Source organism: Humulus lupulus, chromosome X (genome assembly GCF_963169125.1).
Source record: "Humulus lupulus chromosome X, drHumLupu1.1, whole genome shotgun sequence".
Taxonomy (NCBI): Eukaryota; Viridiplantae; Streptophyta; class Magnoliopsida; order Rosales; family Cannabaceae; genus Humulus; species Humulus lupulus.
Window position 1 is genome coordinate 172,706,187 of NC_084802.1, and position 72,089 is coordinate 172,778,275.

Consider the following 72,089-nt stretch of genomic DNA (forward strand, 5'->3'; position numbering starts at 1 on the left):
GCTTCATCATTGAACTTAACCATTGTTAATCCCATTGTCATTCTGGAGATCTGAACTATACCCAAATGACCCCAAACTCTTTTAATGAAACCTTCAAAAACAGCCATGGGAGGATTTGCCCCAAGCACCATGCATATAACAGCAGAAGTCAAATTCGCAGATTGGACCTTAACCTCTTCTTCATCTATCTTGGCATACTTCCTTCCATCTTTGAACAAAGGCTCAGAGAATTCAAGTTTCTGATCTGAAAATGAGAGTTTCCTAGCTGAAAATTGCTGCCATTGTCGTTGAGCTGAGGCTTGAAAGTCCTCTTCCTTAACCTTATCCGCCCACTTTGCCCCATGTGAAATCGAGTCTTCTACCCTATCTCCATCAAGATCGTCCTCCGGAGAACAATCCGTCTCAGGCAATCGTGGCTCTTCCTGAACTAAACCACTCTCGTCTACGCGAGCCCCTTCTTCTATGTTTGACCCATCCAAATTGAAATCAGAAAGAACCTGATCAGCAGGACCAGCAAAATTCGGATCCCTCTGCTCTTGATCCTGTTGTTTCTCTTGGTCTTCCACCCGGATTGCAAGCTTACGAACCAGTTTTTTCCTCTTCGCCATGGGAGAGCAAAAACCGAAACCAAGCTCTATTAATGGTAAAAGTTTATTTATTTTATTTAAAAATATTAATATCTGATTATTTTATGAATTTTAATATTTAAATTATATGAAATTTAAAAATTTGTTGACTAGATATTTTTATGAATATTTTAATTTGTTTAACTGTTTAAGATATTTTATGAAAAACAGCTAATGATATTTATTATCCCCAAAATTTCAGTTCGATGACATGGCAATCAGAAGTGACAAGTGGCAATGCATGGTCAGTAAATGGCACATTAATAGTTAATAAATGTATTGGCTCTTCGAAGTTGTGATATTACTGGTCATGAAAATTATTTATCTGGTTTGGAAGTGATTTGAGCAACCAGGTAGATTTTTTGTCTAACCGGTAAAGATTTTTGACTGACCAGTAAAATGTTATGGCCGACTAGTGGAGTATTTTGGCCGACCAGTCATTTGTCATGCTAGACCAGAGATGTGTCATGCTAGACTAGAGGTGTGCTAGAAGAGTGCTTTGCCTATATCGACCAGAGGTGTGCTTTGCCTATGCCGACGAGAGGTGCTTGCCTATGTCGACCGGTCAGTTGTCTTGGCCGATCAATCACTTCGGGGATGGATTTGGTTGGTCCACGGATCAGAATCTCAGAAGTTACCGTCTAGTGACTCTTCAGAAAAGCCTCAGTAACGGCTTCAACCCGAATCATTCTCAACTGCCGCAGGAATCTCTCAGATATCCCGGAATAATAGCTATATTATTATAATTTAAATTTATTTATATTTCATTAATTAAAGTTTGTTGGAAGAACGAAGGACCCAGTCAAAGGGATATATCTGATGTACGATCCATGAGCCTATAAATAAATGACTCATGGCATCATTTATGGAGATCTTTTGGGGGACAGAGAAAAACTCTCTAGTTTTGAGACTTTGGGATTGTTACTTTGGGCATTTTCTAAGAGATCTTAGAGAGAGAAAACTTGTATTCTTTAGAAAGAGAAACTCTGTATTTTTCTACTTACACTTGAGAAACTCAGTTGACACAGCTTCATCTGATATTAAGTGTAGATCTGTATATCACAACTCTAAGTGGATTAGGCTATTACCAATAAATTGGGGCTGAACCACTATAAAATTATCAGTGTCGTATTTTCTCTTGAAGGTTTACTGTAGTTTTGACATCTATTCGTCGTTGGCCAAAATCGTGGTCAACAATATTTATTATAAAAATTTAAAATTGGTTAAATTTTAAAAAAATATCAAGTTTTGCAAACCAATTGATAAAATATTTTTTTAATAAATGGGATTTAAATTAAGTTTTGTTAATTGTTGATAAATCCTATTTAAATTAAATTAATACTTTTCAAAATGACTCAAACTAAGTTGATTGTTGATAAATTAAATTTAAATTTGTTTACGCCGTTTTTCGTCAACTTAAATCTGAAGAGCACTAACCAGAGATTCAGAAAAGAAGAAATGAATAATCAGATTTTTACGTGGTTTAGCAGTTAAACTATGCCTAGCCCACGAGTCAATATTATTGATTCATAATACTCTCTCAAAGCTTTCTCAGAGCAATTCAACAGAGTATTCTCAATATAAGATTGTGCGTGTCTACAAATGAAAAATACCAAACTATTTATAGGCCTGGTTGGAAGAATATCTTCCCTTGATTTCGAAGAAGTTACCACTGATTATTCTAATCTGAATTAAATGTAATTAAATACATTAAATACATAATATCTCATGATAATTGAGATTTAATTATCAAATAACAATAAATCCCTAAGGAATAGGAATCTCTTCACAGCTGTTGTATGCAAAACGTGTTGTTGACCTCGAATGCAAGGTTAACGCGCTTTCGAGATAGACCAATACTTCGAGCTCGTTATTCTGATCAACCTCCTCCCCAGCTAGTGGTTTCATCGAGCTCAATATTTGGAGACCAATATCTTCTAGCTTGCAACTAAGGCTCGAATAACATTCGTATGCGTCAGAGGAGATTCTTTCTTTCAAGCTTGAAGCTTAAGCTCGAACCTTTTAAACTTGTGCTCGATGGCTAACAACAAAAAGTCAGGAACCATGCTAATTTATATAAATGTTCAGCCATTGCTTATTATTTTCGAGCTTACGCTTTACGAGCCTACATTTTGAGACTCATTTATTCATCCTCGAAATTTGGGTGTAACATTTTGCCCCTCAAAAGTGTTGGTTCGAATCCTAGGAGAAAGAAACTTTTGAACTCCACTTTTGAAAATCGTGTCACCTACCACACTTGAGTGCGAACACGTGTCACTTGGGGATTGAATACCCAGAGTGCTCGAGTACTTTTTTTTTCTGCGCACGTCCCTTCCAATTATTTTGCCGCCTTATTTTGAGATTAAGCCCGGTCCATCGGATCTTCTTTTAACTTAAACCAAAGGGCCCAGATCCACTCGACCCTTGTCATTCCTCTTTGATGTATATATATACACCCTCTCGTCTTCCTCATTCTTCACTTTTATTCTTCAGAGAGCACAACACAAGAGAGAAAAAGAAAGAAAGAACTAGAGTTTTCCTTGCATGTTCTCTAAACCGAAAAAGCAAAGCCATCCCAACACATTCGATTCTATGAGATCATCATTGCTTCTGCTTCTTCAGTCAACGATCTCCTTGTATCCTTACTTCAATTTGTATAAGTTCTCTTATCTTCCTCTTTTTTTTTTACGTTTCATTTGTTCCAGATAATGACCTTCTAGTTTTTACCACATTTTTAAGGCCACACCCTTGCATTAGGCAAGTTTGTGAATTGGGGTGATTAGAATCACGGTTTAGACCACAATTTTTTTTGGTAGAAACAAGTAAAAAGAGGAATTTCCAGTAATGGGGTATTTTCAGTCGTAGGTTTCGTCTGGCTTAAGAAATAGGGTTTTGGATTAGGGTTTTAATGCACGAATCACAAAAACATCACCTTTTCGGGTAACTGCCAACTTTTTTTCCTGGAAATTTGGGATTCTCTTTTGTTTTAAATTGATAGTATCCATCCCGCTCTCGCGTGGGTGCATCCTCGATGCCCGGACTTTACAATAGTTCAGGATAGACATCCGAGTTAATCTTGCCCTTTCGAGCCTTCAATCTCGATTGAGGCAATCTCGTTATCTCAAGCTTGCAAACTCAAGTTATCAAGATAAATTTTTCCACTTTAAAATTATGGCCCTCGCCTTTTTCTTTCTTGTTAGATATCGTAGTCTTCAGAGAATTGGTGGGGGGTCGAGCTTGCCATCCCTTACCATTCATCAACTCCCAGTCCTAAATCGCCATTCACACAAAATCAACGATAATTTGTGAGCACGAGGAACGGTGCGAGCAAGAATACATACGAGCTCACTTCCGACGCCAAATCGATGAGGTCAAGGAAAGAAAAAGGAAGAGACTCCGAGTCGCTTCCTATCCCGACCTAGATCTCGAGATCATACCTATTCCATTAGACCTCAAACTTAAAGTCACCATAGCCTTTCCACCTGGTGAGCTCTCATTTACCCTAATGGAGGATACCTCAACATATCCAACCACATCCCAGGCCCTCTCAGTCCCTACCTCGAAGGAGGAGTTTTTCGAGGCTGAGCATTACTAGAGCTCAGTCACTTCCACCGGTCATATTTCTGAGATGCTAGCCTATCATGGCCTTAAGCTTTCTGGTACGCTGATGTGCCATCCTACAACCTCCAACGAAAAGAGTTGCTATGCCCCGGGAGATGGCAATCTCAATTGTAAGGTCAAGCTCACCGCCTGGAGTCGCGAGCACATGAGGGCTAGGGCCTTGCTGCCCCTGAAGAGCTATTTTAAAAATTTCTTGGATTATGCCGACCTCACTCCCTTCCAACTCCAGACCAACTCTTTCAGAGTTTTGTCATCCATAAGGTCGTTGTATCACGAAATGAAGTGGGACGTGCCTTCAGCACAAGAGATATTATATCTCTTTTGCCTCAAGAGCAACCCTTCTCGAGCTCACGGAGGAGATGGGTTCTACTACCTATCGAGCTACTCGAAGGAGAAGCGATTTTTCGAGGACATCCCAAACCATCCTCCAAATTCCAAGACGATCTTCTTCTGGATGGATGGGCTCGCTCCTTCCCAATTCTACTCCCTCCAATGCATTCCTAAGTAATTCAACATGTCTTTTCTATTTTCCTTTGAATTGTTGAGCTCAAAATATTTAATCCATTCTTGCCTGCAACCACCTATCACCGGCCTACTCCAAAAAAGGCCATGAAAGAACATAGGGCAACAATTCTCCAGCTCCCCTACGGTCGAAGGTCCCTCACCTATCTCCTCCATGAAGACAAGCTTCGAGCTTGTGGCCTCTTAGACAAAGGCGAGTCTACAGATGATTCGGGGATTCACAAGTACTCAAAGTGGGAAGATGTGCCAATCCCCACCATTTATTTTTACCCCCAAGAGGAGACCTTCAGGCTCGCAAGCCCGTGCCACCACCTCCCGTCTACACGAGCGACCAGTCTCGGGCAATGAAGCCCACGACGAGGCCTCAACAAGCTCGGCGGGTGGAGGTAAAATAGCTTTAGATCACTCATGTCGTCTCCGTCATTACTTAAGCATGGGCCTAAAGTAATGATCCTCTTCGAGGACCCCAGGGATAACTTCTTAGCATGGTCGAGGGTTGACCTTAGAGTCCGTAGCTTCGATAGCAGGCTGGGAAAATACCAGACCGTGTATAGCTTAAATGAGGTCTGGGATGGGGTAGTTGTACAATATGGGACCAACATATATAAGGACCTTTCGAGACTATCCCCCATTTATAGGGAGGGGACTCCCCTAGCGTCATCAGAAGACAGGGGGATTTCTTGGTCCCCGAGCTCGAGCTCGGCCAAAAGTACCAGTTAGGTTCCTTTTGTCTTGGAGTCTTGTTTCTTATAATAACCTTGTTTGATTGCTTACATATAATATTTTGTTCCTCAAGTGTCATGGACTCGGACTTGGACAATTTTCTTAGCAAGCATGTCGCCTCGAGGGCAAAAAAACGCCAAAGAGTGTCCCAGAAGGGAGGTCGCCCCTCTAAGCTATCCAAGAAAATCAAGGTGGTTCCCCCGGCCCAAGTGCCACTAGACCCAAGCCATGCCCGCGAGCCCACAGCATCTTTCGAGGTCGTGCCAAGCCATGTCGTTGAGTCCACAACGCCTTCCGAGGTCGTGCATCCCCTGTAGCACAAGCGAGTCAAGTCTAAGCTCCCATCCGAGACCGCTTCCTATCGATCTCGACTTATGTGCCCAAGTTTGTGGTCGACAGTGCTGCAGGAACCCCTGGAGTCAATATAGGTTTTGATGCTTTGACCCGCGTGGGTCAAAGTTACAACAACCTCGGGGCCCCTCAGTGGGAATTCCTAACCTCTTATTGAGATGCCAACACTCTTTTCGACAAGAGTGGTGAGCTGTTCTCCTCATTAGTCATTTTTCCTAGCCCCCTTCTTCTGTGCTAACTCTGATTTGTACTTTGCTGACCTTGACCCTTTTTTTTTGTAGGCATTCATATCCTTTGTTCAGCACAATTTCTTGTTGAATAGCGAGGTTACAGCGAGCAAAGCACTTGCCTAGGAGGCCCGAGATGCCCAGCTAAGGCTCGAGGACAACCTCAAGAAAGCCTGGCTGGAAATTGCAGCAAGGAATGCGAAGGCCAAAAGGATTCCCGAGTTTGAGTCAAAGCTGGAAGCAACCTTGAAGGAGGTCCAAAAGATTCTCGAGCTTGAGTCAAAGCTGGATGAGACCTTGAAGGAGGTCGAGGCTAGGGATTCCGAGATCAAACAGATTCAGGAACTCAATACCAAGCTGGAAGAGGAGAAGAAGATGACTTTTAAGGTTATCGAGGGCAAGAAGGCTCATCTTCTTGAGGAGTTTAAGACCAAAAAGGATCGTGCCGTAGACATGGCGATGTATCAGATTTGGGCTAACAACCCCGACCTTGATACCAGCTTCCTTGCTAGCCAGGAGACCAAATTTGTTGCTAAATGGCAAGCTCGACTCGAGGAGGAAGAGGCCAGGCTCGAGGCTAAGGAGATGGCAGAGGCTTCCAGGACTGCGGCTAAGGAGGCAGCTAATCCTTGAAATCCAAATCATGGGCTGCGACCCATTATAATTTTTGTAATTATATTTTTTGTGCTCTTGGGGCAAAGTCAATCTTTTTGCACATTGTCTACCTTTAGCTTTTTTCCTTAATACTATGCATCATATTTTTGGATCGAAATATTTTGAGCATGTTATTATCAAGGACCTGGTTTTATACTTGTTTATTCGTACAAATATACGTTGGGTTTAAGTTTGAATTTCAATATATTCATGCATAGTTTATTCAAAATGCCCATGTTCGACCCCGTTATTGTCAATGTCAAACTTTACTTTTACCACGTATTTTTTAAAAATACTCAAATTGGTATGTAACTTCATCAGTCTAGTTATATTTTATTTTTAAGTTACTTTCCCTCATCCCTGAGTATGACCTCAAGGTTGCGAGGTCGAAACTCATTTGCAAAAATTTCCAGCCCTAGCTTCGACTTATGGTTTTTAGCTAGTTTATCTAGAATTCAAACTTTTGACTATCGATTAGGTCTTGCTGGTTTGTTCTAGACTTGTTTAGTTCGCATGTTTGGTTAATGATCCATACACATTATTTTCTTCATGTCATGTTAATAATCCAAACATTGCTATTGTTTTCTTTATGTCAGGTTAATAATCCAAACATTGCTATTAGAGTTAATTCAACTTATGTTATATTTTTTTCGATCCTATGGTATGATTGTATATCACTTATGCCCCCTTAATATCCTATGATTGTGATCTTGGGTTATTGAATTTTGAGGTATTGCAAAAAAGTATAACAATAAAAATACAACATTTGAATGAAATTTAGTACTTTATTAATCGAAAAATAAAAATCAAATACACGCTTGGTTAAAATGAATAAACATCATTCATATATCACTGATGATAAGGTCGTAGATGTTCACCATTCCAAGCTCGCGGAATCAATCCACCATCCAGCCTCGCTAGTGTATAAACTCCAGGTCAAATAACGGATCTAATAGGGTACCTCCTAATTAGGCCAAAGTACCCCAACAGATGGGTCTTGTGTGGCCAGAAATACTCGTCTCAACACTAATTCTCCCAATCCAAATTTCTTATCTCAGACCCTTTTGTTAAAATATCTCGTAGTCCTTTGCTGGTATGCATCATTTTTCAATTGGGCTTTGTCTTGTCTTTCTTCGATGAGGTCCAAGCTTTCTTCAAGCTGGGATTGGTTCGAGGTTTGGTCATATGCGTAGCGCCTTATGGTTGGGATTTCAACCTCGATGGGCAACATGGCCTCGCATCCATAAGCCAGGGTGAACGGGGTATGCCCCGTCGAGGTTCTCGTCGTTGTTCTATATGCCCATAGGACTTGAGGCAACTCCTCTGGCCATCTCCCCTTAGCTTCTTCTAGCCTTTTTTTTTCATGGAACTCTTTAAAGTACTATTTACCGCTTCGACCTGGCCATTTTTCTAGGGATTGGCCACGGAAGGAAAAGTTTTAATTATCCCATTTTTTTTGCAGAAGTGTGCAAGCAAATCACTGTCAAATTGGGTCCCATTATCTGACACAGTCGTCTTGGGCATCCCTTATCTACAAATGATGTTTTTCACTATGAAATCTAGGACTTTTTTGAGGTGATGGTTGCAAGGGTTCGGCTTCGGTCCACTTGGTGAAATAGTCGATTACGACTACAACATAGTTTACTCTACCCTTTCTGGCTGGCAAGGAGCCTATGAGGTCGATTCCCCATATCGTGAATGGCCATGGGAAGCTCATCATAGTAAGCTCGGTGGGTGGAGCTCATGATATCAAAGAGAACCGTTGACACTTATCACATCATTTGACGTACTCGAAAGATTCTGCCTTGACGGTTGGCTAGTAATATCCTTGCCTAATGTAATGCCCTGAATTCTCCGATGTGGTTTAATGGCGGGATTAGTAGGCCGGGAGGGCCATACTTGTTTAATTAAGCCATTAAATGATATTATGCATGTATATGTGAATTATATTATAATATGATGTTAAATGCATGCATGTGGGTCCACGTTTTTAATTACAGGGGTGTGATGGTAATTTGGCCCGTTGAGGGTATAATTGTATGCATGTCGATGATATATGATGAGACCACATTATAATGTGGGTTTGTTCGAGCTATTCAGCATGAGACAATCTTGGAATATTGATTAGTCACAACAGGTTTAAGTGCAGGGCTTGGGTTGAGTCTCGGGGTGGTTTTAATGATTTAAGCGTTACCGGGTATTAAAGGGTAACGAGATGTGATTTAATGGTGTTTGAGATTATTGAGAATAGCGGGAATTGGAGAGCGTTAATTAGGATTAACGAGATAGGAGGAAAGTACCAATTTAGCCCTAGGAAGCCTTTAGAAATCTTAAATTGACCTAGGTGTAAAATGGTCATTTCACCCCTAGGATAGATATAACCATTGTTGGCTGAAAGAAGAGAGTAAAACAGAGCAAGTTTCTAAGCATCTCCCGTACCTTCTTTTCTTCACCTTTCTTTGAGATTTTTGAATCATTCTTAAGGATTCAAGCTTGGGAAGCAAGCCTTGGGAGTTTGGGAGTGTGTTTTTCCATTGAAGAGCATCATAAGCTGAGCTTTCGGTAAGTTTCTAACCATAGAATTCTCTAGTTTGCCCTGTTTTGGTTTTGTTTTGCAGTTGAGATTTCTAGGGTGAATATTGGGTTTTGTTGGGAGTTTTGGCTAGGGTTCCTATGCTTGTGATGTTTGGGATGTGTTAGGATGGTTTTTGGGTTCATTTGGCATTAAGAATGGGATTTGGAAGCTTGGGAATCAGGTTGAAATCGAAGGAGATGAAGAAGGTCGGTTCAGGGGAGTTTTGGTCTGGAGGTAGCGCTATAGCGCCCACCCTAGGGCGCTACAGCGCTCCTCAGGAGGCTTTTTGGCATGTTGGTGGTTCTGAGTGTAGCGCTGGGGCGCTAGGGGTTCAGCGCTGTAGCACTACCCTGTTCCTTCAAAGTCCCGTTTTGAGTGTTTTTAAGGGTTTTTTACTTGGGGTTTCAATCCTTAAGGCCCGGGATCGAATCTACTCACCGTGTGGGCATGTTTCGAGGTCCCGAGAGTGGTGCTTAGGTTAAGACCCTAATATTGTGGATTCTCATTAATGGAGGTTATAATTGATTGTGATTAGGTAACCGCTAAGGAACTAAAAGATCGATCATTCTCAAGGGTCGTCCTTATTATATTTCTCGCTCGAACCTGAGGTAAGAAAACTGCACCCTGTGTATATATGACATGCGTGATGGTTATTGAGGCATGTTGATTGGTAAATGTGGATATGGATTGCATATTAAATGCTAGTGAATGTTGTTTATCTATATATGGCACTGACTAGTCAGGGATACTGACCTAAGAGTTAGAAATGGCATAGCGTCATGAACGCCGAGCCAAATGAAGATTAGATCTAATCGATATCAATGTTGAATGGCTCTAAGGCATTAACACTGGACCGACCCTAAGGTCGATGAACTTATAAGCGCTTGGCTAGTCTAAGACTAGTTACTCAGAGCCAGGGCATATGGCCTCGGTGACTGTTTGTCACATGGCTAGGGAACGTTGTTCCAGGGTTATGACTCTAAGGTCATGAGGAAGGTTATGTTGGTGACTATTCACCATACACCTATCCTGTTCAAACTTATGAAAGGTTCACTTATCAGTTAAGCCCGAGTGACCCTATCGTCACATGGCTATAGGGGGTTGTACCCACTTTTGTGACTTTTGCGACTGTCACCTATTTGTGTGGACTGACGGTCCTGAATGATTATTATGATCATTGTTGATATTATATCATACTTTATTGTGTTTTCTTGCTGGGCCTTGGCTCATGGGTGCTATGTGGTGCAGGTAAAGGGAAAGAAAAGCTCACCCAGCCTTGAGTGGAGAGCTTAGGTGGTGATGTGTACATATGCGGCCGCTTGACCACCACGGCCAAGACGTTCTCAGAGGAATTAGGGGGTTTACCCTATTTTTGCCGCTTAGGTCGGCGGGATTGTAAATTTGAAATAGTAATGACCATTTTGTACTGAGAACAACTTGTAAATGTTTTGATTAGCTCTGCAGAGCAATTTGTAATGAAAGATATCCATTCCTTTTCATTAATTTTCTACCTTAACCTGTTAATCACACTTAGAGCACGTTTTTAACCAAAGGACTCGGGTAGCAGGTTAAATTTCCGGTTCACCATTCACCGTAACTGTTCTGGGGTAACCAGGGTGTTACACCTAATCACCTTTTTTGACAGGCTATTCCCCCCGGTGTGGTCTCCGCAAAATCCTTCACGGATTTCTTCTAGAATCTTCTTTGCCTCGGGGGGAGTTACACACCTAAGTAACAACATGGAGTATCCCCTTCTGTACAATTTTCCTTCCAAGATGGTGTATCTTGGTATTTTGTACATAAGTTTTCTAGCCTCGTTCCGGTCTATTGGGAGACTTCCGATTTTGAGGTAGTCAACTATCGTAGTCATCCAGGTGGGTTGCGATTCAATCATGTTTACATCTTCTTCCTCAAACTCGGTTATGCTCGGGGCTGGTAGGAATTCTACTGGAACCACGTTGAGTGTGTAAGCTTCGTTGGTCATGGCGAGCCTGCCCAATGCATCTGCATTTTAATTTTGTTCCTAGGGAACTTGTTCTATAGTGTAGAACTCAAACTCCCCAAATGCTGCTTTTACTTTTTCCAGGTACGTTGCCATTTTTATGCCACGAGCTTGATATTCACCCACGACCAGTTAACGACCAATTATGAGTCACTGTAGCAGTGGATGGATTTTGCTCTGAGCTTGACGGCTATAGGAAGACCTGCTAACAACGCCTCGTACTCAGCCTCGTTGTTTGATGCCTCAAAACCAAACCTTAGCACCGAGTGGAAGCGATTTCTTGCCGGGGTGATTAGAATGATTCCTACCCCCGATCCCTTTTCATTAGAGGACCCGTCAACGTAAAGTCTCCACATCTCACGGGCTGGGGTCACGACTTCCTCATTGGAGATCCCTGTACACTCGACAATGAAGTCTGGCAAAGCCTATCCCTTGATCGTCGTTCTAGGATGATATGTGATCTTGAACTGTCCGAGCTCGACAGCCCATTTCAACGATCTCCCGGACGCTTCGAAATTGGATAATATATGCCTTAACGCCTGATCAGTTAACACATGGATAAGATGTGCTTGGAAATAAGGTCGAAGCTTTTGAGATGCGTGCATTAGGCTCAAAGCCAATTTCTCCATTAATGGGTATCTCGATTATGCCCCTAGTAACCTCTTGCTGACGTAGTATATGTGCTTTTGTACTTTCTTATCCTCCCGGACAAGTACTGCACTAATCGCATGCTCGGTTGTAGCGGGGTATACGTATAAGACTTCCCCTGCGATTGGTCTAGACAAGATTGGTGGCTCGGCGAGGTGTTTCTTCAAGTTCTGAAATGCGAGTTCACACTCGTCTGACCATTCAAACTTCTTGCCCCCCCCCCCCCCCCTCTCAAAGATTAAAGAATGGAAGACGCCAATCTGTAGATTTTGAGATAAACCTACTTAAGTCCACCATTCGTCCAGCTAGGCTTTGAACATCTTTATGTTTTCGAGGTGAGAGCATGTCAATTAACGCTTTAATCTTGTCGGGATTATCCTCTATACCATGAGCATTCACTATGAATCCAAGAAACTTTCCCAAGGATACTCCGAATGAGCATTTTTGTGGGTTGAGTTTCATATTGTATTTTCGGAGCACATCGAAACATTCAGCGAGATCATCCACATGGTTATAGTTATGTTTGGATTTGACTAACATATCGTCCACATAAACTTCCATGTTATTCCCTATCTGCTCAGCGAACATCCTATTCACCAATCTTTGGTATGTTATTCCAGCATTCTTGAGTCCAAAAAGCATAACATTGTAGCAGTACAAGCCCTTATTGGTCACGAAGCTCGTGTGTCTTGGTCGGGTGCATGCATGGCTATCTGGTTATATCCAGAATAAGCGTCCATGAATGACATGATGTCGTGGCCTGCAATGGCATCTACGAGCTGATCGATTCAAGGCAAGGGAAAACAATCCTTGGGGCATGCCTTGTTGAGGTTCGAATAATCGATGCAGGTTCACCACTTGTCGTTGGGCTTCGGAACCAGCATAGGATTGGCTATCCAATCAGGGTAGAAAGCATCTCGGATAACCCGATTTGCCTTTAGCCTTTCGACCTCCTCTTTCATGGCTTTCTTCCTATCGTTGTCCAGGAGCCTCTTTTTTTGTTGCTTCGAAGGGAAGCTCTTATCTATGTGGAGTGCATGACTCATAATACTGGGACTAATCCCTACCATATTCGAGTGTGACCATGCAAACACATCCTGGTCTTCTCTCAAAAAGCAAGTTAATTGTTATTTTGCATTTTTGGAAAGATTTTTCCCTATTTTTACCACCCTCATGGTATCTTTCTCATCGAGCTTCACTTCTTCAAGCTCCTCCATTGGTTCAAGATTGGCCCTTTTTTCAACCCTAGGGTCAATCTCTTCTTTTATTTCGAAGACAGGTTTGTTCATCTCCCGAATAACTACAAGTGCTTATGCATTTGTTTGGTTCTTTCCTCTAATGGAAATACTATAGCATTTCCGTGCGGTGAGCTGGTCTCCCTTCAGTGACCCGATGCCACTAGACGTTGGGAACTTGATGGCCAAATGCCTAACAGACGACATTTCCCCCAGCCTAATCAAGGCTGGTCTCCCGAGCAGTACGTTGTAGGCCGATGGGGTGTCCACCACTATGAACTCCATTATCTTGGTCACCGAGTCTGGATAGTCTCCCAAGGTTATGGGGAGCTCGATGGATCCCGTGCTGGCAATCCCTTATCCTGAAAATCCATACAACGCTGTTGCACAGGCTTTCAAATCTCAAAGCGTGAGTCCCATCTTTTCTAGAGTGGCCTTATAAAGGATATTGACAGAGCTCGCGTTAACTATTAGGACTCTGTGCACCTTTTGTTGGCAAGCTGAAGTGTGATAACCAGAGGATTGTTATGGGGGAACTGAACATGTGAGGCATCTTCTTCTATAAAAGTAATGGGTTGAGATTCAACCCTTTGTTGCTCTGGCGCCTGTGGTTCAGGCTCGTAGGGAGAACCGTCTCCAGTTTTGAGCTCGTTTACATATCTCTTCTAGGCATTTCTGCCCGATCCAGCAAGGTGCGATCCCCCAGATATGGTTACCACATCCTCTCCATCTATCGGGGGAGGTTGATCATCTTCCCTTGCTCGGGAATTGTTATTCTGTTGGGCAGGTTGTACAGATGCTGCCCTCTATCCGAATGATGCTTGATTGGTATTCCGGTTTCTTATATATTGTCTAAAATATCCTCTCAAGATCAGGCCTTCGATCTCATCTTTCAGTTGTTGGCACTCATCAGTGGTATGTCTGACGTCCCTGTGGAACCTGCAGTATTTGTTGGTGTCTCTCTTTGATTTCTGATTTTCATTGGGTCAGGCCGCCTAAACGGGACCTGATTCTCATTTGTGAGAAAGATATTTTCTCGAGTCTCATTGAGCTCGGTGTAAACCGTATAAACAGAGAAATACTTGTCTCCCTTCTTCTTTTTCCCCCCGTTTGACTCTGAGTTATTCCCTTTATTTTTCTTCATTTTTGAAGGGTTATCTCCCGAGGGTCAAGAAGTTGATGGGGTAGCCGAGGTCGAGGCTGAGTTAACATTCATCGTTGTAGTTATAATGGGCTAAGGGGTCAGTTTTAATGCTGACCTCGCCTCCTCTACATTGACGAATCTTTGAGCCCTTTTGTTGAACTCAATTATTATTCTTATCGGTTTTCTCTGCATCTCATCCCAAAGAGGACTTCCTGGTAATTTACTAGCTCGAACAGCCACAAGATGACCACTGTCATCGACGTTACGAGCTCACACCACCTCTATGTTAAACCTTGCTAGGTAACTTTTAACGACTCTCCCAGCTGTTATTTGACATTGGTCAAGGTCAAGGCCTCGGGCCTGCGCCTACCATGGCTTTGAACTATTTTTTGAATTCCTTCGCCAACTGATCTCAAGATGAGATCGAATGTCTTCTGAATTTTTCGAACTAGTTTTTTTCTAGTCCTATCAAAGTGGTTGGAAATAATATACACTTGAGTTCATATCCAACGTTGTTGGCTCGCATGATGGTATTAAACGTACTCAGGTGGCTGTAGGGGTCGAAGTTCCCATCAAATGGAGCTATGTGTGGTATCTTGAACCCGTGAGGGAATGGCGTGTTTGAAATATGTGGAGCGAAAGGCTCGAGCTCCTCATCGGAGTCGTCAGCCTTGTCCCTATTCCTTTCATCCTGAAGGAGTTTGAACTCTCTTTCGAGTTGATTAATTCTCTCTTGGACCAAATCCATTGGAGGCTGAGCTTATGCTTGGGGTAGCTAGTTATTGTTTATAAAAACTCCAGCTCCCTATCCCGGCATAGTGTTATATTGGTTCCCATATACTAGCTGCACATGTTCCTTTTGGTTGTTCAAATGATCACGTAAATCGGGGTTCAAGGGATTGGCTTGCCCCTGATTCTGGTTTAGATGATCTCGAAGATTAGGATTATTGCCATAATTCCCAGTATTCCTAGGCTAGGTATTATATAAGCTTATAGACCTAGTGAGCTCTAAGCTCCCACTCATAAAACTAGCGTTTCGTTCTTGTTGATGGGATCGATGGTTACAAGGTGGATCTTCCATCGACCCTCTTACTCCAATTGTTTGCGATCTTAACATGTGGATTCTCGCTAGTTGGGCAGCCCTATGTCCTCGGGTTGCCTCTCGCTCACCCCCATGTTTGGGTCGAGTTCGACGGTTCCCGTCTCGATAGCCACTTCGAGATGGCCTTTGTGGTGCATGCTCCCCTGCCCGGTTCCTATGAGGAGCTGGCTGGGGTGCCTTTCGGAGTGGTGAGGGGTGTCTTATAGGAGATGGTGGATGCCTTATAGGCGATGGTGGTGGCCTCCCATTGTTAGGCTTGGAAGACCCAGAATTGGCCTGGACTGGTTCTGAGTTATTCCTGATAGGTTCAGGATTAGAGCTTCGAGCTGTTGGGGGAGCTCGGTTATTCCCTGTTCCTACAGTTACCTCCATAGTCGGGTTGCCAACAGTATTGGCTTGAGTATTCCTCTCAGGGTGTTCATTACCAGTATTTGCCCTGGGCCTTGGGTGGGCTTGCTAAGCCCCTTGTTCAGCCTTCTTGGCAGCCATGCTCCTGCAAGGACGTCCTCTGGGCCTTCGAGGTGGCGCCTGGACCTCGGCGGCCTACCTAACCAATTCTTCATTGTGCCTTGTGGCCTCTGCCAATTGTTGACGCAGTTGGCGATTCTCCAGTTCCTCGATGGGAATGTACCTCTCAGGATTATAATAGAGGTCCTCATCGGGCCTGGGAGCAGGCGGCCCCCTGGAGTCAAATGATGCACTCCCTCATATGGATCGTGGTCTATCATTGGTTGCTTCCCAGGCCTCCGTGGGTAATCTTCAGTGTGAGGAGTTTTCTCCTCAGGTATTTGGGGCAATGGTCACCCACCAGCTCCTGGGTCGTTCGCTGTAGCCATTAGTAATGTAGGAGGTTTCTGATTAAACAATCCAAAGATTTACTTAATGCTCTCAATGAAAGCACCAAACTGTTGACATCATTTTTTGTCAACTTAAATCTGAAGAACACTAGACAAAGATTCAGAAAAGAAGAAATGAACAGTCAGATTTTTACGTGGTTCAGTAGTTAAAATCTGCCTAGTCCACGAGTCAATATTATTGACTCGTAATACTCTCTCAAAGCTTTCTCAGAGTAATTCAACAAAGTATTCTCAGTACAATATTGTGCATGTCTACAAATGAAAAATACCAGGCTATTTATAGGCCTGGTTGGAAGAATATCTTCCCCTGATTTTGGGGAAGTTACCACTGATTATTCTAATTTGAAATAAATGTAATTAAATACATTAAATACATAATATCTCATGTTAATTGGGATTTAATTATCATATAACAACAAATCCCTAAGGAATAGGGATCTCTTAACAGTTGTTGTGTGCAAAACGCGTTGCTGACCTCGAATGCAAGGTTAACGCGCTTTCGATATCGACCAATACTTCGAGCTCATTATTCTAATCAACCTCCTCCCCAGCTAGTGGTTTCATCGAGCTCAATCTTCGGAGACCATTATCTTCAAGCTTGCAACTAAGGCTCGAATAACATTTGTATGAGTCGGAAGAGATTCTTTCTTTCGAGCTTGAAGCTTAAGCTCGAACCTTTTAAACTTGTGCTCGATGACTAACAACAACAAGTCAGCAATCATGCTAGTTTATACAAGTATTCAGCCACTGCTTATTATTTTTGAGCTTACGCTTTACGAGCCTACCTTTCGAGACTCATTTATTCATCCTCAAAATTTGGGTGTAACAAAATTAACTTTTGTTAATTATTGATAATTTTCATTTAAATTGACTTATTTATTTTTTGGCAAAAATTTAATTAATTCGAATTTTGGATAAATTCTAGAAAATTAATTGTGGTATTTTTGCAAATGAAATAAATTGTAGTTTTTTTGCATACATTCATAGACTTACTCATATAGTAACATGATTAGGACCATCCAATTATAACATGTGTGTTAGCACTATATGTGGTATTTTTGCAATTGGGCTTAGATGCATATAGTGACCCATATGTTTGCTTAATATATGGATTTTGCTAAATAAAACATTGATAAAATGATAGGTTTTATTTGGGCCCATTAGAAAATGTAAACTTTAGATTTCTCTCTTGTGGGTGATTCCACTTGTGAAGGCCCATTTGCTTTGCATGACTATAGTGGGCCTAATCAATTAATAAAAATTAATAAAATGAATATTTAAATTCCTATATTTTGGACCATGTATGGAAGTTTATGGGTCCTAATAGTGGGAACAACATAATGGACCCAGCCCTCCTCCATACAAGCCCAATTATTAAGGCCAATTTGCATGAGTTGGACTTAATTGTATAAATTCATTATAATAGTTAAACATAAATATTGATTAGCAACAAATTAATTCTAATTTAATTGAATTTGTTTCAATGTGACACTTTAGAATTAGCAACTAGCGCTATAGCACTACAGCGCCCAACCCAGAATTCTAGGTTCTCAACTTCGTGTTCTTCGAGCTTCAAAGCTCCAAATCCGACCCCAACCTATCCAAATCTCAAAATTAAAATTCCCAAACATCCTAATCTCCCAAAATCAATAAAACCCAAGCTTTAATTCATCTAAAAACTCATCAAAACACAAAATCCAATCCAAGCTTAAAAACTTAGAATTTAAAACTTGAATTACCTCCAATTATGTTGTTTCTCGCTAAATCCTCCGACTAATAAGCTCTAATCTTCCCTAGAATCGTATGCCTCAATCCTCGCTTGAATCTGAGTTCTAGAACTCAAGTTTCCTTAAAAAATGCGATCGGGTGTTGAAATGGAACTTCGAGGAAGAGAGAACGTTTTGAACGTTCTTTTATGATTCTAACAGGTTACTTAAAGCTTAAGTAGCCTCAAGCAAATCCTAAGGCTCGGGGTCCCGAAAACGCCCCCGGGGGTAAAATAGTCAAAACTCCTAGAATTTCTCTCTGATCTTACTAACTCCTAATTTATCATCAAATATTTATTCCTATTATCCAAGATCCCAGTAATGTGTTAAATTCCCCTTGACTCACTCCGAGTCAAGTATAAATCTTGTTGTGACTTTCCCACTAGCTTACCTCCTAGGATCATTTCGTGCTGAGTAACCCTAGCATAACCAAATAATAATGAAGCACCACACATATGCCACATATATGCCAAATATACCTAAAATGGCCAAAATATGAAAATCACCCAATTAATCAGAAATGGGTTCACATGCATATTTTATACACCTAAACATGCATATAATCATTTAATTGCATAATAAATCAATTATGGCTCTCCTGGCCTCCTAATCAAGGTCCTAAACCTTATTAGGAAATTTGGGACATTACAAAAATGGTGCTCAAACTCGAGATGTCAAAGGCATATGATAGGGTAGAATGGAAATTTGTGGGGAGAATGATGGAGTGCCTTAGCTATGACCCTCGGTGGATTGAGAAAATAATGAGTTGCATCACCTCAGTTTTCTTCTCGGTCTTAAGCAATGGGGACCCTAGAGGCAAAATCGCTCCTCAACGCGGGTTGAGACAAGGTGAACCCATCTCTCCATGTATATTCCCTTTATGTGTGGAAGGATTATCTTGTCTTATCCACGAAGCTGAGAGACATGGAAACATCAATGGGATCATATTTGGCAAAAATAACTTGAGGATTGCTCACCTTTTTTTTGCAGATGATAACTTCATATTCCTTAATGCCAACAAGAGTGAAGGTGAGAAACTAGCTTCAGTGTTGCATGAGTACTCTAAGCTATCGGGGCAAAGTATTAATCAAGATAAATCAGAGCTTTGAGTGGGAAAAAATATTGCTCAAGAAAGGGGCAGAGAACTGGCTAAGGCAATTGGGGTGGAGCTTGTTGATTGTCATACTAGATATTTGAGGATGCCTGCCTTCGTTGGGAAGAGAAAGAAATAAGTGTTTGCTACCATCAAGCATAAGGTGTGGACCAAGCTCAAAGGGTGGAAAGCAAGTTTATTTTTGTAGGCCGGTAAGGAGATTCTTATTAAAGTTATCAGATTGGGGTTTAAGAATCTTGAAGACTTTAACAAGGCCTTGTTGGTAAAACAAAGCTGGAAAATAATACGAAATCCTGAGTCTTTGCTTGCTATAGTTCTCAAAGAGTGTTACTTTGTGAATAGTAACATCTTAGAGGCAAGATCCTCTCCCACAATTCCTACTTGTGGCATAGTTTGCTATGGGGCAGAGATTTAATCATACAAGGAGCCAGATGGTGAATCAAAAGTGGGCAGAATAAAGTTAGGATCAATGCAGATAAATGGCTCCTTAGATAGACTAGTTTCTAGCTAAGGACAAAGGCGAACGTATCTGAAGGATCTTGTGTGAACATGCTGAAGCATGAAGATGGATCTTGGAATAGAAATATGGTGGAGAGTGTCTGCCATCTTGACGATGTAGCATGGGTGCTGGGTCTAGCCCCATCAAAGACGACTGATGAGGATGATCTCACTTGGCATTACACCCTAAATGGAGAGTTCAATGTAGTAGTGGGTACAAAGTTGCTATTGCACATAAAGATGATGCTAAACCCTCCAGACAATCGGGGCAAGAAGATTGGTGGAGAAAACTTTGGATGTGGTATGTCCCTCCAAAAATTAATTTTTTTTGGTGGAGACTTACCAACAACTGGCTGCCAGTAGGTATGAACTTAGCAAAGAGAGGTATGAGAATTGACACGTTATGTTGCTATTTCAAGCACAAAAATGAGACAATTATCCATGCTCTATGGGGCTGTAAAGAGGTAAAGAAGATTTGTAAGACTCTTAATCTAAGCAGCTGTTTTGACGATTATTGCGGGGAGTTGATGTCCTTCATTATGGAGATCTAGAAAAGATGCCCATTTAAGGATTTTTTAAAGGTCATTGTAGTGTCTTGGGCTGTTTGGAAGGAAAGGAATAAGAAGTTGGTGGGTGCTATAACGCCCTAAACTCCAGGGACCGTTACGGTGTGCCTTGTAAACAGTGCTAAACTCGCTAATCGAGTCATTTGGCCTAAAACGTGTAACTAGGTATGATTAGCGGTTTAGGGATTAAACATTTTGGTTAAGATGTAACGTTTCACTAGAACATTTAATATATACATTGGGATCCCGAAAATATAATTTCAGAGTCTATTACAGAAAATATTTACAACAGGCCGTTCTAAGCGGCAAAACAGGGTTCAACCCTAGTTCCACTAAAAACCTCGGTCGTGGCGGACGAGCAGCTGCATATGTACACGTCATCACCTAAGCTCTCCAACTCAAGGATGACCTAGCTTCCTCTTACCTTTACCTGCACCACGTAGCACCCGTGAGCCAAAGCCCAGCAAGAAAACACAATAAAGCATGATATAATATCAACAACGTTCATAATAACCATTCAGGACTATCAGTCCAAGCAAGTAGGTGACAGTAGCCAAAAGTCACAATATTGAGCATCGCTCCCTCTAGCCATATGACGATAGGGTCACCAGGGCTTAACTGATAAGTGATCCTTTCATAAGTTTGATTAGGACAGGTGCATGGTGAATGGTCACCAACATAACCTTCCTCCCGACTCTAGAGTCGTGCTATGGACAGCGTCCCCTAGCCATGTGACAAACAGTCACCGGGGTCATATACCTTGGCTATAAACAGCTGGTCATAGACCAGGCAAGCACTTATAAGTTCTTTGACCTTAGGGTCGGTCCCGCATTAATGCCATAGAGCCATTCAATGCGTAATCATCAACCTTAGGGTCGGTCTAGCATTAATGCCATAGAGCCATTCAATGCGTAATCATCGACCTTAGGGTCGGTCTAGTATTAGTGCCTTAGAGCCACTCAATGCGCATTTCTCGACTTTAGAGTTGGTCCAGCATTAATGCCTTGGAGCCATTCAATGCATGATTCATCGACCTTAGGGTCGGTCTAGCATTAATGCCATAGAGCCGTTCAATGCGTGATTCTCGACTTTAGAGTCGGTCCCTGACTAGTCAGTGTCATACACAAGTAAGTCACGCCGCCAATCATATATCACATGTTCCATATCCATAAACAAGGTATTCAGCATGCTTACTAAACATGTATTAGTACAATTAGGACCATGCATAAACACAGAGGCTCAAGCTCTGAACGACATCATACACGGTATACAAAGCATGCCCTAATCACATGTTACTCATGCGTCATATGCAATATATCCAACAACCCAACATGCACTAATAACAGCCACGCATGTCACGCTTAATAATCAACCAACATGTATCAATAATAGCCATGCATGTCATACTCGATAATCAACCAACATGCATCAATAATAGCCATGCATGTCATACTCAATAATCAACCAACATGCGTCATTAATAGCCATGCATGTCACATATACACAGGGTGCAGTTTTCTTACCTCAGATCCGAGCTAGAACCAATATAAGAACGACCCTTGAGAACGATCAACCTTTAAGCCCTTAGCGGTCACCTAATCATAACCAAATATGGAACACCATCAATAACATGATAACCAAAGGTTTTCAAACCAATATCTAGCCTCCAAGAGATCAATCCAAACTAATCCAAGTAGTAGGGACACTCCCGAGGCCCATAGCTAAGTTCCCGGGGTCAAAACGAGCAAACGGGGTGAAAACAGGGCAAGGGCTGCGGCCCTAGCACCTTGGGCCGCGGCCCCCAGGGTTCTCTGAGGCAAGGGCCGCGACGCCCAGCAAGGCCAATTTCCTGACACCTGCTTCATCGAACTAGGGCCGCGGCGCTCAAGAACAGGGCCGCGGCCCCCAACCTTGGGCCATTCCCAAACGTGTTTTAAGCACTCCAAACCCTCCAAAAACATGCCCAAACATTCCCCAATCATCAAATCAAAGTTCCCAAGCTTCCCAATACTCCAAAACCCTCAAAACCCAAGGTTCAAACCAACCAAAAACTCAACAATTCACAAAGTCCAATTCTAAGCTTAGAAACTTTAAAAACTTAAAACTTCAAACTTAAATTACCTTTGATTGGGTTGTTTTCTGTCAAATCCTTCGGTTAAGAAGCTCCCAATCTTTCCTAGGATCGCTATGCCTCGACCCTCGCTTGATTCCGACTCCTAGAACTCAAGATTTCCTCAAAAATACTCAAACAGTATAACGGACTGTCTTTGAGAAAGAACGAGAGGTTTCTAACGTACGTTCTTATCTGGGAAGCTACTTTAAGCTTAAGTAACCTCAAATAAAACCTAATGCTCGGGGTCCCGAAAACACCCCCGGGGATACTATAGTCAAAACTTCCAGAATTCTATCCTGATCTCAAATATTCCCAATCTATCACCAAATAAACATTTCTATTACCCCGAAATTGACCTCGTTATGACAAAACCGCTAATCCATTATATATGACCGTCTCATGTCGAATAGCTCGAATATATCTCCATAATAATGAAATCCCATTCACAAATTATAATATGCACCCAATTTTCAAATATGCCCTCAGCAGGCCAAATTACCAAAATGCCCTTATCATTATAAATACACCCATATGCATGCATTTACCATCATATAATAATATAATTCACGTAAACATGCATATAATCATTAAATACAATAATAAATCAATTATGGCCCTCCCGGCCTCCTAATCAAGGTCCTAAACCTTATTAGGAAATTTGGGGCATTACAGGTGCTTTGATCCCAAGAGATGAAAACTTGATTGAGTGGGTGTTATCCTTGCTTCCCTGTACTCAATACAATTATAGAGGTCTTCACAATGCTCATCAGCAAGTGAATGATGGCCACCAGCAGAGGATTTAGTACTTATCAACTATGATGCCTCATTAAGTAAGGGAATCAATGGTTGTGGTGTTGGGATCATGGCCAAAAGTGAATCCGGGAAGGTGGTATACACAAAAGCAACCTACTTTCCTGGGTATTTCTCTGTGACTATGGCGGAGTACCTTGCTTTTAAGCTTGGTATGCAGGTGGCAGAGAAGGTCCAACTTCCCAAGTACATCATTAGTTCTTTGTGCAATGGCTATTGCTGCTATGAACAACAAAATGAGCATGATATAGATTGGGGACTTTTCATTGATGATATCAAGGAATCAATTGCTTACAAAAATTACATTGAGTTCTTTCATTCTTTTAGGGAAGCTAATCGAGCAGCCCACTATAACGTCCCAAATTTCCTAATAAGGCTTAGGGCCTTGATTAGGGGGCCAAGATGACAAATTATGGAAATTATGTGATTATGTGATATATATGTGTATCATTATATGATTATGTGAGTTATATTATAGTATGATTTGATATGATGTTTAGGTGTATTAAATATGCATGTGGGCCCATTAAAAGGGCAATTTTCGTAATTTGGCCCATTATGGGTATATTTGGCATATATTTGATATATGTGTGAGACCACACCATTATGTGGATACATTTTGGTTACTCGGCACGAGACGTCCTAGGGAGAAAGTTAGTGGGAAAGTCACAACGGGACCCATACTTGACTCGGTGCGAGTCAAGGGGTACATTGGGTATTTAGTACATTACCGAGTTATTGGGTAATGAGAATAAATATTTGATGATATATTTAGAGTTAGTGAGATCAAGAGGGAATTATGGGAATTTTAACTATTTTACCCCGGGGACGTTTTTGGGTACCCCGAGCATTGAGATTTGCTTAAGGTTACTTAAGATTGAAGTAACCTGACAGAATAAATAAAAGAACGTTCAGTCTCTTTCTCTCTTTCCCATTCTCTCATTTGGCGTTTGTGAGCGTTTTCGAAGGAAACTCAAGTTTTAGGACTCAAATTCAAGCAAGGTTAGAGTCATCTCGATTCTAGGGAAGATTAGAAGCTGGTTAGCCGGAGGATTTAGCTGGAAAACAATATAATCAAAGGTAATTTAAGCTTTGAATTTCTGAGTTTTGGTTTCCTTGAGTTTCTTGAGTTTTGATTTGAATTAGTGATTTGGTGGAGGTTTTTAAGTAAGATAAACTTGGGTTTTTATGGTGTTTATGTGCTGATAATGTTTGAGGGATGTAATTCTGAGTTTGGGGTTCTATTGGGTTGGATTTTGGGTGAAATTTTGTAATGACCCAAATTCGCTAATAAGGCTTAAGGGCCTTGATTAGTGTGCCTGGAGGGCATAATGGGAATTATGTGTGACTTTAATGATTAAGATGCATGATTATGATTTTAAGCATGTTATATGACTACTTGAATATTTGAGATGCATGACTATGTGTATTAGTATGCATGTAGGCCCTGATTAGGTTAGAAGGGCATAACCGCAATTTTGGCCATTATGGGCATATCTGCTTTGATATATGTGATAATTGTCGAGACCACATTATTATGTGGATATATCTGTGATCTGTGACTCGAGACGATCCTAGTGAGCAAAGTAGCGAGAAAGTCATGGCGGGGATTTATACCCGGCTCAGGGTGAGCCTAGGGGTATAAATGGGAATTTAGTGAGTATATTGGAGTCTATTTTGACATTGAGGAGTATTATTGGTGATTAATTAGGTATCGGGAGTTAAGCGGGAAATATTGGAGACATTCGAGGAGTTAGCGGGAATTGGGTAAAATGACTAGAATGCCCTTAAGTGGATTAAAGGATTAGAAATAAAAGGGAGGGCATTAAGGTCATTTGGCTTGTAAGGGATAGATATGCTAAGGCTTTATGTTAGTGGAAGTGGTAGAATGTAATAGAAGTCTGAAAGAGAGAAAAGAAGGAAAAGAAAGAAAAGAGAAAAGGAAGGGAAAAAACAGAGCTGCTTTCCTTGGAGTCGGTTGGTGATCTCTTCACCATTTCTGGGCGTTTTCTTGGAGTAACTTTCAGAGGGGAGTTAGGTCAACTAAGCCATAAGGTTTTTGAGCTAAGCTTGAAGAATTGGCAGAGGTTTACAAGAGCACACTAACACTTGAGGTAAGACTTTAGAGTTCTTCAGTTTTTGATTCTGGTTTTTGAACTATGGTGTTTAAGTTGAATTTGATGGGAACTCTAGGGAATTTAGGCCAAAGGCTGAGGAAGAGCAAGCTAAGGAGGTGTAGAGGTTATCTTGAAATCGAATTCCATTAAAAGGTATGAAGTTCTGAGCTCTAGACTTTGGTGTTTTGACTGGTTTATGTTCAGTTCTGAGTATAGGGTCAGCTATGGTGAATTTTGGGATTAGGATTGCATGTGCTTGAGTTTTGGGTATTTGGGATGCTTGGGATGAGTAGAATATGTTAATAGGGTTGTTTTTGAGTTTGGTGAAGGTTTGGAGAAGTTTTGGTTGAGTTTGGTTCGAGGAAATCGCAGGAAGGCAAACTGGGGTGGTGTCTGTCTGTGACTAGCGCTAGCCTTTGGGCGCTGTAGCGCTAGGCCATGCCTGCTGAGGGGATTTTGCTTCTGTTTGTAGCACTGTAGCACCCTCCCATGAGCATTGTAGCGCTACCCTGTCTTCTGAAGGGGATTTTAGGGTTGTTTGCAAGGGGTTTTGACCAAGGGTTTGGGTTTGATTCCACCACCTTGTTGGGTGGAACTAGGACCTCCCGGGGGCTCGGGATTGGCCCCGAGGCTAGGTTTTGAACTTGAGGATCGATGATGACTTTGGCCTATGATTGTGTTAGGTGAGCGCTAGGGCTCGAGGGGGATCGTGCTCAAGGAGTCGAGTATTCAAAGCTAGCATATCGAAAGGTAAGAAAACTGCACCCAGTTATATGATTGCGATGGGACTAAGTGCTCCCGATATTTGTATCGTGTCAATGATGGTATTATGCCATGGGACATGTAAAAGCGGCCTAAGGGTGCCGTACATTATATTTGCGCACAGGGCGCGGCTCGGCCACTGGTAGCCGAGGGCAGCTTAATATTCACTGAGCTCGGTTTAAGCGGGCCGGAGTCAGTGGGATAACGGAGGGAGCGGCCTGAGGGCGCTAGCCCTAGTTATCGCTTGTGAACTGATATATGATATGAGATGACATGTTAATGTGCTGAATACTTGATTATACTGAGTGATTATATGGTTGAGAATCTGTGATGCGATATGAGATATTGATTTATCTGTTGATCGCTTGTGCTCTGTTGTTGTGTTTTCTTGCTGGGCCTTGGCTCACGGGTGCTACGTGGTGCAGGTAAAGACAAAGGCAAGCTGGACCAACCCTGAGATGGAGGGCCGCGGGGTGGAATGTACATAGCCAGTTGTTCGATCGTCATGGTCGAGGAGTGGATCAGGACAGGGATTGCCTAACTGTCTGTTTTGCCTTAATATGGCTTGATATTGTATTTAAACCTTATGTCTTTTGTAAACGGTCCTTAACCTTAATATTTTTGGGATCCCGTGTAGACAGAAAATGCTTCTTAGTGAGAATGTGACTTTTGAGACCAAAACATTTTAACCCTAGTTCCTTTATAAATTCAATAGCACGTTTTTAATTAAATGACTTGATTAGCAAGTCCGACACTTTATAAACACACCGTGTAACGGTCTTGGCTATCCAGAGCGTTACAAATTTGCTGAGGAAATCAGGGGAAATTCTAGGTTCACAGGGTCGCGTCGCGACCCTGTTCTTGGGCGCCGCAACTCATGTGAACCCAGGGCTCAGGATGGGTTCTGGTTAGGAGGCGCACCATGACTCTCTAGGGCAAGTCACAACCCGTGTCTTCATTTTCAAACAGGGGGCTCTCTGTCTCTGTCTAGGAGGCGCCGCGACCCTTAGGGCCAAGTCGTGGCCCGCCTGAGCAATTTTGGTCACCTTAGGTTTTTAGTAATGGGATGTAACGACCCAAAAATCACTAATAAGGCTTAAAGGCCTTGATTAGTGTGCCGAGAGAGCATAATTGGTGTATATGTGATTTAAATGATTTTAATGCATGATTCTGTGATAAGCATGCTTATATGATTATATGGACATATGAAATGCATGTCTATGAGTATTAGTATGCATGTAGGCCCTGTTTAGCTTAAAGGGGCATATCTGTAATCTTGGCCTGTTGAGGGCATAAATGTGATTAAATGTTATAATTGTAAGGCCACATTATTATGTGGATATATATTTGTAGCATGCAGCTCGAGGCAATCCTAGGGGGCCAGTTAGCGGGATAGTCACAACGAAACCCAATACTTGACTCGGGGCGAGTCAAGGGGTATTTTAGGTATTAGATATTTATTTGGGTTATCGGGTTATGAAAATAAATAATTGGAGATATATTTGAAGTTAGAGAGTTTAGGAGGGAATATCGGGGAAATTTACCATTTTGCCCTCGGGGACGGTTTTGGTACCCCGAGCTCAAGCAACCTAAGTTAGATAAAACAAACCTAAGGGAAACAGGTAGAAACTCCTAAATCGACCCTTCCCTTTCTCTCAGCTCACTCATCTCTTTCTTTCTCTCTCTCTTTCTCAAGCCAACCTTTGAAGCTAAGGAGGAATTTTGAGCTAGGGATTTCTTGAATTGAGGCTAAGGACTTGGGAATTAGCTCAGCAACTACTTGGTGGATTTGTTCTTCAGTAAAGGTAAGTTTCTAATTATGGTTTAGCACTTGAATTCTATGAATTGCTGGCTGTTTTAGGAGGTTTTATGAGCTTTTGGGTTTCAAGGATTGAAATGTGATTTTGATGAGTCTTCGGGCTAGATTTCCTATGGGTTTTGTTGTTGGGAGTATAATAGAACTATTGTGATAATTAAAGTAGGTTATTAGGATGGTTTTGGGTTGAATTGAGTGAGGTTTGGTTGTTGGAAATGATGAATTTTCTGGGTTCGAAGGGGTCAGGCCGCGACCCTCTAGAACAGGTGGGAGCTGAAGTGAAGGGCGGGCCGCGGCATGGGGAGTGCTGGGCTGCGGCCTGTGTTTGCTATTTGGGGAGGCTGGGCCTCTGATTGGAGGCGGGCCACGACATATGGGGCTTAGGGCTGCGACTCTTAAGGGCATTTTTGGCTTTGAGGAGGTTTTAGGTGCGGGAACCTAACCTGGGTGCTCGGGATCGATTCCACTACCGTGTTTGGTGGAATTCAATGTTCCGAGGGCTAGAACTTGGACCGAAAACCTTTATTCATTTATTATTGATGGAATCCCTTATCTTGGTTGTGATTAGGTGTAAGCTAGGGCTCGGAAAATGGATCGTGCTCAAGGGTCATTTCTCGTAATCAGAACGCTTAGAATTAAAGGTAAGAAAACTGCACCCGATTGTGAGTTTACGATGGGACTAAGGGTTCCCTATACTTGTATGCATTATTGTATGATGGTATTATGCCATGTGAATATGAAACAAATGGCCTAAGAGTGTTGGAGTTAATATTGGCGCACAGGGCACGGCTCAGCCACTAGTAGCTAAGGACAGCTTAATATTCACTGAGCTCGGTTTAAGCAGACCAAAGTCAGTGGGGTAAACAGAGGGTGCGACCTAAGGGCGTCGACCCTGATTGTTATATGACTTGATTATTAATGTTGATTTGATAAATTTGGTATGCCGAATGTCTGATTATGTGAATGCTATGGATTGCTGAGTATATGGTTATGCTTTATGAGTTATCTGATTATTGTCATTGATCATGCTGTGATATTATGGTTTTCTTGCTGGGCCTTAGCTCACAATTTGGAGAACTCTAGAGGCAGAATGTACATAGTCAGCTGCTCGGCCGCCACGGTCGAGGGATGGATAGGAATAGAAGAACCTTAAATGTCTATTTTTCCCTTAGAAGGGCCAGTAGTTGTATATATCCTGGAATTTTGTAAACTGTCCTTTAAACTCTATTTCTTTTGGGATCCCTTGTATGAAACATTTATTTAAATGAAATGTATCTTTTATGACCAAAACCTTTTAAACCGAGTTCATTAATGGTTTTAGTGACACGTTTTCAACTAAACGACTTGATTAGCAAGTCTTGTACCTTTATAAACATATAGTGTAACGGTCTTGGCTACCCAGGGCGTTACATGGGAACTCAAACCTAAGGGCTCGGGATCGATCTTACTACCCGGTTTAGTAGGATTCGAAGTCCCGGAGGCTAGGACTCGGTGCGGAGGCCTATGTTTACTCGTTATCGCTAGGGGCTCGGAACCAGGATTGTGATCGAGGGTCGTTCATTGGTAACCTGTGTTTGGACTAAAGGTAAGAAAACTGCACCCAGTATGTGATACATGTGATTATGTCTTGGTCGAATTATTGAACAAGGATATGAATAGGGCATGAACGCTTGAGAATGTGCATGATTATGATTATGCTTGTGATTGTTGATTAAGCATGTTGAATGCTTTGTACTTGGGTATTTGATATATGATATATGTTGGTTTGCATTATCTAATTGAGAAATGCTTGACTTATTAGTCAAGGACGACAATAGCGCCGAGTGCTGGACAAAAAGCATTGACTTATTAGTCAAGGTCGACAATAGCGTCGAGCGCTGGTCGAAAAGCATTGACTTATTAGTCAAGAGCAGAAATAGCACGTTGAACATTGGTTGTTTTGGTTAAATTAACCAGGAGCGCATCATACGCTTGTTCGATCCAATGGTCGTGACAAACTCAGCTCCAGGTACGCTGGGCCAGCTCTAAGGCTGGTTATACAGAGGATAGGGTAATGGGCCCCAGGGTGACTTATTAGTCCCATATCCTAGGGATGGGCCCTATCATTGGCTTATTAGTCAAGGACGACCTTAGCACGCTGAATGCTGGTCGTAATGCATTGACTTATTAGTCAAGGACGACCTTAGCATGCTGAGTGCTGTCGTAATACATTGACTTATTAGTCAAGGATGACCTTAGCACGCTGAGTGCTGGTCGTAAGGCATTGACTTATTAGTCAAGGATGACCTTAGCACGCTGAGTGCTGGTCGTAAATCATTGACTTATTAGCCAAGGATGGCAATAGCGCGCTGAGCGCTGGTTGATATGGTTATGTTTAACCAGGAGCGCATCATACGCTTGACTGACCTATTGGTTGTGAGAAAACTAGAGCGCCCAGTACGCTGGGCCAGCTCCAAGGCTGGTTATACACAGGACAGGGCAAAGGGCCCCGAGGTGACTCATTAGTCCCCTATCCTAGGGCGTTGAGCCAGTATGATTTATTAATCATGTATTTTAGGCATTGGATCCTGATATGATTCATTGATGGTTATCTTGGGCTATTGGCCCATATGACATTGTAGTCATTTATATGGATGGTATGCTTGCATGAGTAGGGTTATTACTACTAGGTATGCTTATTAACTGCTTATGAGCATGTTCAAGTTTTCTTGTCGAGCATTGGCTCATGGGTGCTACATGGTGCAGGTAAAGAGAAAAGAAAGCTGGACCATCTTTGAGTTGGAGAGCTTAGGTGACGATGTGTACATATGCGGTTGCTTGACCACCACGACTGATGGTTTAAAGAGGAACTAGGGTCAAACCCTATTTTGCCGCTTAGGTCGGCAAATTGTAACTTTTTCATTGTAATTAACATTTTAAATGTATTTTGGGATCCCATGTATGAGGTGAACATTTTTATGAAACGATGGTACCTTTGACCAAATTTTTTAACTCTAAACCGTTAATCATGTTTAGTTACACGATTATGGCCAAGCGATTCGTTTAGCGAGTTTAACACTATTTAAAATACACAGTGTAACAGTCCCTGAGTAGTAGGGTATTACACCCACGCTATTTCTAAATCTGGTTTTCATAACTTGTTGTCTTGCTCTTGGTTTAAGGCTATCCCCCAATTGTGCTTCTGCAATTGTTACTGTAGAATTCCTTAACCTATTGTAATTTGGCTTTGTTTAATGAAGTTTCGGTTTAAAAAAAAATAAAAATAATGTATACTTAAGTGATAAAAGGATGCAAATCTGACTATTTTTTTGAGAAAAAAATTGACAATTATTTTTTGCTAGATAAGGAACTCACAAAATTTAGTTAAACAAATTTTAAAACCAAACCAAATTTCCTTCCTCCCCAATTTTTTGGCATTACTTTTTTGGACAAATAGAATTTTTTCCACCCGAATTATAGCCCTCGTAAAATTTTTCCCTTTGAATTTTTTTGCATGAAAAAAATCCGTCGAATTATAACAACTATTGAAAATGTGTCCCTTTTATTGCATTATGTTCACTTTTTAAACAGTATGCTAATGTAGCATTGACGTAGCACTAATATGGCGCTATTTGAGAGTCCAAATGAAAAATACAAATAGTGATCTAATAACCAATTCTAAAAATATGTATATGCATTCTTATAGGTCATGTTTGTAAATTTACCTCTAATAAACTCAATTTATACTAACTTTAGTTAGTTAAATAGACCATATTTCTATAGCTATGCTGTAGCATATGGCCTCAACAACACACCATTTAAAAAAAATAAACCATAGAAGGATTAAGTTTTGTATGGTTGCTATAGTTCAGGAATTTTTGCCAACAAAAAATATTCGGGGACAAGACTACGTCCCAATTAAAAGACCTATTCCTCCTGTTTTTTTTTTTTTTATTTCGTGTAAAACCCTAAAAGTGAGTAAAATAATTGAATAAGAAATTGGTCGTTTAGTGTGATAATGATTTTATATAAATAATTTATATAGAAATGTTTTGTCTGGTTTGAATGCGAATGTGACGGATTCAGTACTGAGTAGTACAGGACTCTGAAATCGGCGAATCAGTAAATCTTGACGAACACAAACAATGGAGCCGTTCCCATCGTCGTCCCAGATAGCCCAACAGACATGGGAGCTCGAGAACAACATCATCCCCATGGAAACTCCGGCTTCGAAGCCGGACCCCGCTTCGGACTCCATATTCTACTACGATGAGTCGGCTCAGACCAAATTCCAACAAGAGAAGCCCTGGTCCAATGACCCTCATTACTTCAAGCGTGTCAAGATCTCCGCCCTCGCCCTCCTCAAGATGGTCGTCCATGCCCGCTCCGGTGGCACCATCGAGGTGATGGGCCTTATGCAGGGAAAGACCGACGGCGACGCTATCATCGTAATGGACGCCTTCGCTTTACCTGTCGAAGGTACCGAGACTAGGGTTAATGCTCAAGCCGATGCCTACGAGTACATGGTCGACTACTCTCAGACCAACAAACAGGTTCTTTTCCTCTTTTTAAATTTAATTGAATGAATTTTGCGACTCTGTATTAGAAACTGCAATTGCTGTGTCTTAGGGTTACTTTTTGTTTTGAGAAACCCTAGAGTTTTATTTTAGGAACTATGTTGTTAAGAAATACTTTTTGTTTTTAATTTTATGGAATTCTGAGGACTGTAATGGCGGGTTGTTAGCATTGTTGTTCCATTACATTGAGAATTGTTTTTAAGCGCATTATGTATCAGGCGAGGCTTTTATTGGAGTCCACTAGCTTTATTGCTGGGTGTTTTTTTTTTGGGCGTAGGCAGGGCGGTTGGAAAATGTGGTTGGGTGGTACCATTCTCACCCTGGTTATGGATGTTGGCTCTCGGGTATTGATGTTTCAACGCAAATGTTAAACCAGCAATTTCAGGAGCCATTTTTAGCTGTAGTTATAGATCCGACTAGGACTGTTTCAGCTGGAAAAGTTGAGATTGGAGCATTCAGGACATACCCAGAAGGATATAAGCCTCCAGATGAGCCTGTCTCTGAGTACCAGACTATTCCATTGAATAAGATTGAAGACTTTGGTGTGCACTGTAAACAGGTTATCATCTTTTCAAATGTTTACACTGCTTCTTACTCTTAGCAATGTTGTGATCCATTGTTATCTAAACGTTTGTCCTGTGTGTTTTTGCAGTATTATTCTTTGGACATCACTTATTTTAAATCCTCTCTTGATAGCCACCTACTGGATCTTCTATGGAACAAGTACTGGGTGAATACACTTTCTTCTTCACCCCTATTGGGTAATGGAGACTATGTTGCAGGACAAATTTCAGACTTAGGTACCTAAATTGTTATGATACTAGATTTTTTTAAAATGCCTTGATTTTTTTTTAATGCTCGTCTAGCCTTCTGTAATGTTTATCATTGTAAGGAAATCATTTACCGTATTGTACCTTTTTATCATTTATGCAGCTGAAAAGTTGGAGCAAGCAGAGAATCAATTGTCACATTCACGCTTTGGGCCATTAATAGCACCCCCTCAAAGAAAGAAAGAAGTAAGGTTTTTTCTTATATATTTATTTATATACAAGCACGAAATCATGTGGAACTCTTTGGTTCTTCAACTTTTTCTGTTTGCTGTTTTGCTTAGTTTTTTGCATGGTATATCCAGACTATTTCCTGCTGCCAGAGAGAAATTTCTCAAGAGGCCATTACAATACATTTTACATTCTACTTTGGGAATTAAATAGAGTATGATGGGTGAATTTCCCACTTGTCCTTGGCGGTGATTATTTAATTTTTTTTTTTATATATATAAGTTATTCATTTACTTTTCAATAGAACCTAGGTGACTTTTTGTTAACAAAAAAAACCTTTCATTTTTGGGGGCTGGGCAGAGCAGCCAAACCCCTAAAAAAATATCCATACAAATCAGCAAACCAGAGTGAAAGAAAGAACACTGATAAGAGACCAACATCGAGATACCCAACTCTAGCTTTTATTTGCCACTAGTGCATTCAACAGTATTTAAACTAAAGTCCGTAAAAGTGTGTTGGTTATGTTAAGTTTGGACCTGTCTTTAGAAAGTCAGCAACACTTTTTTTCCCTTCTTCTTTCTAAAGATAGGTCCATACCTAACATTATTGCATGGATCGTGGAGTGACTAATGAGAGAAAGGACTTTGGGAGAAGAGCGTTTTTTCTTCTTTCTTATTGTATTGGTTCAAAAAGCCATTTTTCTTCCTTCTTTTGTTTATGCATTACCAGGATAGAAGGAATAAGATTAAAGATATTTTACATGGTTTTGGTGTGGACTCTGGTTGCATATCTTTAGATTTCTTATTTATTTATTTGATTTTTTTCTCTCCTGTACATGCTTACTAGTAATTTGTTTGCTTGTAACAAGTTTTCTTTTATTGGAAATCTTCATATGTAATTGTGTTGGTTACTAATTATGTGTTTGTTAAGAACTTAGTATGGGCCGACCCATCAAATGTTGCATATGGTGTCCATATAATTGGTGAGAAAAATGAATTGGACCATCATTAGATTAGTATGTTATAGTTGTCTTTTGGGGAAAAAAAGAAGGATTTATTTTATTTTGTGAAATTGAAAATGAAACTTTGAAGCTTGTTATGTTATGTACATTGTGTAAATCACTTGCAATGTAAGAAAAGAAAACTCCTTTGTTAATACCACTTATGGCATGACCTAAAGATGATTGTAGGTTGCCCACCTAGTGAAAGCTTGGGTGCTTGGTAGCTCCCCAAACTTAAATAGAACATCAGGATTTGATATCCTCTTCGTATTAAATTGATTTATGTGAACAAAGTCATTCTATTGACATGAAGAATGCAATCTTGGTAAATTCTTTAGGTAATATAGTGACGGTCAACAAATATTACATAGTATCAAGTCGTCCTTTAATAGAAATCTCTATTTTTATATATGTGGGTAACTAAATATGTGCTAGTTAAAATTTTAGGATGGCATGACCCATCAAATGTTGCATATAAGGCTCTATAATTGGAGATAAAAGTGAATTGGGCTATGATGTTTGAAAAGGATTTTTTGAGGCTCGCCTCAGAGTGAGGCGTTAAAAAAGAAGCCTTAAGGCTTATGTTATAGGGAGGAGAAGAGAGGCTTATGTTGAGGCGCCCAAAAAATGGGTGCCTCAACATTATCATGAAGCTAGCGTCTCACTTATTATTTTTGTTTGGAGCCTGTTTGAAGTGTTGTGCCCAACAAAACTAGCCTAACAATTACATTATTAAGTTTGGTGCAACAAAAGTAACTTTTCTAAGTATTGAGTAATAATATATTCATAAAGAAAACCCTAGCATTAGTTAGAAAATACCACATGAAAGCACTTGAAACTCCTACTTCAAATATTTAATTGATTTTTTGTTATGTTAGAGAGAGAGGTTAGAGAAAGAAGCTCTGGATTGACTCTTCATTTTCATGGCCTCAATGGCCATGGAAATACAGTTTGGGACAACCATAACCCCGCTGGTAATGGACAAAATAGAAGTAGATCTAGGGGTTTTAGAACTAAGCACAAGGTGTTTATGCTAACATTTTCTAAGGATGGAGGCTTAGTGGGAATGCTGAGAGGACGAGGCTATCGAGATTGTTTCATAGTCCATTGAGTACCCAAAAAGCTAAAAATTTCATTTCTATAACTAAGAGAGAGGATGGCTCAATTCTGGATAAGGAGGAAGACATGGTGTTAGAGATTGTATCGTTTTATTCCTAATTGTACAAGTCGGTAGAGAGAACCATGGTTAGAATAGACGGAATTGAGTGGAATAGGATTCCAGATGTTTTGGCCTTACACTTAGAAAGACCCTTTGAGGAAGACGAGATCAAACAAGCTGTCTTTGAATGTGATGGTGATAAAGCTCCTGTCCAAATGGGTTTACTATGGTTGTGTATCAATCAAATCGGGAAGTGATAAAGGAAGATCTAATGAAGGTGTTTAGGGGTTTTGCTAAATATGGTGTTATCCATGGTAATACTAATGAGACTTATATTTGCCTTATTCCAAAAAAAAGAAAAAAATTGACAGTTTTAAGGTGAAAGATTATAGGCTAGCTTAACTACAAGTTTGTATAAGAATTTTTTTAAAGTACTCTATTCAACTGGGAGAAACCCAAGGAGCCTTTGTTGAAGGGAGATAGGCTAGCTTAACTACAAGTTTGTATAAGAATTTTTTTAAAGTACTCTATTCAACTGGGAGAAACCCAAGGAGCCTTTGTTGAAGGGAGTGGATTTTAGATATAGTTTAGGTGGCTAATGAGGCTGTAGTAGAGTATAAGTGCAAAGGGAAAAGTGGATTGGTGTTTAAAAATTGACTTTGAAAAGGCCTACAACTATGTGGTGTGGGATTTTCTTGATTTTGTGATGGAAAATAGGGGTTTGGGCTGCTTTGGAGGAAGTGGATGAAAGGATGTCTCTCTAAGGTATCGTATTCGGTATTTGTCAATGGAAGGCCTAGAGGGAAGTTTTATGGCACTAGAGGACTAATATGAGGAGACTTTTTATCTCCTTTTTTGTTTACAATTGTGGTGGATGAAGCCAGAAACTCTTCACTAAGGTTTTTTGGTGGGAAAAAATAAGGTCACAATTACTCATCTTCAATTTTCAGATGACACGGTGTTTTTTGTGGAAAATGATAATTTTATTCAAATTTTGATTGAGATTTTACCGGTCTTTTGTGTTATCTCTGGGCTGAAAATTTACCTCCATAAATGCCAGTTGTTAGGGCTGAATTTAGATGTGAATGTAGTGGAATCAAGTGCCTTGGCCATTGGATGTAAAGTTCGGGAGAAATAGAGCACTTCTCATGAATGATTGTGGAGGTTCCCTTTGAAAAACGATTACCTTTGACACAAAGTCATAAAAAGTAGATGTGGAGCTGTTGATAACTTCTGGGATACTAAAAAGGATGACTGCCAGCAGGAGGCCCATAGAAAGAAATAGCTGAATTGTATGATGATTACCTAGGTCAGGTTCATTTTAAGGTGGGGAAGGGAGATAGAATGAGATTTTGGAAGATATTTGGGCAGGGAAGATGCTCCTAAAGAATTTGCTTCCTGATCTAGCATTAGTTTCCTTTGCCAAGAATAAATGTATTAAAGACTTGGTGGTCAGAAATGAAGGGGAGCTTAAGTGGTGGGATTGGGTGGGATCTCCTTTTCAGAAGGAGTTTATTTGATAGGGAGCTGTTGAATGTGATGGAATTGTTGCAAATGCTAGAACAAATCTCAACTCACATTGTGTTGGATGATAGGGTATGGGCACAGGTGAGATCTTTTCATGTAAATCAGCTTTTCATATTCTTAGTTTACATCATCTGTGCTTAGATGAACATTGGGCAAAAATAGTGGAAAAGTTGTTTTCCATCTATAGTGAAAATGTTTGGTAGGCTTTTAGCTTTAGAATAGTTGAATGTTCATGAGAAATTGCAGAGGTGTCCATACCATTGTTCTCCGAGGTGGTGTGTTTGTTGTAAGAGAGATGAGGAATCTATTACTCCTTTATTCTGGGAGTGCACTTTTACTTAGTTATTATGGTTGAAAATGCTCAACGAATTCGGCATTCAGTGGTGTATGCCCCACTCATGTGTCCAGCTGTTAGTGTGCAAATTGAAAGGAGAAATAGATGGGCAACAATGTGGACAGCTGCCATCTTGGCCATCTTTTGGGCAGTTTGGTTAGAGAGGAACATGATTTTTGTAGATAAAGAGGTCTTTGCAAATAGACTTTGGGAGAAGATTAAATTATGGGTTGCAACCTGGGTTTATAAAGCTAAAGGTTTTGAGGGACTATCTTTTCTAGATCTCACAGCAGAGATTGGGGAAGTTTCTTGTACTAAAATGCTTTAGTTTTGTTTATTTTGCTCTATAATGTTTTAATATGTGCAGCTGTATATAAGCAACATGAGATCGTTTTTCATTTTATTTATATTCAATTTCGCCTTAATTTTTAATGTTATAATTTATTAGTTTTGATTATTAGTGTATAGAAGTTTACAATTCAAAAAATAGACTTTAAGTATAAGATTTGAGGCTTATGGCTCACTGATACACACCAGAGATGTAACAAACCAAAACAAATTGATTTCTATAGAAGAAGCATTATAGACCCAAATGCCAAGTTTCGAGAGCTTGGTTCTCTCCCATTGAGCAGTAGCTCAATACGAAATAACAATTTCCATCACCCCTCATTCACTCCCAAGCCATATATATAGCATAACTAACAAACCACTAGACCAGCTCCACTAATTACAAATACCAATATACCCCTCTTCTAATAGCACCATCAATTTCTTACCCTTTATTGAATTCCTATCAATACCAACTGCCTCAAGTTTCATCTTGTCCTCAAGGTGAAGGACGAGAATTCATTTCCAAATGCCCCTCCAGTTGTCGACCTTTGTTAAAGAACTGTTTTAGTGATGCGCTTCCAACAACATTAGATGGAAAGCCCATTGAATTCTTTATACCACATCTTGTTTATGTACAAGCATGTTGTCCTTAGGGAGGAGCTATTCTTCAATCTTGGCTAATCAAGGGTTGGATAACCAATTTTCAAGTGCCCATCTGTCATCCCACGAGTCTCAACTCGAATTTCAAAAAGCCACAACCTCGCTTCCTCAATATAAACTCTATTCCGCAAGGAATGCACAATCCCAGTGAATAGAGGAGAACCAATAACAACTTTTGGCACTATCATCATGAGAAGTATGACCTTCCCCATTACAAAGAGTAAAAATAATGGTGAGGTAATCATAAAATTCGTGGAGATGTTCAACACACACTGGTCTGTGAATGCTGAAACATTGGAAACCCAATCTTGTTGGTGAACTAAGGTGGGACTGTAGTCAGAAGTTGTTTTCTTCCTTTGCCTTAGATCAAAAAACCAAGTCATTTGCCCCTGTCTAAAATCCACATCGTAAGTCGTGGTATGGCTTGCACTGTAAAAATTGAAATTCACTTTGGATGATCGATTCCACACCCCTTGACAGTATACCCCTTTCCATGAACCTAACAAGCCAAGAACAGGAGACACGATAAAAGTCGATCGAGGGTGCGAACTTAAATCCGAATTGAGATAGGAAGACGTAAAAGGGGTTGCACAATCAAAGGTTGTGGAACTAAAAGTGCAAACCTTAGTCGACAATCTGGACTTTCCTTAAATGGTAGCTTGTGATCTACGTCTTGTCTTCCTTCCATAAAAAAACATTCGCCTTCCAACTTCCTCCATCATTCTCTAAAACAAATGAGAAATTTGCAAACTCAAGCTGGCTATTGTGCCCATCAGTTGGTATCATGCAATCATCGGTCAAAGTCGCACTGAAGGTCCGTGATGCAACTTTCAACTCCTGCCAAAATTGAGTTGACATCGTCTGCTTAATCAACATTGCATTGAATTAGAGAAAGCGGTGTATGATGACTAGAATGATACTAACAATCACGTGACTCAATTTGTGGCCCTATATGTTGGGCTGAATTATTGCACAGGCCCAATAGATTGGGTTTTGGAAGACCACACAACATTTCTTGGATCTATTTCTCATTTTTGTGATTGACGTCCCCTTTCAAACAACCAATGAGCCCCGATCAGCTAGGGAGTCGTCAGCTGCAATCCTATCGTTGCCAGCGATGGGGCATTGTTGTAGTCGTCACTTTCTCATTTTTGTAGTTGGTTGCTGGTCAAGATCGTGTGCACTTGGAAGATTTCCCAATGGTGGGTGCAGATAAATCTCGTGAAATCCATGTTGTAAGAACATGGTGGCAATTCCTCCTGCTCAGTAGCATGTTGCCAGCAATCCACCACAGAAAGCTGTCGGCCAAGTGTCATCATGGTGTTGCGAAAAATCGTCCCAGCCAATCCAGTAACTAGATCAATGCCATTTGGGCTAGGGATGTTGATCGTAGCGTCATTGACAAGTACGAAAGTTGTTGAGCTCATGCATTCATAACTAGGAACATTGAAATCTTATACCGAATGAAAAAAAACCTAATGGTATAATTTTGAGCAGATTTATCTACCAGTTCCAACAATTGTGGTTGTTCTTCTTCGGCCTCCACCAAATGGTCGTGAACCACTTCTCTAATGTCAGCAAGGAGGTAGCTGATGTAAAGATTGTCCTCCTCGACAATGAAGGAACAAAGGTCCACAACTTCTTCTGCGTTTGCAATGAGGTTTAGATCTTCTTCTCCAACTTTAGCGAGGGGATTGAATTTATTGCCACGAACAATTTTGTAGATCGAAGTTCTCACCCAGCTGCCTCGTCAAGCCACAGATGCCATTGAGGTATTTATGGTATGTCACAAGCAGTGCACTCAATTTGCCTCCCACCATGGCCAAGAACGACGACATTCATACCAATTTGATATGCACCAGAGATGTAACAAACCAAATCACTCGCCATACCAAGACAAAGCTTGCCTTTTTAAACTTTAGGGCTATCCTTAGACAAGTATGTTATAGATAATTTTACCAAGTGATCAAGGGAGAAAAAAAAGGGATTCATTTTAGTTTGTAAAGTTGAAAATGTATCTTTGAAGCATGTTAGGAACAAATTTTATCATTCTTGCATGGTAAGAAAGAAACCTCCATTGTCAAACTAATTATTCATATAACATGACCTAAATATATGGGTGTAAGTTGCTCACCTGCTGAAAGCTTGGGTTCCTGGCAGTTTCCCAAACTTCTAAAAGAGTAGGTTGATTTGATCTGTTCATATTAAAATGTTATCTGTTTGAACGAAGTTTTAATAGTGACATGAAGAATGCAATCGTGGTAAAATTCTTAGCTAATTTAGGGATGTTGAAGAATATGTGGCATTGTGAATTTAAGAGGAAATATAGTCGAAGCTAATTTTTTGGCATATCAACACTAGGTGCCCAGACTGCAGTGAAACAACTGTTAACTTCTGCCGTAGGCTTCTTCACCAAGTCTAGAGGCTTTTAGGTTTATTCTTCTCATGGTCCACCTGTGGAATTATGGAATGTCACCATAATGTTTCCTTTTGTCAGATTTGATGTAATCTGTTTCTGAATGCATTTCATGGCTTTTATGCGCTATTCTGCAGCCAGAGAGTTGTATATCCTTTATGACATTTGATGTGCAGTTATTCCCTACTTTGAGATCTTATTATTGGTTGTTTTTTTATATTTATTTTCATTTTGCTGATTGGTTATCTGTTTCTGTGTTTTCTTTGTTTCCCACAGTAGGTTCTGTCGGAATTATTTTACTGTAAGATAATGATATTGTATGTTGAGAGAGAGAGAGCTATTAACATAGTGTGCTAAATATTAGTTGGTTTAGTTTATAGTTCATCAATTAGATTTTTTGAAGTTCGATGATATCCACAGAAATGCATCTGTACACTATGATTTGGTTTTCCTCAAATAATAGTCTAGCCGTCAGTTGCGTCACCTCACCACCTCTCTCTCATACATTTTTTACTGTTTATTAATTTCAATGCATTTATGATATGCAGGAAGAATCACAACTAGCAAAAATTACTCGGGATAGTGCAAAAATAACTGTTGAGCAGGTCCATGGTCTAATGTCACAGGTACTAGCTGTTCAATACCTCTGGATCTGTTCTCTTGTTTTGAAATTTATCCTACCACCAAAGAGTCTACTATGACTCTACTTAACTTTGTTGTTTCCATTTCCCTTCAGGTCATCAAGGACATCTTGTTCAACTCTGTTGGTCAATCCAATAAGTCGTCGCGCACAGAGCCATCTGGCCCTGAACCAATGATTGAGAGTTGATCTTTTCTCCTCCACCTTAGGAGCAATTGATAAAACACTGCCTTCTTGATAACGAGTCCTGGTTTCATAGTCCCATAATCTGATCTGGGTGTTTCCGAATTTTCCATCACTCTGCATGCCGATGTAAATCCTCTAAAGCAGCAATTGCTCGACTTCTTTTGAAATCTGGTTTTGCTTTCTCTAGTCTACATACATTTTTCATACATTGTTACAGCTAGAGTTTGATAGCTCCATTTCTACCTGAGCCCTCTTGGTTTGAAATTGGCAGGCTTGTTTGTAGTAGTGGCTTTGTCCAAAAAAAATATATCTATAAAATTAAGAATGCAAGACTTATGGAGAGGTTAGGGCTCATGGGTTATGTACTCTCTTGGGGTACCTAACATTCTCGTTTAACTTTTGACCTTATTTTTAGTTGAGTCTAGGCTAGTCTTTTTTTTTTCCCTTTTTTTTTGACGGAAAAGGAGAATTCCATTGATAGGTTAACATGGAACTAAAGTCCCTGAAATGCTCAGAGTCGAAGAGCAAATACAAATGTCACATGAGATGACCAACAATAGTGAACCAAATTGTTTACAAAGTAGGAAAATAAGAGTTATAACACTTGAGAAGATAAATTAATCTAATTTCTGTACACAAACAATACTTGGTGAGCTGCCTTTCTAAAATCAGAACAAAATTAGTTGAAATGGCAAATCCAATCCAAGAAGGTAAAACACTTATTTCTGAGTACTAGGAAAAGATTAGTTTAAAATGTGGGATACGTTGAAGTCTTGAGGGACACGAGTGATAAACATTGTTATTTGACAAATGAAACCCAAACTTTAAACCGAAACAAATAAAACAACAAACCAAAAATTAATTTTGATGCCCCAAATTCTATTTGAGTAGCCAACTTCGTCTTATCAGTACACAGGGGGCAGAGTCGGCACCGCCATTTTTCTAGTTTCTAACAGAAAAGGACTAATGAAGTATTCATCTTCTGTGGTTGAAATAGTTTTTGGAAGAATGAACTCTTTTGAGCACTTTTATAAAGATCTAGTTATTTAAAAAAAAAAAAAGAAAGAATTATATTATTTTAGTTGTGTAAATTGGAAAACATAATTGATAAGAGTAATTTAATATGAAATTTTAAAATATGTGATTAGAAATTATTATGACTTATTTATTATTATTTTTTAATTAATTTATTTTATTTAGATGACTTTTGTTGATGCGGTTTTTCGTCAACAGTGAATTATGAAAATATAGCTGGGATGGATTAGTGCTTAATGGTAAACCGTAATAAGAAAATGATATTTAAAAACACTTGGAACGAAATATCAAGAACACTCGTCCCTTTTTACGTGGTTCAGAGGTTTAAATCCTCCTAGTCCACGAGTCTGTATTATTACTGTTGATCTCTCTATAATTTTTTTATAGAGATTTTGTATTACAGAGAAAAAAAACTACCCCTTTTCTATCAAAGGTCTTAGTATTTATAGAGAAAATCCCTGGATAGCCATTGGGGTCAGCACGTGAATCCAAATCCCTAGTATGACCTGTCTCACACTAAATATAAATATTACAATTTATATTAAGGTATAGTCTAATCATTAGGTGAAACTGATCATGGGTCATCAGGGATAATCGGACATGTGATGTTTGATCATGCACGATTATATTACGTGTCCGGGATTTCAGGGATTTATAGACATGTAATGGATTTATAGACATGTAATGTCTGTCCACGCACGCCTATATAAGGTCCCTAGGTTTATAAAGATTCAGGGAAATGGCAGATCTCTATCGCACCTCGAGCTGAATGTAGCGTCAGCTCGTGTATATTGTTTTGTATTCACTAGCTCGCGATGTTGACCTGGGGAATCGTGTTGCCTTCAGAGAGGAAATATGGATTCGTGGTTCATCTCTTACAGCTCTGGGCTAGCCAGTTGTATCCGAGCCGACTAAAAAACCCGTGCTGAATTTTAGGACGTACATTTGCCCCCCAAGTCTCAGCTCGTGTTCTATGACATCATTGTCTGACTTACACGGTGGGGACTTTTGACCTTCTACTGCGATTATCCAGGTTTGTCCATTACTTGAGTATTGGACACGTGGAACGCCACGATTGGCGTTTGTTCGGGTTTTGAGGATTGCATTAATGGTCTGGCCAACTTTTTGCCGCCGTTTCGTCTTTCGAAACACTATCCTCGGATCTTGTACTAGTTTGATCGGAAGGTCAACGTCACTTTATGCCTTTTACGTATAAATCAGGTTGCCAATTTCCAGGATTTGCCACCTTTCATTCGAAATCTTTCCACCTCTTCTCTCTTCTGCATTTTTAAACCCTTCTTCCTTCTTAGAAAAATTCAAAAACCATCTTTTGCAAGAACCCTCAGAAACCCAGTTACTTAGCTACTCAGGAGTCTTCCAAGAACTCTCCCCTGCAAAGTCTACTTCTTTTATTAAAGAACATGCTGTAAGTCTTTTGGTTTTGAAGAAACTTTTCTTTTACTGGTTTCTGTGTTGTTTTTTTTTATCATGCTCATCCGCACTTCACTGTAGTCAATATTTGGTTGTTCTCCAAATGTTTTTGGCACATAGGCTTTGACTTAGGTTTACTGAGTAGGTCTTAAAATATCCCTAGAACTGTGATATTCATAAAACTAGGTAATTTCTGGGTAAACCTGGGCGTTTTATGGTGAATTTTAGGAAATACCCATTCAGGATATAGAAGATGAGAGGTTTTTAGGGTTTGAAACCAGGTTGCTTAGGGGTTATGCTTCTTGGGTGGTTTTGCTCTAAACCGCTCCCCAAGGAGAGTAGTGGCCTGGTTTTCTGACACACGGATCCCTAAACATCAGGGGTCTGTTGGGAAACCTAGGCGCGTAGCATAGGTAGTGCGTGGCCTCACACCGCGGGCTGAGATTACTTCAGCTCGTGCGTTAAAACCCTCAGCCTTCCTTTGTTATTTCTTGCCTTTATAAAAATTCTAGGTCGCCTACTAAGAGTTCCATCGTTCTTGTTCAATAGGCGATCTAATGGCACCCAAGAAAGGCGCATCGAAGAAGAATGCAGCCGGCTCATCGTCTCAACGAACCAATAAGGGGAAAGAGGTCGCCTCCAAATCCCCCATCCCTCAGTTCGGCCCCGTGGTGGAGGAGGAGGTCGTGGTCAAACCTGATGCCTTCTTCGAGGCAGAGAGAATAGTCTACAAGATCACGACCCAAGGAAGGGTCAACAAGATTATGTTGTCCCATAATATCGAGGTCGGGTCTGGCGTTCTCATTGCCCGACCCCCTATGAAGGAGAGCGGAGTTGCGCACCACTCCAGGATGACTTTGCGGCCTGGAGCGATGAGCACCTAAAGGCAGGGGCCTTTCTTCCCCTCGACCAATACTTCGCAGACTTCCTCAATTACGTGTAGTTGGTGCCGTTTCAGCTCCCCCCAAACTCGTATCGACTGCTAGCGGGGTTGAAGTATGTTTTCCTGAGGCACGAGTGGGAGGTCCCCACCCCGACGGATATTCTCTACTTTTTTCTGCCTCAAGGCCAGCCCGGATCAACGAGGGCGAGGTGATGGGTTTTATTATCTGACCCGATTCCCGAACTCGTCCTCGGTCATCGAGCTCCCCAGCCATCCCAACGATTATAAAGATCAATTCCTTATGTCGAATGGGTTCCGCAACTGCGAACATCGCTACTTCAATCGTCCTTGTAAGTTTTCTATCCTTTCTTAGCTCGTGAGATTATTCCCTTTGTATTTGGAGTTATCTCTCGTTTGTATACTAACTGAGTAGTATTCTCATGCAGCCATTTTTGCCAGGACGGCCAAATCCGTGACCCTTGGGGGTCAGTATGATACTCTTTCGAGGCTTCCGCCTAGCGAGAAGGATTACTGCCAGCTCGTGTCCGACGACACGATGTTGGCGTGTAAGTTGATCACTGAAGGCCAGACTCTGGCCTTGAGAAGAACACGGGCTAACTTCTTGGTAGCCCGTGAGCTCCCGCCTATCCCCGAAGGGGGTCCTGAGGCTGATGAAGGTGAGGAGCAAGAAGAAGACAAGGTACCCCTCGTGCTGAAGAGGCGAGCTCCTGAGGCAGCTCGGGACCCTGATGTAGAGCGAGCTTCATCGGGGGCAGCAGCCGGCCCCTCCGACTAAGGTAACCCATACCCCTTTAGGGATTTAGATAGGGATGTCACCGACCTTAGGCTAGTTAGGTTTAACCCAAACCAGCTCATACATCGTCACCCTAATGACCCCGATCGTAACATAACCCTGCTTCAGTGCGTGGATCATTTAGTGTTACGTCATGACATGGGCCATCCTAGAGGCACCGTAGTAGTAGACAACACCCTATCCTTTAGGTCGGTCTTTTTTGAAGAGTATGGAACCAACCTTAGGTCGTGGCCCTCCCTGCTCCAGGGTATCCTTGCTCCTGGACTTAGGCAATACGTAGAGGAATCCAACCCTGAGATAGAACCTGATCCGGAACCTCTCCTGATCCAAGAAGTTGTAGACTTAGGCTCTCCCTCTCCTATATCGGTTCCGAGGCCAGGGGTCGTGGCAATAGACTCCTCCTCTAGCTCAGAGGGTAGGACTTTTTGTTATATCGTATATATTTTTTTATGTAAACTGATGATTTTGTATGTGTATTAACGTCCTTCCCACTCTTTTTCAGGCGAGGAGATGGCACAACAAGGGGTTCCCAATATCCGCACTATTTTCCAAGAGGGAAACTCTAGCTCGGGGCCAGTAGTAAAGAAGCCCTGGTTTATAGCTAAGAAGGTGCCACCTACGGCAGGGACGACCTCCAAATCCCCGGCTAAGGGGAAGACAGCTCCAGCCACTGTTGCTCAGGAGAAAAGAGGTCCGCCTCCACCTCCTCCCCGATTTCCATCCACCTCTGCTCGGGACAGGCGGCACAAGCTGACCCCCCAGTGCCCTTCGTCCCCACCGCCTCCATACGTATTCCGGTCAATGCCCAGGACCTGGAGAAGATACAGGAATGAAGAGCTTCGGGTCGAGCTCTAGGTTGCTCAGACAGCCTTGACTGCCGCCCAAACTACCCTTACAACTGCTCAACAAGGCGAGCTGGACGCCAAGGCTGCTCTTGCAGGATCTCAAGAGGGCGAGCAGGCTGGAAAGGCTGCTTTGCAAACCAACCTCGCGGAGGCCAAAGCCAAGCAATTGGAGGCTGAGACTGTTGCCAAGGAGGAGAAGGTGGCCTCGTTAACCTCCATGGAGAGTATGCTGTACCACTGCTGGGCCTTCAATTAGGATGGAAACTTCTCCTTCCTGGCCTTCGAGGTGTGGGATCCCTACCTCGAGAAGTTCAAGGCTCGGATTCAACAAGAGCAGTCCGAGACTGGGGAGGCCTCCACCGCTGGCGAGCAGGAGATCGAGGAGGTGACGTCCTCAGAGCGCCCTGGAGGGTCTTAATTTTTCTTTTGTATTTATTCATTCTTATTTTGTGTGTAAACTTTTGCCATTTGGCTCGGTGTGAGATTATTTTCCTCGAGACAATTTATTCCTAATTTGAATACCTACTTTTTTATCTATGTCTTTTCCTTGATTTTTCTTATGTTTATGACTTGTACATTCAAAATCTTAGGAAACGACTTTTAGACTGGGATAGACATTTTAACTTTGGTTACGACCAAAATTAGTGTTGATTTATACCCTACCTGTTAAGTATCAGACCTTGGACCCGGTTACATCCGTGATTTTGAATATTCCAAATTTAGTTTATGTTAAGTTTTATTTTATCCCAAGCTTCTGAGGAAGCCATCGGATCTTCAATTTTGCTAACTTCTAAGTCGTGGGCCTGGTCATGTCCAGTATTTTTATTTGAAACTTAGTTCGTTCTAGGCTTATTGACACCTCATATTTTTTTTTAGAAAAAACATTGGTTAATCAATTTTACTAACTTCCAAGTTTCAGACCTGGTTGTATCCATGATATTTAATTAAAACTTAGTTCGTGCTAGGTTTATTGACACCTCATGTTTCTTAGAAAAAACATTGGTTAATCAATTTTACTAACTTCCAAGTTTTAGACCTGGTTGTATCCAGGATATTTAATTAAAACTTAGTTCGTGCTAAGTTTATTGACACCTCGTGTTTCTTAGAAAAAATAATGGTTAATCAATTTTACTAACTACCAAGTTTTAAACCTGGTTGTATCCAGGATATTTTTGTACCTGGTTATGTCCAGGATTTTTAATGATTTAGAACTCGGTTCGTGCTAGATTTATCGACACCTCGCGTTTCCTTAAAAAGAAAACATCGTTTAATCAATTCCGCTAGCTTCCGAGTTTCATACCTTCTCGGGTTGTATGCCCCCCAAGTAATCAGAAAGTGAACTTTTTTGGTTGCTTTGGACAAATGTTATCACACCACTAATACACAAATGAAACTATATGAAAGACTAGAAACACAATGATTCTTTTATTTCTTAATCAAACGACTTTTATAACCAAGCCTTACATAGACAAATGGTATCATCATTGATAATACTTCTTTAGGTGCATAGCATTCCAGGTCCGTGGGACCGTTTCTCCATTAAGTCGAGCTAATTTGAAAGTTCTCTCATGTACGACCTCTACTATTTGATAGGGCCTTTCCCAGCTCGGACCCAAGGCACCGTCTTTGGGGTCCTTGCTTGCCAAAAATACCCTTCGTAGTACCAGGTCACCCAAACCAAAGATGCGCCTCCTGACCTTTGAATTAAATAACGAGTGATTTTTTGCTAGTAATGCACGAGCTGTAGCTGCGAATCCTCTCGTTTTTCATCAATTAGGTCGAGAGACACACTGAGCAACTCATCATTCCGCTCCTGGTTGAAGGTCTGGAGTCTGTGCGTGGCTATCTTCGTTTCGACGGGAAGGACAACCTCACTTTCGAAAGTCAGGGAGAAAGGGGTGTGCCCCGTAGAAGTTCGGTGGGAGGTCCGGTACGCCCATAGTACCGTGGGAGCATCTCAGGCCAGACTCCCTTGGCCTCGTCTAACCGCTTCTTAAGGCTTGCTTTGAGGGTCTTATTCACGACCTCGACCTGCCCATTGGCTTGTGGGTAGGCAACCGAAGAGAAATTTTTAATTATGCCGTGTCTCTCACAGAACTCGGTGAAGAGATCGCTATCGAACTGAGTTCCATTATCCGATACAATCTTCTTAGGCAGTCCGAATGGGCACACAATACTCTTGACTACAAAGTCAAGGACTTTTTTTGAGGTGATTGTTGCCAGAGGCTTGACTTCTGCCCACTTCGTGAAATAATCAATGGCTACCACTGCATAGCGAACTCCTCCTTTTCCCGTGGGTAGAGCTCCTATTAAATTGATTCCCCATACCGCGAATGGCCATGGGGATGAGATCATTTTCAGCTCGACTAGTGGAGCTTGGGCGTCTGTGGCGAACCACTGACATTTGTCACACTTTCGGACATAGGAGATGGAATCCTTTAATAATGTGGGCCAATAATATCCCTGCCTTAATATTTTTAAGGCCAAGTTTTGCCCCCCCAGCAAGATCCTCACAGAAATCTTCATGCACCTCTTGTAAAATAGTTGTGGCCTCCTCCGGCAGAACACATCGTAGAAGAGGTAAGGAATGGCCGCGCCGATACAACGCTCCATCCACGATTACATATCTTGGAGCTTAATAGAGTATCTTCCCCGCGCCTTTTCGTTCATCAAGCAACTTCCCTGTTGTAAGATACTCTATTATGGGAGTCATCCAGGTCGACCTAACGTCGATCATCTCAACCTCCACCGTGCCTCTAGCCACGCTTGGGCTTTCCAAGAATTCTACTGGTACTATGCTCAGAGTCTCGACTTCCTTGGAGGTAGCGAGTCTCGCCAAATCATCAGCGTTGGTGTTCTGCTCGCGAGGGATCTGCTCGACTAGGCCATATTCAAATTCTGATAGCTCCTTCTTCACTTTGGCTAGGTAAGCCACCATCTTGGCCCCTCGTGCTTGGTATTCCCCTGACACTTGGTTTACCACGAGCTGGGAATCGTTATAGCACTGGACGGCCCTGCCCTTCAACTCCTTTGCCACTCTAAGCTCGGCCAATAAAGCTTCGTATTCGACTTTGTTGTTGGACGCCTCGAACTCGAACCGTAGCGCGAAGTGGAACCGATGGCCTTCCGGAGAGATCAATATGATCCCAACTCTGGACCCGTTCTCGTTAGACGAACCATCCATGAATATCCTCCACAATGCCTGTACTGGTTCTCTCAAAAGCTCCTTATGAAACCCAGTACATTCAGCCATGAAATCAGCCAGGGCTTGGCTTTTGATAGTAGTCCATGGTATATACAGTATTTCGAATTGGCTGAGTTCGATTGCCCATTTTAAAAGACGTCCCAATGCTTCAGGTTTCTGCAATACCTGCCTTAAAGGTTGATCGGTCATGACATGGATTGAATGGGATTAGAAGTACGACCTAAGCTTCCTGGAGGCTAGAATAATGCAGAATGCCACCTTTTCCATTAAGGGATACCGCGATTCAGCTCTGAGAAGTCTTTTGCTTATATAATATACCGATTTTTGAACCCGGTCCTCTTCCTGGACCAGCACGACATTGGCTACATTTTTCGTAACATCCAAATAAAGAAAAAGAGGCTCCCCCACCACCGCTGGTTTAGACAGCACTGGCGGCTCGGCCAAATGTGTTTTTAGATTGAGAAATGCCTGTTCGCACTCCTCGGTCCATTCCAACTTCTTATTTCCTCGAAGCAGGTTATAGAACGGCAGGCACTTGTCAGTGGATTTAGAAATGAACTGATTAAGGGCTGCTACTCTTCCAGTCAGACTCTGGACGTCTTTACACGACCTGGGTGAAGGCATTTCTAATAACGACCTGATTTTATCTGGGTTCGCTTCTATCCCCCTCGTGTTGACTATGAATCCCAGAAACTTTCCTGATGCCACTCCGAAAGTACACTTTTGGGGATTCAACCTCATGTTATATTTTCTTAAGATCTCAAAACATTCCTTCAGATTGGGAACATGGTTATCGGCAGCCTTAGATTGGACCAACATATCATCAACATACACTTCCATGTTTTTCCCGATCTGATCAGTGAGCATTCTGTTGACTAATCGTTGGTAGGTAGCCCCTGTGTTTTTCAGCCCGAATGGCATAACTTTATAAAAATAAACATTCGTTGGAGTCATAAAGCTAGTTTCTCCTGGTCCGCGGGGTTCATCGCGATCTGGTTATACCAAGAATACGTATCCATGAAGGACATGTGCTCATGCCCCACAGTGGCATCCACCAACTGATCAATCATTGGCAATGGGAAGCAGTCATTGGGACAAGCTTTGTTTAAGTCGGAGAAATCGATGCAGGTCCGCCACTTTCCATTTGGCTTTGGGACCAGGACATGATTCGTGACCCAAATCGGATATTTAGCCTCGCGAATGAACTCGCATTTTAACAGCCGAGCTACTTCTTCTTCCAAGGCCTCAGCTCGGGTTGTACCCAAACGCCTCTGCTTCTGGGATTTTGTAGGTACACTTTTATCCAAGTTCAGGGTGTGCATGATCACACTCGGGCTTATCCCTACCATGTCTTCATGAGACCAGATGAATACATCTAGATTTTTTTGTAAAAATTTTATCAGCTCCGCCTTCCTCTCATCGTCTAGATTTTTCCCGAGTTTAACGATTCTTGAAGCATCTTTGGGATCAATGATTACTTCTTCGAGCTCTTCAATAGCTCAGAGCTCAGATCTATCTTCGCCTACTCGCGGATCGATATCATCAGTCGGGGTAGTATCCGCACCACTGGCTTGTAGAGGTTCTTCCATTCCAGGAGCAGTCCTTACTTCCTGGGATTCCTCGCCTTCATCCTGTATGGCCATCGTTTGTTGCCCGGGTTGTGATTTTCCCTTCATGGAAATGCTGTAGCATTCCCTGACAGCAAGCTGATCACCTCGGGCAGTACATATTCCCGCAGATGAGGGGAACTTGATCACAAGGTGGCGGACAGATGTTACGGTTTCGAACGCCATTAACGTAGGTCGACCTAAGATTGCATTGTACACGGTTGGGCAATCGACGACCACAAACTCGAGAAGCTTGGAAACAGTTCGCGGTCCTTCACCCAAGGTTATCACTAACTCGATTGTTTCGATAGCTGCCGACCCCTCACCGGAAATCCCATACAACATCATGGAGGTTGCCTTCAGCTCGGTCATAGAAAATCCCATTTTTTCTAGCGTGGATCTGAATAGCAGGTTCACAGAACTTCCATTATCCACTAGTTTCCTCCTAACTCTCCGATTGGCAAGCTGGACAGTTATGACTAGAGGATCGTTATGCGGGAACTGGACATGACTAGCATCTTCTTCAGTAAAACTGATTGGTTGTTTCTCCAATCGCTGTTGCTTAGATAAACGCTGCTCCGGGACAAACTCAACTCCGTTGTGAGACCTCAGCTCATTGATATACCTCTTCTGGGCACCTCTGCTCGTGCCTGCCAGATGAGGGCCTCCAGAGATGGTTGTTTTCTCTCCCCCTGTTATCGGAGGAGGGGTATCCTGATTCACCTGAGCTCCAGTCTGATTTGCCGGGGCCTCCGGAGCTGATGGAATGTTTTGTCCAGCGAGATGACTGGGAGTTATTTGATTCTGGGCATACTGAGCCAAAGGTCTAGCCCTGATGAGTGTTTCGATCTCATCCTTCAAGTGCCCGCAATCATCGGTGTTGTGACCAATGTCATTGTGGAATCGAATTTTTTTTGAAGGATCTCTCTTCGCCCTTTGATTGTTTAAAGGCTCCGGTTTTTTCCACGAGAGGCGGGCATAATTCGCCAAGAAAATGTACTCTCTAGTATCCATGAGGTCGGCATAAGTCGTATAGATCAGCTTGAACTTCTCCACGGGCTTGTTTTTCTTCGAACCGCTCTGGCCGCCCTCACCATATCCCTTCCTCTTGCTACCTCCCCCTTGGTTATTCTGGGTAACGGTTTGAACCATAGCTGCAACATCCGTTACCGCTCCAATGGGTTGGGCAGGGACTTGGTTGGTTCCTGCGACCAAAGTTCCTGCCTCTTCCAAGTTGATCCACCTTTGAGCCCTGTTCAGGAACTCATCCACGGTGTTGACCCCCTTTCTTTGGATTTCCTTCCATAGATCGCCCCCAGCAAGAATTCCTGTTCTCATTGCCATGAGCCTAGAACTTTCGTCAGCGTCTCTAGCTCACACAACATTATTGGCGAACCTACTCAAATATGCTTTCAGAGGCTCTCCGGGGTGCTGCTTTACATTTGCAAGGGAGTCCGCCTTGATGCGAGCTGCTTGAGAAGCCCGGAATGCCCTCTTGAAATCAGCGGAGAAACTCTTCCACAAGCTGATAGAATGCTTTTTGTATTGCTTGAACCATTGCCTAGCCGACTCGACCATCGAAGGGAATACCAGACACCTCAACTCAGGTCCGATATTGTGGGCCATCATCAGGGTGTTGAACATTCCCAAGTGGTCGGACGGATCTCCATCTCCATCAAATTTTGATAAATGGGGCATCCTGAAACCCTACGGGTATGTTGTTGCTGCGATGTTAGGGGCGAAAAGTTCGAGCTCATCCCCTGAGTCATATTCTTCTTTTTCCTTCTCTGATAGGAGTCTTTTCATCAGTTCCTCCATTTGGGCTAACCTCTCGAGGGTTTGGTCCTTGGTCTCCTAGGGCTGTTCAACAGCTCCCATTCGGTCGTACGCGTTTGGTGGGTTATTGTCCCTCCAAGTTCGAGCTTGGTTGAGTGGGACATTCCTGTTATCACGTACTTCGGAAGGACCTCCCTCGTGGTGAGTGCCACTGACTCCATCGCGGGCTGGATTTCGCTGTTGTGAATTCAGGCGATCTCGTAGATCGGTCTGTGGATCAACCTAAGGGCTCTGAGCCGAACTCAGCTGATTTATCAAATCTTCACCGGTCCTACCACTTCAACCGCCCTCTGTCCAATAACTTCCATTAGAGAAACTTAGAGCTTGCAGTTGAGGATGAGGATCTGAGACATTTTCGCGTGCTCGTGGGGCATAAGTAGGGGCAGCGGGAGGAGAATTCCTCCTGATGTCCCCATAGGTAGGAACGTTTCGAGTGGAACGAGGTGGTGTTGGATGCCTTATGGGCGATGGGGGATGTCTAATTGGTGAGGCAATTCTTGTCTCGTCTGGACGTACCAAATTAGCCCACAGTCGCTCTGCTCCGCCATTTCTGACTTTGTGTCTGGCGATCTGATCGTGGCACAGGGAGGTCCGCTGGAACATGCTGTCTTTGCGAGTTTTCCCTAGACCTTCTTCGTGGGTTGCTGTGGGCATTTCCAAGTGCATTTGACGGTGTTACTGAACTCGGGGTCGAGGTTCTAACCGACCGGCTGATTTGCCGATGATCCCTAGGAAAGCCATCAAACGTGATTTCTTGGTGATCTTGCGCCATGGGCACAGAACTCGGGGTCGAGGTTCTAACTGACCGACTTGCCCTGGGTCGGCTATCTCGGCGGGATTTATGAGTCCCACCTTGCCTCTTTTCGACGTTAACGTCGGTTGCAAGAGGGGGTAGCCGATCCAAAACCTCATCGATTTGTTTGTTTGCTTTGGCTAAATGGCTCCTTAACTGCATGTTTTCCAACTCTACCGCAATCAAGTAATCTGGGTTCGGATTCGGCGGCAATGATGCTGAACTCCCAGTGTCGCCGTGGTCTATCGATTGTTTTCCCGACCATTGCTGGACTTCAGGGTTTGGTTTATCGGAAACAGCACTATGGTGAGCCTCCTGCCCACTAGGCTGATCCGTCTCATTAACATGTCTTGAGCGAGTAACCACCATGATGAACTTTGATCTGAATCTTTCACAATAGCACTAATCTGCAACTCTCAATGAAAGCACCAAACTGTTGACGCGGTTTTTCGCCAACAGTGAATTATGAAAATATAGCTGTGATTGATTAGTGCTTAATGGTAAACCGTAATAAGAAAATGATATTTAAAAACACTAGGAAAAAAATATCAAGAACACTCGTCCCTTTTTACATGGTTCGGAGGTTAAAATCCCCCTAGTCCACGAGTCTGTATTATTACTGTTTATCTCTCTCTAATTTTTGACAAAGTTTTTGTATTACAGAGAAAAACACTACCCCTTTTCTATCAAAGGTCTTAGTATTTATAGAGAAAATCCCTGGATAGGTATTTGGGTCATCACGTGAATCCAAATCCCTAGTGTGACCTATCATTAAGATATGGTCTAGTCATTAGGTGAAACTGATCATGGGTCATCAGGGATAATCGGATATGTGATGTCTGATCATGCATGATTATATTACGTGTCCGGGATTTCAGGGATTTATAGATATGTAATGTCTATCCACGCGCGTCTATATAACGTCCCCAGGTTTATAAAGATTTAGGGAAATGGCAGATCTCTATCGTACCCCAAGCTGAATGTAGCGTGAGCTCGTGTATATTGTTTTGTATTCACTAGCTTGCGATATTGTCCTGGGGAATCGTGTTGCCTTCACAGAAGAAATATGGATTCGTGGGTCATCTCTTACAGCTCTAGGCTAGCCAATTGTATCCGAGCCGACTAAAAAACCTGTGCTGAATATTAAGACGTACAACTTTAACTCTCATTTATAATATATAAAGATATAACAAGTGATGTTAACTTTTAATATTAGATTACAAAAACAATTGAAAAAAAAAACAGCGCTAGTGCTATTATCACATAAAAGAAGCAAAAGCCTCGTGGGTCTTTTTCTTTTATAGGTATTGTACAGATTATAATGATGTAGATGCTGAAAAGTGTCATTTTTCTTTACCATCAATCTTCTCTCCTATCCCACTAAAGAAAAAGGAGACAACAGGTAAAGCCTAAACTACTCTCTACCACTTTCTGTCCAAAATAATAATAATAATAATAATAATAATAAACAAGAAAGAAAAAAGAAGACCAAAAACAAAACAAAACAAATCTCTCGCACTTTTTAGCTTTAGTGGGTTGGGTTTGGTTTTGTGTGGACTCTTTAAGAAATCATGTGTTTCATGACTTTCCCCAACCCTCTCCTTCTTTCTTTCTCTCTCTCTCTTTCTCCCTTCCCATCATTTTGCTTCGATTAGATTCTTAGAAGATAACAAAAAGTAATGTTTATCACAGGCTAACATGGTCCTCTCCTCTCCATATACGGCTTGCTTGACCTGTTATGTTGCATATGTAACTTTGAGGTGCTTTTTCTTTCATAATTTCACGTGTGAGTGAGGGAGCCTTCTCCACTACTCTCTCTTTTGGAGACATTTGATAGCATTTCTAGAGTAAAACACCTATTTTTCCACATACAAAAAATTGCTATACATTTATGACTTTAATTGTGTGTGTCACATTTGATTCATGTGACCTTTCTTAATGAATTTTAATTAGTCCTAGTTTTAGTCTTTCACCATCTCTCTTTAATTATTTTCTTAAATGTCTTTTTTAATTTAGAAGAATATGTTAATACTGTTTAAGTAGTAGTTGGTTATTTGTTTATAATTAATGTGTTTTTTTTAGTAATAATTTATGTTTGTATCAAAACATTATACAATACTTTTATTCAAACACGTTTAATCACATTTATTTAAGACTTATTACGTAAAAATATTATAACTCATTTTTTTTTTCAGGTTTTATAATTGATGTGTTGTGCCTGTGCGCATAATGGGATGCCTAGGGTTCTAAAAAAGCGAGCTAGTAGTAATGATAACAAAATTCAGCTTCAAGCTCTAATAACAATTATCGAACTTACTTTTTGATGTTATATGCACTTTTATTTTTTATTTTATTACAGGTCATTATCAATTACACAGTATTTTTCAATAAGTTAAAAAGGAATATATTTATTTTATGAAGTTGCCATGAAATCTATCCAATGTTCTATTTGAAGGTCAACATCCATACATGCCGGACCTTTATTTGATTTGTCTACTCGGAGGTGTGGCCTAATTAAGGGTCAATAGTTTAATAGGCGATTTATTGAACCTTTCTTTCCTACCACAATAATTACAAATAATAAACTTATGAACAAATAAAATAAAAAAAAAATTATATACATAAAAGGCTCATATTTCCTTGTTTTTATCTTTATGAATAAAACCTATTTTTTTTTTTTAGAAAAAAAAGGATGTGCACTCAATTCCTTTAGAAGAGATGGTTTAGCATGAAATGAAAGGAGAGACACAAAAATGATCAACCCACTTACCTAGTGGATGGTCTACTTTTCTATATATTAACAAATAAAAAAAGAGGTGGATTGTCTACTCCCCCATCAACACGAAAGTTGAAAAAGAATGAAATTATTAGGGATTATTCTCCTTCAATGTTTTCAGCCACACCTAACATGAAAACATATTATTATAGATAACATTTTCAATTTTAGTGTTTTTTTTTTCTTTTTAATTTTATGGTTTTTTACTTCTCCAACTTAGGGTTGGCCATATTGATGTACTAGACTGTCTCTCACAAATAGATAACCATGCAAGCAAGCTTGCACATGAATATTATTGCAAGAGAATTTAGCCAACTCCCATATGCCTTTTCTTTTCTCCAAAGAATCTTCTTTCTTATGATGTATATTAAAAGCATTGGTACCTAAATAATTGGAGGTATAGCTATAGCTATAGCTATATATATATTCATCTTAAGCAATATCAATGATTCCCAGGGCATCTTTGCTCTCTACCCTTCTTTCTTCCTTTGGTGTACTTTACACTTCCATGTATGTTCATTCATTTTATTTTTCCTCTCTTTTTATTTATTATTAATTTCTTTTTAGGTTTCTCCTTTTGGGTCAAATGGGTCATTTCCTTAAAATGAAGTAGTGGGCCAAGCCTAGTGGAATCAAAATCATGGACCAATTCCTCATACATTTGTATGATACGATTGAAAAGTCTGGCTACGGAAATGGAAGGGCTTTTTAGTGGAAGTAAGTTATTTCAAAAGAGTCATCATCATGGATCAATTTACAAATAATCAATTAATCTTCTTAGAAGATAGACCATTCCATTTGATTGTAACCACTACTTGTTTGTACCTTATGAAACTGGACTCATGTTTAACAAAAATTCCAATAAAGCAAAAATTGTCCAAATTCTACCATCTAGATAGATATCACGAGAGAGACTAGAAAGAGAGACTTGAGAAAAGTCATGTGTTCTTGGTTTGTAATTAAAATCAATGGCACAGCCGCCTCTCTCTCTCTCTCTCAATTTCAAAGGTGCCAGTTTTTCTTTTTTACGTAAGCATTTGTTTACTTTGGATTTTTGAGTCGGGTAAAAGAACTTCGGCGGTAAACTTAATCACCAGCTATTAAATTTTCAGTTTTTGTTTGTCAGATTTACAAATTGGTTTAATTTTAATGTTCAAAATAACAAACCCACAAACAACGGTCAACACACACAATCCTTCATTATTTTCAGGTCAGCTACTCTAATGAAACTCTCATAACCCAACATTGACCAAACAATCACTAAATGATCAAAGGGATTTCATGGTAAATATACACATTATTAACTAGTTTTACGAACCATCTAATTGATTATTATATGGGGTTATTTTAATTAAATAAAAAAACAAAAAGAGAGGGACATTTAAAGCCTCTAGTTGTTATAAAAATTAATATTATATAGAATAATAAAACATAAAAATTGAATACCTTCTTTAACCTCCTATCATATTAGAGAATGTAACCAATTTTAAATCAAACTCAAAATGACTATTGATGTCATCATGTGTATAGTCAAAATACTCAATTATTGGAGTTTTGGTCCATACTCTATACCTTGGTTTATAATGATCGATCTAGTTAAAGAAAATTCCTATATACCCCTAAAATTGTTGTATTATTTTGACTTATCAGAACTATATTTTGGTATATTAAAGTGCTTGATGATAATGTGTCACCAAAACTTGAGATACCCAAATGATTTTTTTAATGTTTTTTAATAATATAGGTTTTTTGTTTTATTTTTGTTAATGGATGATAATCAATATTTGTGGCCTGATTTTTGATCCTAACAGCATTAATACGCATGGATCAGAGTGTGATATTTTTTTTTTCCTCTTTAATAATCAAGACTAGGACATTCAACCCATTACGTTAAGGCACTGCGAAAATTATGAACAAAGAAGTCAACAACGTCTAAAATTAATGCTATAGTCGCATGTCATTGTGTTAATTGTTAACCATCAAATTGCATTGGAGATAAGGTTCTCTTCTCAAGGAAATAACCATCAAAACTTGAATCCACGAAAATATTAACATAAGACATTAATTTATATGTCATTGAACAGTTTCGTGAATAATTTATTAGTTTTTTTTTGGTATTTTTTCTTTAGATCTAAAAATTTGAAATTTGAAGAATTTTGACTAAAATGATGCACAACGATGGTGCTACGATGGTCCCAACAAAATGTGATTTTACAGACAAAAAAGATGTTAAAACGATGCACAACGATGGTGCTATGATGGTCCTATCAAAACATGATTTTAAAAGAAAAAAACAATGCCAAAATGAAGTCATGCGATGTCGTTGTGATAATACCATCAAAACATGATTTTAGAGGTCAAAACGATGGTGTTGCAATGGCCCCATCAAAACTTGATTTTACAAGCAAAAAATGATGTCATTTTGATGCTTATGTGATGGTCCCATGAAAACTTGATTTTAGAGGTTAAAAATGATGCAAAATCAATGCATTTTGATGGTTTTATCAATCAAAAGTTGATTTGAACGTCAAATCAATTAAAAAACGATGCTAAAACGATGTTGAATCAATGCAAAATTTAAAAAAACTGAATTTTAGATGCCAAAACGAGGTTTTTTGGAAAAATAATATGGGGCAAATAGTCTATGGCAATTTGGGTTGCATTGATCTTGAAAAAATACCCAAATTAAAAAAAAAATCAAACGAACAACCGAGTAAAAAGTTATAGCTTTACAAATTTTTTTCTAATTTTTCCATTGCATTGATCGCACATCAATGTTGCATTGTATTGATGCGGTTTTTCGCCAACAATGGACTAAGAAGTCCAAAATAGATAATTAGGCTTTTTAGGAAACCATAAATAAATATCACACAAGAACTTTTACGTGGTTCAGTGATTAAAATTCACCTAATCAACGAGTCTATGTAATTCTCTTTAGGATCTCTGGAAAAATTGTTGACAATTTTATTCGGTCCTTTTTTTTGTCTATTTCTCCTCTATTTATAGGGGATCAATGGATTGAATTCATGATCGTTTACATTTGTGTAACGTGTACATCATGCTATTTATTCATGCAACATCTTCGAGTCTTTCGAAATTCCAGCCTATGCATTCTAAACGTTTGCGGCGAGTTGAATGCATTCCTCGAGTTGGAAATTTATAGGATATGGTGACCTAAACACAAAGACGCTCGAGATATGGCTTAGACGAACTGAGGGCTGCCATTCATCCTCCATCACACTCAGTTGACTCGAACTGGCGATCTCCTTGATGTCTGATCTCGGTTGGGATTTACTCGAGCTACTCGTCGTGGAGCTCATATAAAACTCTAAGGGCTTAATAGTCTTCATTAACTGTCTGCCAACTGTACCGCAAACAAGATGAATGAGCTCGTTCTTTTGGGTACAACATTTTCCCCCAACCCTTTGCTCGTGTATGGCGTCATTCCTGACACACACAGTAAAGGCTTTTATACTTCTGCCATGGGGAGCATGCCCACCTACCCACTCGAGTGTGGGACACATGTTCGATTTCTACGGGCGTTTATTCGAGTTTCGAGTACAGTGACAATTTTCTTGTCAACTTTTTTTCGCCGTTTGGTCTATTCAATTCTAGCCCTTCGATCTCAAACTATCATGATCGTATTGCTCCAATTCTTTCTCAGGTTTGGCCTATATATATAGGGCCGCTGAATTTGATCCTCACCAACTTAGTATTTTGAAAGTTTCCCCTTTTCTATTTTTCTCTTTTTCTTTGAAACTCTTAAACTCTTTGGCGATTTTCTTCTGAGTCAACTCTTTGTAGTTCCTCCACCTTCTTGATTCTTCAAACCTTCTTCGATCAGAACTGTAAGTATTTTTCTTGAACTCCTTTACACATTTTTGTGCGTTTGTGAAGTTTCTTTTTTTTTTCTTTTACATTTTAGTTCTATCAATAATTTTGGTTAGGCTCGTATGCTCTTGTTTTGTGAAGGAAAGTGGGTAGTATACGTTTATTCATCTGAAAGTGTTTGAGAGAGTGACAAAAATAGGTGAATTTTAGGGCATTTTCTGGGTTTTGAGGTTTAAATGAAGAACAATTTAGGCCAAAATTTTTGGTTTCTGACCTCAAAACTGGGTAGCTTAGGAGTCACGTTTCTATGGCGGTTTTGCATTAAAATCGCATCCCAAAACCCGATTTCTGATATGCAATTTTCGAGGTGACAATGTTTTCTGATATTAGAGCGCGTGACTTAGGTGCACAAGTGGATCCACCCATACGGATCTTAAATTCTACTCTAGCTTGTAGGGACTTCAACTTGCGAACCATAACCTTGAAGCCTTAGGCCAGGTTCTCCAGGGACCTTCCTCTGGTTATTAAACATGACCATCCCTCTTGACTTTCATGATCATTATCCAGAGTTATATCCTTAGGTCACCTCTAATAGCTAGCCCTACTTTGTACCAAGGCGAGCTTAATTAATTCAAAAAATGAGCAACCAAAAGAACAAGAATGTAGTGGGCTCTTCTTCCCAGAGCCACGAGATCGCGGAAACCCCCATTCCCCACTTTGGACCAATGGTGGAGAGGGAGATTGAGGTTGATGCCAATAGTTTCTATTAGGCTGAGAGAATAGTCTCTAGAATAAATTCCATGTCCCAGGTAAATAAAATAATGAAGGGCCATGGAATCCAGACGAATTCAAAATTTTATGCCCGCCCTGCGCTTGAAGGTGAACGGAGCTGCACCCCATTGGAAGATGATTTTTGGGCATGGAGTGACGAGAGCATGAAGGCAGACACTTTTCTTCCACTAAGCTCGTACTTCACAGACTTTCTTAATTTCATGACGTTAGCTCCATTCCAACTTCCCCCCAATACTCATTGCCTTTTAGCGAGGCTTAAATATTTATTTCTTAAGAACGAGTGGGAGACCCCTACTCCAGAGGACATCCTATTATTTTTCTGCCTCAAGGCCAACCCGGGCAATAGAATCGGAGGTGATGGTTTCTACTACCTCACAAAATTCCCCAAGACCGCCAGTATCATCGATCTTCCTAGAAATCCAAATGACTACAAGGACCAATTCTTTATGTTGAACGAGTTCAGGACTTGCGACTACAGATATTTCAACCGACCTCACAAGTATCTTTGTCTTGGCTTTTTACTATTGTGAACTCTGTAAATGTTTGTCTGACTTATAGTATTTTCCTATAATAGTCGCATTACTTGTTATTGCAACTATTTACAAGAGGTCCGGGGCCTCCATTGTTCATAAGGAATAATACCAAACACTCACTTCTGCCCCTGTTGAAGAAAAAGATTGGCGAGCAGTAATAACTGATGCACACATGTTGGCATGCTAGCTAATAAAGGAATGCCAATCTTTGGGGCTCTGACCTTAGGGTCCTCCTAGGAAGAGGCCCCTGGCCGTTATAGAAGAGGCTGAGGAAGAACAGGAGGTCGCGCAATTGGTGTGCAGACACCCTTCTCAGGGCGGTCTAGATAGTGACTCAGGTCGGGCAAAGTCGGGGGCATCAGCTGCCACCTATGGCCAAGGTAACAATGATAATGATAATGATAATGGTGCGCATACAACCTTTGGACCTTGGTCACTTTTTTCTCATCTCCAGGCAGCCAGAGTATGATCCGAGCTTAGACGATGAGCTCGAGTCTGAACGGTGCCTGACGTAGTTTTGTTAGAGTCCCCCTCACCCCCTGTTGTTCAAGAGTTAGATATTCCTCACATAGCTAGCCTGGTCCATAATCCGGAACTAATTATTATAGTCTCATCCTCTAGCTCGGAGGATAGGATCTTCTTCTTTTACTTGTTATTTTTGAAGTTTAATTGGAGTTTATCTAACCCTCTTTTGACCATTTTGCAGAAGGCGATAGTGATCTGGCCGCGACTTTGGGGAGTTCTGAACCTACTGTCAAGAGACAGAGACTTCTGAAGAAAACCGCCTCCGGGGCCGGGGCTTCCATGGGAACTTAAAATAAGGTCAAGAAGATACCTCCCTCCCATCCGCTGGCTCAAAAGGAAACCCTGGTGTAACGATCCAGGATGCTCCACCCCCAGCTCCCCGAATAAATGATCCATCAGCTCCTCATGTCGAGGTGGGAAAGTTTCCTCATTACTTTTGGGATCCTATCCAGGCCTTGACCCGCCAGCTGATCGGGCATGTCAACCAGCTTTTCGTTAAGGAGATGGAGAGGATTGAAGGAGAAACTCCTGAGGTCGTGATGGAGTCTGCCCTGGGGATGCTGCTGACCATAAGTTTCCTTATTCAATTTTTCTTCGGTCTATCCTATATTTTTCCATGATCTAACCCTTAGGCTATTTTAAATGACACTCATACTTTGCCCATATATGAGTAGGGGATAGGATCCTCTCCATCCTCACTGATGCATGGCAATCGGTCATGAAGCTAGAACAGGTCAAGGACCGGTGCAAGCATATAGAGGATGCCACCTCTCGAGAGTTGGAATAGGCTCGTGAGCAAGCTCATGGGGGATCCAACAGCTCGAAGCGGACCTTGAGACATCCCGGTCCAATGAGAAGATTGCTAAGGCACATGCTTTAGAGGTAATCAAGGATTGTGACCAGTTCTAGGAGAAGGTTGGCGAGCTTCAACGCAAGTTCGGCGAGCTCCAACCAAAGGTGGATGACCATGAAGCCCATCTTGCCAAGATTGTGGAGGAGATGTTCTACAAAGTATGGTGCTTCAACTAGAAAGGTGAATTCTCTTTCCTGGATGCCGAGCTATGGGAGTCGTACCACGCTAAATTTTAGGATCGTCTTGCGAAGGAGCCTTCAGAAATGGTGGATACGACCTCGGGAGCTGGTGGAGACGTTGTGGAGGATGAGGTCTCTTCTTGAGCAAGTCACCAGAGCTTAATGTTGAGAAGACTTGATCTGTTTTTTTTTTTTGTTGGGGATGCCTTTTATCCCTTGTAATTAGGGCAATTAGGTCGAGACAGTTTTCCGCCTAGCTCGAGGTTATTCATCCTCGTTCTAAATTTACTTGACTCTAACCTTTATATATTTCCCTTCTATTACTGTGTTTTAAACTGTTAAATTTGTATACACATGCATAGTTATAGGGAGCTATTTTAGATCGAGGTATTTTTGGAATTTCATGCTTGATAGCTGACCAGTTGATTTTCAGGTCGTGAACCTGGTCGTATCCATGGTTTTAACTGCTTAATAGTGTACCTGTTAGTATTCAGGCCTTGTACCTGGTTTAGTCCAGGTTTTTTTTTTTCTTTGAATTTTCTTGCTTGACTTAGTTCATATTCAGAATTGTTTTTGAAAACTCGAGCTTTAACAAGCCACGAAATTTCTCAATTTCCAAATTCTAAGTTACAAATTTTTTCAAAGACTTGACTTACTATCAAAGGTATATGCTCCCCAAGCGATTAGAATTTATGAATATTATAGATCTCTTTTACATAACGAGCTAATACAAGAATTGAGAAGAATTTAGTACTGTGTTTAAACTACACAACAACCATTATTTTATTAAATAAAAGGAAAATTAAAAGAAACAACTTTTATAAATAAGCCTTACAACATAAATTGGACTTTAGAATAAACCTAATTATTGGTAATACTTCTTCAAATGCAAAGCGTTTGAAGCTCGTGGAATTGCCTCTCCACTTAATTGGGCTAATCTGAAAGTGCCTTCTCACATAATTTCTATGATCTGATACAATCCTTCCCAGTTTGGGCCTAAGACACCATCTTTAGGATCTTTATTTGCTCGAAATACTCTTCTAAGCACTAGATCTCCTAGCTCAAGTCTCCTCTCTTTGACATTTGAATTGAAGTATCAAGTTACCTTCTGTTGATAATGGGCGAGATGTATCTGCGATTCTTCTCACTGTTCTTCAATTAGATCCACTTGTAGTAAGTCGTGATTCTGCTCCTGGTTAAAAGTCCTTTGTCTATGCGAGGCCACTAAGGTTTCAACCGAGAGCATTGCTTCACTTCCAAAGGTTAGCAAGAATGGTGTGTGCCCAGTAGAGGTACAGTGAGAAGTTTTGTACGCCCAAAGCACTTGTGGGAGCTGTTCGGGCCATATTCCTTTAGCATCTTCCAAACTTTTTTTAAGCTCGTCTTGAGAGTCTTATTCACCATATCAACCTGCCCATTAGCCTAAGGATATGCTAAGGAAGATAAACTCTTAATTACTCTGTACTTTTCACAAAAGTTTGTGAACAGGACGCTATCGAATTGGGTCCCATTATCCGACACGATCTTCCTTGGGAGCCCAAAATGGAAAATTATGTTCTTTATCACAAAATTGGGTACTCTCTTCGAGGTTATTATTGCTAATTGTTCTGCTTCGACCCACTTTGTAAAATAGTCCACAACAACCACAACATAGCGAACTCCTCCTTTCCCTATCGGTAATGATCCGATTAAATCTATTCCTCAGATGGCAAACAACCATGGTGAGGAAATCATGGTTAGATTGATAGGTGCAGCCCGAGCTATCGTAAAAAATGCTGGCACTTGTTGCATTTTCGCACGTACGAGGCCGAGTCTTTCTTCAAGGTAGGCCAAAAATATCCATGCCTCAATATCTATAAAAATAAGCTCTGCCCCCAGTGTGGTCTCTGCAAAATACCTCATGGACTTCTTTAAGGATAGCTTGGGCTTCTTCTAGCAGAACATACCTGAGTAGTGGCATGGAATGACCTGCCTATAAAGAATTCCCTCGACCAAAGCATACCTTGGAACTTGGTACAACAGCTTCCGTGTGTCCTTATGATCCTCGAGTAGTTTTCCTGCGGTGAGGTATTCTACGATTGGAGTTATCCAGGCCGACCCTTCTAGGATTAGCTTGATTTTCTTCGGCTCTTCAACTATGATGGGCTTGTCAAGGAACTCAACTAAAACTACGTTCAATGTGTCCACCTCCTTATTCGTTGTGAGCCGAGCGAGAGCATCCACATTCATATTTTGCTCGCGCGGGACCTTTTCTATGGAGTAGAAGTCAAATTTTGATAGTTCACTTTTTACCTTGCCCAAATAAGCAACCATTTTGATCCCATGAGCTTGATACTCCCCCAGCATCTGGTTTACCATGGGCTGAGAATCGTCGTAACACTAGATGGCCTTCGCTCTTAATTTTTTGGCAATCTGAATTCCAGCCAGCAATGCCTCATACTCGACCTCGCTATTGGAGGCGCCAAATCTGAATATGAAAGCTGTGTGAAAGTGATGCCCTTCGGGCTTAATCAGAATTACTCCAGCTCCTGATCCGTGCTCGTTTGAGGACCTGTCAACGAACAATTTCCACAATTCTTGGACCAGTTCCCTTATGGGATCATCCTGAAAATCGGTGCATTCGGCCACAAAATCAGCAAGGGCCTGCCCTTTTATAGATGTTCATGGTTTATACAAATTTTCAAACTGGGTGAGTTCGATGGCCCACTTTAGTAAGCATCCCGATGCTTCAGCTTTTTGCAAAACCTGCCTTAAAGGTTGATCGGGTAGGACGTGTATCGTGTAGGACTGGAAATAAGGCCTAAGCTTCCTCGAAGCTAAGACCAGAAAAGATGTGAGTTTTTCGATTAGAAGGTATTGGGATTCAGCCCCCCGAAACCTCTTGTTGTTGTAATATACTAGCTTCTGAGTTCAATCTTCCTCTTGAACTAAAATAGCACAAACTGCGTTCTCAGTTACTGCCAGATAGAGATATAAAGCCTCCCCACTGACGAGCTTTGATAGGATGGGAGGTATAGCTAAATGCTTATTCTGATCCTGGAATGCCTGCTCACACTCATCGGTCTATTCGAGCCGCCTATTTCCCCTTGGCAAATTGTAGAAGGGGAGACATTTTTTGGTAGACTTCGACATGAACCGATTGAGGGTGGTGATCTTTCAAGTTAAACTCTAGACCTCTTTTCGTGACCTAGGCGATGGCATATCCAACAACGATATGATTTTTTCAGGGTTAGCTTCAATTCCCCTTGAATTAATGATGAATCCTAAGAATTTCCCCGATGAAACCCCGAAGGTACATTTCTAGGGATTCAGCTTCATGTTGTACTTTATTAGTACAACAAAACATTCTTCTGGGTCGGACACATGGTTGTTGGCAGACTTAGACTTGATGAGCATGTCATTAATGTACAACTCCATGTTCTTCTCGATCTAGTCAATGAACATCTTATTTACCAATCTCTGATAAGTAGCTCCAACATTTTTCAGCCCGAATGACATGACTTTGTAGCAATATACATTATGCTCAGTCATAAAGCTGGTATGCTCTTGGTGTAATGCCCTGGATAGCCAAGACCATTACACTGTGTAATTTTAAATAGTGCTAGATTCTCTAATCAAGTCATTTGGCCATAAACGTGTAATCATTTGGCCATAACAGGTTAGGCTTAAAAATTTTGGTCAAAAGAAGTAATCATTTCATTAAAAAGAATAAGATTACATACGGGATTCCAGAATAAACTTTAAAAGGTCATTTACAATTCAAAGAATACAACAGGCCGACCTAAGCGGCAAAATTAGGGTTCGACCCTAGTTCCTCTGTGAATCCCCGACCATGGTGGTCGAGCAAGCTGCATATGTACACGGCGTGTAACGACCCAAAATCACTAATAAGGCTTAAGGGCATTGATTAGCATGCCAAGATGGCATAATTGGTTTATGTGTGATTTAATGATTAAATGCATGATTATATGATTATGTGGATATGTGAAATGCATGTTTATGAGTATTAAATATGCATGTGGGCCCTGTTTAGCTTATAAGGGCATATTTGTAATTTTGGCCCGTTGAGGGCATAAATGTGATTATATGAGATTAATTGTTGAGACCACATTATTATGTGGATATATTCGTAGTATATGGCTCGAGACGGTCCTTGTGAGCAGATTGGCAAAATAGTTACGACAGGGATTTATACCCGGCTCGGGGGAGCCTGGGGGTATTTTTTGGAATCTAGAAAATATATTGGGGTTTATTAGACATTGGCTAAGTAGTTGGAAAGTGATTGGATGACAGGATTAATTGATAAATGTTAGGAACACTTGAGGAATTAGTGGGGATTGGAAACACATGACTATTACACCCTTAGATTGATTAAAGAATTAAGTGTTTTGTGGGAGAGCAAAATGGTCTTTTCTTAGAAGGGATATATTTAGACTTAGGAAAATAGAGAGGACTAGAAGCTAGAGGAAAGCTCTTAGCTCACTCTCTCTCATCTCTCACGTACTCCCTCTCTCTGACTCTCCCTTGATGAAATTTGAAGCTAAGGATTCAAAGGGGTGCATAAGCTAGACTTGGGTTGGGGATCTTTGAAGGAATTGGAGAGGAATCAAGCTGGGAATTGGAGCTGGAAAATAGAGGGAAATTCAAGGAATTGAGCTGAATTGTGGCAAGGATTCTGCTGGGAAGTTGGGCTACAATTTGAGGTAAGAACCTTGATTTAGTCTATGTGTTTTGCTGGGTTGGTTTAGGTAGAATTTTGAGTTCTTGAGTGGTGAATTAGGCTGAGTTTGTGATGTGATAAGAGTTGAAAGATTGAGACAGTGATGTTGGTATTGTAGTTAAGTTTTGATGATTAAAATGTGTAATTTAGACTGGAATTTGTGGCTGGTTTAGTGTTGAATTGAAGGGAGATGATAGGGAAAATTATGGGTAAAGTCTTGGTGTTCTTGGTTGGGAAGAAGAAGAGAAAACCCATATTTTATGGGTTTGAAGGGGGCCCCGCGACGCGTGTGGCCATTTTGGCCTGGGTGTGGCCTTTGACTTGGGGGCGCGCCGCAACCCACTAGGCTAAGTCATGGCCCGCCTCCCCCTTTGGCTTGGGTATTTTGCTCTCTGACTTGGGGCAAGTCATGACTCTCTAAGCCAAGTCGCAACCCGCTTGGGGATTTTAGCCTTAGAATTATTTCTAGAATTGGTAAAGCTCAAGGGTTCAAACCCAGGCGCTCGAGACAACTTCTACTACTCGGTTTAGTAGAAATTGAGGTCCCGAAAGCTAGTTTCTGCCTCGTAGGTATTTTATTTCGATTGGAAGTTAATGGATACCCATTGGCCAATGTGACTAGGTTTATCGCCAAGGTTCGGGGATAAGGATCGTGCTCGAAACCATTTCACTTTCTCCACTCGGAATTAAAGGTAAGAAAACTACACCCTTTTGTGTGGCTGTGTTGGGACTAGGGTTCCCTATAATTGAATACAGATGTTGTGTGATTATGATATGCCATGTGAGCATGAAATAAACGGCCTAAGAGTGTCGGGACTGATATTTGCATATAGGACATGGCTCGGCCACTGAGAGCTGAGGTCAGCTAAATAATCACTAAGCTCGGCCTAAGCGAGTCGGAGTTAGTGGATTAAATAGAGGGTACCCTGAGTATTGTATGATGATTATGATATGCTTACTATTGTTAATCTGATGTTTATGGCTTGTGATTCGTTGATTTTCCATCACTGATTATTTGTTTGTCATAACATGCTGAATACCTGGTTAACTGCCTTATGGATCATTTGTTTGTCTGTATTGTTTATGCTATGCTATATGGTTTTCTTGCTAGGCCTTGGCTCACGGGTGCTACGTGGTGTAGGGTAAAGGCAAGGGTAAGGTGAACCAACTCTGAGTTAAAGAGCTCTGGGGGCGGGATGTACATAGTCAGTTGCTCATCTGCCACGATTGAGGGATAGTACAGGGAAAAGAAAACCTAGAATGGGTATTTTTCCATTAGAATGGACTTTGCTTGTATTTAACTTTTGAAAGTTGTAAATTTGTTCTTAAAACCCTGTTTTTGGGATCCCACGTACGGAACACTTATTTAAATGAAAAATTATTCATTTATGACCAAAATCTTTTAACCCTAGCTCGATTATGCCTTTAGGGTCACAATTTCAACTAAACGAATTGATTATCAGGTCTTGCACAATTATAAACACAAAGTGTAACGTTCTTGGTTATCCAAGGCGTTACAACTTGGTATCAGAGCCGTCTAGGTTTAAGGGTTCCTGAAGATTGGCTGGACATGTACACTCGTCGCTAAAGACAAGCTCGACTCAGGGTTTGGTAAATGTATATTCGTGCTTATATGCTTAAGTGTTTGAAAGGAATACGAATGCTTTAATCTATATGATTAATAGGGAGCATGAGATACTGATAGGGCTTGACCCTTGATTACTGTGTGATGATATTGAGGCATGCTTATTAGCATTGCTGTTGCATGTGGATGAATATTTGGATAATTATTATATCTTGATTGCTTATGATTTGTTGAGTTCCAATGATGGATCATGGAAAGATTGTTACCCTGTTATCATAGTCTGACCACCTAGTCATTGATTGCAGATTAAACTTGGATAACTATGTGTCCAAGGCGATCCATACGACTAGCCGGCACTGGGTCTTAGGCTAGAGATGATGATCAGGGATAGAACCCTCTGCCAGTCCCTGAGAACTGGCAGCAGATACTTGTAGACATGCAAGCTCGGCTTCAGAGCCAGGAAGAGCAGATCCATCTTCTGAGATAGCAGGCTCCGTCAAGGAGTGCTGCACCTATTGCGCCATCTGTTATGGCACCAGTTGTTCAGGCACCTGAGGTTGGGATTAGGTGGGAGCCATTGTATGAGCGGTTTAGGAGGCACCATCCTCCAACCTTTGAGGGAGGAACAGATCCATTGAAGGCCGAACAGATCCACTGAAGGCTGAACAGTGGATGAGTATGATTACCTCTATCCTGTATTTCATGAAAGTAGAAGGTAATGAAATGGTGGCCTGTGCCACCTATATGCTAGGAGAGGATGCCCGCATTTGGTGGGAGGTGGCATCACAAACCAGGGACGTGTCTACGTTGAGTTGGGATGGGTTCAAGGACTTGTTCATCCAAAAGTACTATAACATTGTCGTTAGGGCAGTGAAAGTGAATGAATTTGTGGGTTTAGTATAAGGCAATATGACAATTACAGAGTACGCCCTGAAGTTTGACAGACTTGCGAAGTTCGCACCAGACCTTGTGCCTACTGATGCAGCTAGGCAGGACAAATTCATTAGAGGGATTAATGCTATGATAACTTGAGATGTGAGAATTACAACAATACCTGGGGTGATGGCTTATGCCCAGGCTGTTGAGAAGGCTCTTATTGTTGAGGAGGTGGAAAACAAGATTTGGAGGGAGAACGTTGCGAGACGGGAGGTTCGCAGGGCGGTGCCTCCATACCTAGGATCTGGTAATGGTGGAGGCTCTAGTGATTTGAAGAGGAAGACCTCTAACACTTTGACCACTGCTGGTCCTGATAGGAGGGGTCGGGGTGTTCAGGGTGGCCGCCAGGGAGGCGGTGATACATGGAGAAGTTACCCAGCGTGGACAAGGTGCAAAAGACACCATCCGGGCAAATGTCAGGCCAAGGCCTATTATGTGTGCGGGGTGGTGGGACACCTAAAAAAGGAATGCCTAATAGCGAAAAAATGGGAAGTAGGGAAGGTGGACAACTTGACTCCAGCTCGAATGTTCACCTTGACACAGGCAGAGGCCGATGCTAGTCCCTCGGTGGTGACAGGTCATCTTTCTAGTGTTGACTCTCCTTTTACTATATTGATTGACTCTAGTGCTACACATTCGTTTGTTTCTAGTAAGGTGATTAATAGATTGTGTAGACTTAGTGAGTATTATAGTGCAGGGTTTAGGACTATACTGCCTATCGGGGAGTTGGTGATATCTAGGAGATGGATTAGAGCATTTCCAGTGGTGGTTGATGGTAGGGAGTTGTCAGTAGACTTGATTGAGTTAGGTATGGAGGACTTTGACATGATTCTAGGGATGGATTGGATGGTCAGATATGAGGCCACCATTGATTGCAGGAAGAAGATGGTCACTTTTGAGCCCGAGGGAGAGGATCCCTGTTTTTGTGGGTGCGGTATGTGGACCCTGCATACCCATGATATCAGCGTTGAAAGTCAGGGACTTATTACAGGGTGGATGTATAGGTTTCCTAGCTAGTGTGGTGGATACTACCAGTGTTTTTCCAACAGGGTAGGGAGAGACCAGATTAGTTCGTGAGTTCTTGGATGTGTACCCTAAGGATTTACCAGGGCTACCACCGCACAGGGAGATTTAGTTTGTCATTGAGTTGGCGCCGGGGACAGAGCCAGTGTCGAGGGCACCGTATAGAATGGCACCGGCGGAACTAAAAGAATTGAAGATACAGTTACATGAGCTTTTGGATTTGGGGTTTATC

The 72,089-nt window shown here is 41.2% G+C and overlaps 1 protein-coding gene and 1 long non-coding RNA gene across 2 annotated transcripts; both read left to right on the plus strand.

Annotated features, from left to right (window-relative positions):
* The first annotated feature begins 31,777 nt into the window (after positions 1-31,777).
* Positions 31,778-41,997, plus strand: LOC133805255 (COP9 signalosome complex subunit 5b-like). Its single transcript, XM_062243387.1, has 6 exons — positions 31,778-32,381; positions 32,683-32,964; positions 33,058-33,205; positions 33,339-33,421; positions 41,378-41,455; positions 41,566-41,997. Exons 1-6 carry the CDS (start codon positions 31,974-31,976, stop codon positions 41,656-41,658), a joined length of 1,092 nt encoding a protein of 363 aa, XP_062099371.1. The 5' UTR covers positions 31,778-31,973; the 3' UTR covers positions 41,659-41,997.
* Positions 41,998-44,068: 2,071 nt separating this feature from the next.
* On the plus strand, positions 44,069-47,184 carry LOC133803885 (uncharacterized). The gene is made up of 2 exons (XR_009878188.1): positions 44,069-46,233; positions 46,321-47,184. It is a non-coding gene; the product is annotated as an uncharacterized LOC133803885 (long non-coding RNA).
* The last annotated feature ends 24,905 nt before the right edge of the window (positions 47,185-72,089 follow it).

What these genes read in the sequence shown, in the direction of transcription:
- LOC133805255 (XM_062243387.1), top strand. Translation starts at nt 31,974, where the DNA reads ATGGAGCCGTTCCCATCGTCGTCCCAGATAGCCCAACAGACATGGGAG. An exon ending in ACTCTCAGACCAACAAACAG is followed by an intron (nt 32,382 to 32,682) that starts GTTCTTTTCCTC and finishes TTTTGGGCGTAG; the next exon opens with GCAGGGCGGTTGGAAAATGT. An exon ending in TCCATGGTCTAATGTCACAG is followed by an intron (nt 41,456 to 41,565) that starts GTACTAGCTGTT and finishes ATTTCCCTTCAG; the next exon opens with GTCATCAAGGACATCTTGTT.